Source organism: Leopardus geoffroyi, chromosome C1 (genome assembly GCF_018350155.1).
Source record: "Leopardus geoffroyi isolate Oge1 chromosome C1, O.geoffroyi_Oge1_pat1.0, whole genome shotgun sequence".
Classification (NCBI taxonomy): Eukaryota; Metazoa; Chordata; class Mammalia; order Carnivora; family Felidae; genus Leopardus; species Leopardus geoffroyi.
Genome location: NC_059328.1, coordinates 186,872,938 through 186,945,026, shown reverse-complemented (window position 1 = coordinate 186,945,026; position 72,089 = coordinate 186,872,938). Strand labels below are relative to the sequence as shown.

Below are 72,089 nucleotides of genomic sequence, written 5' to 3'. Positions count from 1 at the left end.
TGTTCAGCGTCGCTCCTTATCAGGGAAATACAAATCAAAACCACACTCAGGTATCACCTCACGCCAGTCAGAGTGGCCAAAATGAACAAATCAGGAGACTCTAGATGCTGGAGAGGATGTGGAGAAACGGGAACCCTCTTGCACTGTTGGTGGGAATGCAAATTGGTGCAGCCGCTCTGGAAAGCAGTGTGGAGGTTCCTCAGAAAATTAAAAATAGACCTACCCTATGACCCAGCAATAGCACTGCTAGGAATTTATCCAAGGGATACAGGAGTACTGATGCATAGGGGCACTTGTACCCCAATGTTCATAGCAGCACTCTCAACAACAGCCAAATGATGGAAAGAGCCTAAATGTCCATCAACTGATGAATGGATAAAGAAATTGTGGTTTATATACACAATGGAATACTACGTGGCAATGAGAAAAAATGAAATATGGCCTTTTGTAGCAACGTGGATGGAACTGGAGAGTGTGATGCTAAGTGAAATAAGCCGTACAGAGAAAGACAGATACCATATGGTTTCACTCTTATGTGGATCCTGAGAAACTTGGCAGGAACCCATGGGGGAGGGGGAGGAAAAAAGAAAAAAAAGAGGTTAGAGTGGGAGAGAGCCAAAGCTTAAGAGACTGTTAAAAACTGAGAACAAACTGAGGGTTGATGGGGGGTGGGAGGGAGGAGAGGGTGGGTGATGGGTATTGAGGAGGGCACCTTTTGGGATGAGCACTGGGTGTTTTATGGAAACCAATTTGACAATAAATTTCATATAATAAAAAAAAAAAAATAAATAAATAAAACAATTATGCATTCAAAACAAAAATTATAAAAGGATAAACAAAGTGAAACAGACTATAAGAAAAAATAAAAAGCAAAAATTGGTAAATAATTAAAATCATAAAATTGATACAGCAACAGATTTTTCAAAATTTATTCATTCATATGTTTTTTTCTTTATTCCTTCATTTAATAAAACCAATAAAAGGGTTAAATTGCCAAAAAAAAAAAAAAAAAAAAAGAAGTTTGTAAGACAGAAAAGGGTAAAAACAGCAAAATATTGGCTGTGATTTCAAAAGATTGGAGACCTGGAGAGGGAATAATTATTCTAATGTGATATTAAGGAAGAAATGGTTTTATTTGCCAACAAAGGAAAAGCAGAAAAGCCCATTTTCCTCACACTCAGAAAAGTTTTCAGCTTTTGATTTACTACAAACTGTGACTCAGAAATTGTTTTTCTGATGTTCCAGTTGGCTTCAGGTCATTCAAGATCCTGATCTACTTGTAAGCATTATTGCTAAACCCAGGTTTTTTCTTTTCTTTCTCTTTCACTGTTTGTTTAGTTCATAGGTTTCATAAAAATGATGTTTCGCTGCTATTTGACAGGCAAAAATCCCAAGAACTTTTGTCTTGATTGAAGTTGTGTTTCTTTCTTTAGGGAAGAACATCAGTAATCTAACACAACTGAGGCTCGAGAAGCAAAAACATTAACACCAAGTTACTGTCCAAAATAATTTTCTATTTTAATATTTTACTAGTTTTTTTTTTTTCCCTCTAATTGTCCCAAAGCACCTCGAACCTTTCATTTATTCATTTTGCTCATTCTAACAACTAGCACAAGCTAAGCATCAGAGTTGCCACATCTCTTCTGAAGTGGAGAAGGTAGTCTATTTACTCCATTTTTTGGGCAGAGATGCTTGAGCCTCTACGTTAACTGATTAGTCTGAGGAGATTAAGACAAAACAAAATCATTCTTTGCTATTATCAACCCCCATGTCATATATGCCTTCTACTAAAATAGCATTGGTGAACTCAAGTAAAGCTAATATCTGAATAAAGGGGGAATGACCTTAATTTTTCATATCTGTGTCAGATTTGACTTCTGTTTTATTACAACAAATAAAATGAGAGTTCCTTACTGATTGCAGAAGAAAGCAAAGGCCCTCATGCTTTAATACTTTGCACCAAACCTTGAACTAATGATCAATGTTCAAGCTCATACTACCAAACATGACTTGAAAAAGATAGAAGAGAGAGGATAAAGACATAACAAATGGCATTGTAGTGAAAAAGATTAGTTTAGCTTTTGTCCCTGGTATACAAAAATTCATATTAATCATCTCATAAACTTACCTTTCTTCCATTCACACACACATACACAACATCAGCTCATCAGAACTGGGAACAGAAGTCATAGTACCAGGGGGGAAAAATGCCTCCACCAGAATAGAGGTCTCCCCCACCCCTACAAAGAGCAGATATGTTAGAGCAAAAATTTGAGTGTCAGCATAGGCTGACATGGAGTGATTTATAGCCACACTGCCAGACCAGGAGCACCAACCGGGGCTCTCTGCCAGCCTTCCCATAGGGACTGTGAATGGCTCTTGGCAGCACCCTGTCTCCTCCTTTCTTAAGAGTCAAGTCAGTATCTTTGCCTGTCCCTTTTGGAGTCTCACTGCTTTCTCTAGGGGAATTTGTTTAAAGCCAGGGACTGACAGATAAAAAGTGAGTTTTAAACAGGCTGTTATCTAACCAATAGTATCTAACCATTGATCAATACAAGGCTATTAAAACTCATAAGACTTGGGGTGCCTGGGTGGCTCAGTTGGTTAAGCATCCAAGTCTTGATTTTGGCTCAGGTCATGATCTTACAGTTCATGGGAATGAGCCCCATGCTGGACTCTGCACTGATAGCACAGAGACTGCTTGGGATTCTCTCTCTCCTTCTCTATCTGCCCCTCCCCTGCTTGTGAACATGCTCTTTCTCAAAATAAGTAAACATTAAAAAAATTTGTTTTAAATGTTTATTTATTTTTGAGAGAGAGAGAGAGAGAGAGAGAGAGAGACAGAGAGACAGAGAGAGAGGGAGACACAGAATCTGAAGCAGGTCCCAGGCTGTGAGCAGTCAGCACAGAGGCCGATGTGGGGCTTGAACCCACCAACCATGAGATCATGACCCAAGCCAAAGTCAGATGCCCAACTGACTGAGCTACCCAGGTGTCTCTCAAAATAAATAAACATTAAAAAACCCTCCTAAGACTTTAATTTTTCTTAGGTTTTTCCTATGTTAAAGAGCAAAGGGAAGATTTCCCCATGCATGTAACTTCATAGAAATGTGTCTTGGAGCCCCTGGGTGGCTCAGTCAGTTAAGTGGCTGACTTCGGCTCAGGTCATGATCTCACAGCTCGAAGGCTTGTGAGTTCAAGCCCTACATCGGGCTCTGTGCTGACAGCTCAGAGCCTGGAGGCTGCTTCCAATTCTGTCTCCCTCTCTCTCTGACCTTCCCCTGCTCACGGTCTGTCTCTGTCTCTCTCTCAAAAATAAACATTAAAAAACCCTGTCTTTAAAACTCATTTATAACAATCTGCAAATATATTCTCTTTCCTTAATCTTTTTTTGTAATCAACTTGTTTCTTCAAATTTAAGCATTCATGACATCAAACTACCTAAAACCATAAACATGTACACAGGTTTGCCATGCACCAGAATCTGTTCTCAGGCTCCTTTAATACTTCAACAGCTTGGTAAATATTATCATCTTTGCTTTAGAGACAAAGGAACTGAAGCAACAGAGATATTAAGCAACTTTCCCAGTATCATGCAAGCAAATAGGTGGCAGAGTTGCTCCAGAGACTGTGTCTCTAACGTCCTTCCTGTGGTCCAGATGGAAACATGGTAGGAAAAGAGGCTGGAGGAGTAGGCACTCCAGAGAATGTAGGGAGGCATTATAGGTATAGTTAGAGTTATGCTGGGTCTTCTAAATATGATGGGAAGCCATTGGAGGGTTTGGAGAAGGGGGTGACAGGATCTTATTTAAATTTTTAAAAGATTGCTTTGTCTGCTTTGCAGAGAATGGAAGGTGGGAGCAAGTGTGGGAGAAGAGAGATAACTGGAAGTTAGTGGCACTAAAGAGATGATGAGGCCTGGAGGAGGGTGACAGTGGGAAGATGGGTAAAAAGGGGTCAGATTTACTGAAGGATTGGATGTGACATGTTGGGAGGGGCTGAGTCAAGGATGTCTCTGCAGCTCTTGGGTTCAGCAGGTGGATGGGACTATTTTTTCCATCTTAAGTTCTATTTGGACAGGTTAAGTTTGGAAAGCCTAAAGAACATGAAAATGGAGATGTTGAGCAGGTTGTCGGATATTCAAAATTACCTTCTATGCTTTTTATCTTGAGGAGAAGGAGGACTCCATTTCTGGGGCAGAATTTCACCTCAGGGACTCCAATCCAGCCTTCCTTTAAGCTCCAAGTCTGACCTTACCAACTGAGCAGTATGGCTATGCATTTCCCTGCCTTGCTGCCTCCACAGTGGACATTCTCATCTTCTCTGAGTGCTCCTTATCCAAATAGCAGTTTGAAGGACCAACAGGAGTTTACCAGAAGAACAAAGAAAGGACATGTTTAGCAGAGGGAACCATCATTTGTGTAAAGTCAAGGAAGTTTGAAATTGCATATTATGTTTCAGAGATTTACAAGTAGTTTTCTTCTTATTGCATGGGAATGAATGACAGGAATATGACTATCAAATAAGATCATTCATCCAAAAATATTTGTGTGCCTGACAAGATCACTCTTCTCATGGAGTTTAGGGGTGTGTGTGTGTATGTGTGTGTGTGTGTGTGTGTGTGCACACACACACGAGAGAGAGACAGAGACAGAGAGAGACAGATAGAGAGAGTTCTCTGGGGATCTTGAAGTATTAGATAAAATGACATGTATTTCTAATGTGTTGTATAATAAACTAGAGAAACAAAGTAATCTCAGGAAATGGTGAGCAATGTTATAAACAGGGCAAGGCAACACAAAGTGACTTAAGAGAATAGTTTAGTTTTGGGTAGTCAGTGCCGGAGTGCATTTGACCTGAGTCCTAAATGCAAGCCCACTAAGAGACAGCAGGGGAGAAGAGTCTCAAGTGGCCCCCAAAAGAACTGAGGTTGGAATGTTAAAAGAAGGCCAGTGTAGCTGAGTATGGACTGCAGGAGGAAGATGGAATACATGAAGGTCAGAGAGATGGCAAGGGCCAGGCCAAGGGGTTTGTAGGTTTCTAGGTGGGAAGGGATGCCACAAGACAGTTTTAAGCGAAGATGTAATATGATGTGATTTGTATTATTTCACTATATAGAGAATGAGTTATTGCTGGTATTATGGTAGCATGGAGACCAATTCTGAAGCCATTTCTCTGCTCCCCATTAGATGTTGATGGGAACTTCAAATAGGGTGTAGGGTGGTAGCATCAGAGATGAAGAGAAGGGGACAGATTGGTATGAATTTTGGAGGTAGAACCAACTGGATCAGTTGATAGGTTAGATGGGGGTGATAGGAAGCAGGGGAAGAGAGGACTCAGTAGAAGTCCTGGGTTTCTGCTGATACAGGAAGACTGGGAATGTAAAATGGGGGATAGGGGCAAAGGAGTCAAGAGTTCTCTCTTGGGTTGCTTAAATTTAACTTCCAAGTACACATGTTAGTTGGATACAGGAATCCAGAGGATAGAGAAGTCCAGAATGAACAAGCCAATTTAAAAGTCATCAGCTCATAGATGATGCAAGCACAATCTCTGCGGAACTGTAAAGTACCAGAAAAAAAGCCACCTCTTGTGGCAAGATAATATTTGGAAATATTGGCTAATGTGCTTCCCCCTGGCCATTCCTCTCCCTATTCTTCAGGTGTAAGTTAGGGTGTTCCACACTCCTGGCCTTCAGAGTGGGTCCTTATGGCAAGAATGCAAAAAGAATCCAGTCTGGGCTCAAAACAGGCACTTGAAACTCTTGGCAGAGACATCAGGAACAAAGACAGGTGATGCTATGGACAGGGATGCCAAAGGCAAGTGTCCTCTCCCCATGTCCAGAATCTAATACAGGAAGTTTGTACTATCGGGTTCTTATAATTGAGTGGGGCTGAGTTTCTGCTGCCAGGTGGAATGGAGCTTGAGATAGAATTTAAGTCTGTATCTGTATCTCTACATCTTTTTTCTTCCAAGTTTTTAATTAAATTCAAGTTAGTTAATACACAGTGTAGTATTGGCTTCAGGAGTAGAATTTAGTAGTTCATCACTTACATATAACACCCAGTGCTCATCACAACAAGTGCCCTCCTTAATACCCATCACCCATTTAGCCCACCCCCCACTTCTCCTCCAGCAACCCTCAGTTTGTTCTCTGTATTTAAGAGTCTCTTATGGTTTGCCTCCCTCTCTGTTTTTATCTTGTTTTATTTTTCCTTCCTTTCTCCTATGTTCATCTGTTTTGTTTCTTAAATTCCACATATGAGTGAAATAATACAGCATTTGTCTTTCTCTGATTTCACTTAGCATAATATGCTCTAGTTCCATCCATGTCATTGCAAATGGCAAGATTTCATTCTCTTTGATGGCTGAGTGATATTCCATTACACACACACACACACACACACACACACACACACACACCACATATTCTTTACCTATTCAATGGACATTTGGTCTCTTTCCATAAATTGACTACTATTGATAGTGCTCCTATAAACATTGGGGTATATGTGCCCCTTCGAATCAGCATTCATATATCCTTTGGATAAATATCTAGTAGTGCAACTGCTGGTCATAGAGTAGTTCTATTTTTAATTTTTTGAGAAACCTCCACACTGTTTTCCAGAGTGGCTGCACCAGTTTGCATTCCCACCAGCAGTGCAAAATTGTTCCCCTTTCTCTACATCCTCACCAATATCTGTTTCCTAATTGTTAATTTTGGCCATTCTGACAGGTGTGAGGTGGTATCTCACTGGTTTTGATTGTATTTCCCTGATGATGAGTGATGTTGAACATTTTTTCACGTGTCTGTTAGCCATTTGTATGTCTTCTTTGGAGACATAACTGGTCATGTCTTCTGCCCATTTCTTTACTGGATTGTTTTTTTGGGTGTTGAGTTTGATAAGTTCTTTGTAGATTTTGGATACTAACCCTTTATCAGATATTTCATTTGAAAATATCCTCTCCCATTCCATAGGTTGCCTTTTAGTTTGTTACCTTTGCTGTGCAGGGTTATATCTTGATGTCCCAATAGTTCATTTTTGCTTTTGTTTCCCTTGCCTCTGCCAACATGTCTAGTTAGAAGTTGCTACAGCCAAAGTAAAAGAGCTTGCTGCCTGTTTTACTTCTAGGATTTTGATGGTTTCATGTCTCACACTTAGGTCTCTCATCTATTTTGAATTTATTTTTGTGTATGGTGTAAGAAAGTGGTACAGTTTTCCCAACACCATTTGTTGAAGAGACTGTTTTTTTTTTCCCCACTGGATATTGTTTCCTGCTTCATCAAAGATTAGTTAACCATATTGTGGGTCTATTTCTGGGTTTTCCATTCTGTTCCATTAATCTATGTGTCTGTTTTTGTGCCAGTACCATACTGTCTTGATGACTATAGCTTTATAACACATCTTGCAGTCTGGAATTGTGATGCCTCCTGCTTCGCTTTTCTTTTTCAACATTACTTTGGCTATTCGGGTCTTTTGTGGTTCCATACAAATTTTAGAATTGTTTTAGCTCTGTGAAAAATGCTAGTGGTATTTTGATGGGGATTGCATTAAATGTGTAATTGCTTTTAGTATAGAGATGTTAACAACATTCGCTTTTCCAGTCCATGAGCATGGAATGTTTTTCCCATTTCTTTGGGTCTTCTTTGATTTCTTTCATAAGTGTTCTATAGTTTTCAGAATATAAATTTTTTACCTCTTTGGTTAGGTTTATTCCTAGGTATCTTATGGTTTTTGGTGCAATTGTAAATGGGATTGATTCCTTGTTTTTCTTTCTGCTGCTTCATTATTTGTGTATATAAATGCAAAAGATTTCTTCTATATATCTATATATATATTTTTTACATTTGTGTAATAGCCAACCTTACTGGGTACTCATGAATATGTCAAGGAAAATGCTTCCTTGTATTAGCACTTTTAATCTTCATGATAATCTTTAAGGTGGGAATAAAATTTCCATTTTACAAATGAGGGATCTGAAAGACCTGGAGAAAGATACAGTCACATGTTTTGTACATCTGAGTCTGTGCCCTATCAAGTTCCTACCTTGTTTCCTCAACCCCCGGTGAGATAGAGAATAATCCTGTTTCCCTGGAATGCTAGAATATTTTACCCTAACAGAGTAATAAAGTTTCCACTGAACACGAAATAGAGTCAACTGCAGCTTTTACATGTCAGTGCAATTTCCCCTAGCTTTTATCCATCAAGTTTTCAAAAACTGTAAGGCCTGACTCTGGGTGCCTCTTAGCCATCCATCAGCTGGTTTGGCTTAGGTTTATCACTCATAGGACATGCTTGGTAGGAAGATCTAGTATGACTCTCCTGAGGTGTGTTGGCAATTCCAGGTCAAGGCTATTTTGACTTTTTCAAGCAGATGGAGCTGCAATCTCTCTCTGTTGAGTAGAAATATGTATATATAGAACACCAGATGTTAGAGATTTAACAGCACACAGATTGTTCCAGAGCCACAGGAACATAAGCTAGTAACAATCCAGTGATGCAGTCACTCCTACCAAGTGAAAACGGACAATTATACCTGGGAGTAATAGTTCTTGAGCTCTTGCATTATCAGTAGGCTTGGACTTATTTGCTCAAAGATGTAAAACTATGTAAGTCTCATCCTCCCCAGAAATGAAGGCCATGTTCAGAGCTCAGCTGCCTGGAAGGTGTGGAGAGCTCATCATAAAATCACCCTTTCTAGTCAGAAAGCACCAGTAACAAATCAAACACCCAGACAGAAAAAAAGGCTCCTTGGGACAGAATTGTCTAAAAGGTACTGCTTTCTTTCAACATTCCTAGAACTTTTGTCTAGAATTTACAATATGTTCTTGATTTTGTTTTTGAATTCTGGTTCATCTATAAAATGGAGCCCTCAGTTCTGCCACCAAGTGGCTAGCCCAGAATTCCATAGCATTCTTCTGCCATGTAGTTACCTATTCCAGGGGATGAAACAAACTTTCATATGGAGGGCTGGATAACATTGCCCTTCTCTTCTTCCAGTTAAAAAAAAAAAAAAAAAAAAAAAGGTTCTTGCAGCAATTCTCCGTGGGGTGTCAGACCTGAAAAATAAAGCAGGCCTCTCTCTCTCTCTCCTGGTACCTCACCTACCTCGATCCTCACCACCTCTCCTGCATGTCTGCAGACAGCTGGTCTCCTCAAAGGGCATTTCCGTTGGTACATTCCATACTGTTGTTGTAACAGAATGGGTCTTTTTTAAGGCTTTTAGCTTTTGCAGTTGTGACAGGGCAAAGACTGATGAAGTAGGTGTCATCTTCAGCACTCCTTCCTTCTCTCTCTCTACCTCTCCTAGGGAGGGGCATTCATCCTCCCCACTGATCTCTGTGCTTTCCTTTGTTAAGGACAAGCTGGGTAGTGGTGGAAAGGAAACAAAAGGAAGGCAGAGTTGTGGGAAAATAGACAAGCCCAACTAGGGCAAGAATTTGGTGGGTTTTGGAGTGAGACCAGTTGCAGGGCTTGCAAGAATTAGGAGGAAATAGGCCTTCTAGAAGTGTTGTGATAAGTCACAGATTTCATATATTTGGGGGCTCCTGTATTCGGCACATAGACATTTATAATTGTTAGCTCTTCTTGATGGATAGACCCTGTAATTATTATATAATGCCCTTCTTCATCTCTTGTTACAGCCTTCAATTTAAAGTCTAGTTTGTCTGACATAAGTATGGCTACTCCAGCTTTCTTTTGACTTCCAGTAGCATGACAAATAGTTCTCCATCCCCTCACTCTCAATCTGAAGGTGTCCTCAGGTCTAAAATGAGTCTCTTGTAGATGGAAAATAGATGGGTCTTGTTTTTTTATCCATTCTGCTACCCTATGTCTTCTGGTTGGTGCATTTGGTCCATTTATGGTCAGTGTTATTATAGAAAGATATGGGTTTAGAGTCATTGTGATGTCTGTAGGTTTCATGCTTGTAGTGATGTCTCTGGTACTTTGTCTCACAGGATCCCCCTTAGGATCTCTTGTAGGGCTGGTTTAGTGGTGACGAATTCCTTCAGTGTTTGTTTGTTTGGGAAGACCTTTATCTCTCCTTCTATTCTAAATGACAGACTTGCTGGATAAAGGATTCTCGGCTGCATATTTTTTCTGTTCATCACATTGAAGATTTCCTGCCATTCCTTTCTGGCCTGCCAAGTTTCAGTAGAGATCCGTCACGAGTCTTATCGGTCTCCCTTTATATGTTAGAGCACATTTATCCCTAGCTGCTTTCAGAATTTTCTCTTTATCCTTGTATTTTGCCAGTTTCACTATGATATGTCATGCAGAAGATCAGTTCAAGTTACGTCTGAAAGGAGTTCTCTGTGCCTCTTGGCTTTCAATGCCTTTTTCCTTCCCCAGATCAGGGAAGTTCTCAGCTATTATTTCTTTAAGTACACCTTCAGCATCTTTCCCTCTCTCTTCCTCCTCTGGAATACCAATTATGCGTAGATTATTTCTCTTTAGTGCATCACTTAGTTCTCTAATTTTCCCCTCATACTCCTGGATTTTTTAATCTCTCTTTTTCTCAGCTTCTTCTTTCTCCATAACTTTATCTTCTAGTTCACCTATTCTCTCCTCTGCCTCTTCAATCTGAGCTGTGGTCGTCTCCATTTTATTTTGCAGCTCATTAATAGCATTTTTTAGCTCCTCCTGGCTGTTTCTTAGTCCCTTGATCTCTGTAGCAATAGATTCTCTGCTGTTCTCTATACTGTTTTCAAGCCCAGCAATTACTTTTATGACTATTATTCTAAATTTGCTTTCTCTTATATTGTTTAAATTGTTTTTGATCAGTTCGTTAGCTGTCGTTATTTCCTGGAGGTTTTTTTGAGGGGAATTCTTCCGTTTTGTCATTTTGGATAGTCCCTGGAGTGGTGCGGGACTGCGGGGCACTTCCCCTGTGCTGTCTTGAATAACTTGCGTTGGTGGGCGGGGCCACAGTCAGACCTGATGTCTGCCCCCAGCACCGCTGGGACCACAGTCAGACTGGTATGTACTTTCTCTTCCCCTCTCTGAGGGGTGGGATTCACTGTGGGGTGGGGTGGCCTGTCTGGGCTACTTGCACATTGCCAGGCTTGTGGTGCTGGGGATCTGGCATATTAGCTGGGTGGATCGGCAAGGTGCACAGGGGTGGGAGGGGCAGGCTCAGCTGGCTTATCCTTTGGTAATCCGCTTCAGGAGGGGCCCTGTGGCATCGGGAGGGAGTCAGACCCACCAGAAGTACAGCGTTCGGTGTTTGTGTGGTGCAAGCCAGTTCCCTGGCAGGAACCAGTTCTCTTTGGGATTTTGGCTGGGGGATGGGCGAGGGAGATGGCGCTGGCAAGCACCTTTGTTCGCTGCCAAGCTGCGCTCTGTCATCCGGGGCTCAACAACTCTCCCTCCCATTGTCCTCCAGCCCTCCCGCTCTCCAAGCAGAGCTGTTAACTTATAACCTTCCAGGTGTTAAGTCCGCTTGCTGTCTGGACACACTCCGTCCGGCCCCTCCGCTTTTGCAACCCAGACTCAGAGGCTCTGCTTTGCCGGTGGGCTGCCCCTCCACCCCGGCTCCCTCCCGCCAGTCCGTGTAGCGCGCACCGCCTCTCTGCCCTTCCTACCCTCTTCTGTGGGCCTCTTGTCTCCGCTTGGCTCTGGAGAATCCATTCTGCTAGGCTTCTGGCGGTTTTCTGGGTTATTTAGGCACATATGGGTGGAATCTAAGTGACCCGCAGGACAAGTGAGCTCAGCATCCTCCTGTGCTGCCATCTTCCCAGAAGCCACTCCCCAAGTCACAGATTTCAATTAACATTCTTCAAGAGACACAAAGTTTGGGAGACATATTAACATTACTTTTGGTTACCAGACTGCATTTCTTAGTGCTGTTTGGTACTCAGATCCATGGGATCAGGAAATCTGTCAGTATGCAAATCCAGTCACCCAGAACCAGAACATTTATTTGGATCCTAGTATACTTTGTTGGAGGGACAAACAGTCAGGTTCCATTGGGTGGACCCCGTGAGAGTGACGCTATCTGTTATTGGCACTTCCCAGCTTAAGTCCCCCTCCTCTATCTCAGGACCCATCTACCTGCAATTCCTGAATTCTGACCTCTGGTGGGCTGCTGACATATCCCTCCCAGTTTAGGGGTCCATGAAAATGTTTTTCTTTTAAAATCAGAAGAAAAAAATGAATATAAATGAGGCTGGGTTGTATGTTTGTTCCAGTACCATTGTAAAATACAATTTTCAATATTTACAGAGGAAGGAACCAATAAAAACAAAAACCCTCAAAACAGGCTCCACCCTGTATTGCCTCCTGCGATCACACAGCCTACTACAATCTATTGGGAATGGTTAAATTCAGGGCTGAAACATTTGCAACTCTGCTTGCCAATAGACCTAAGCCAAATCTCCAACTTTGCTTTTAATAAAATCTGTACAGTAATTTGATCTTCATCTAACTCCTCTATTGCTCAATTGTCTTGCATCCAGGCAAACTCTTCAAATGCCAGCACATCAGCACAATCATTTCACAGCTCACATTCCCAGCTGCTTATTTCAGTGGGTCAAACCCATACTTTTCACAAACCCATTCTTTTCACAAACTTCTGTTATTCTTGACATCTTTTCATTTGGCTAAATTTAATCCAAATAAAAGTTTTACTGCTTGAGGATTTCTACTTCATATGGACTCCTATGATTTGGGGGCCACTTTGTAGCATACAGAGCACCTAGAGAGATATGAGACTTCTAGGGCCTGATACAGGACTCTATATTTGGTTGTGCCCACCACAGCCTTTACTCTAATGACCAGGTCAAACACTTCCCAAATGGACTTCCCTTTTCCATTCAAGTCCCTCAAACTTGTGTTCCACAATGCAACTGGATTGACCCATTAAAACATAAACATAAATACGTCAATGTCAATTGTGTGTGCCTAAAGCCCTTCAGTGACTTGCCCTGTATTTGGGGGAAAGAAACAAGATGCTAATATGGCCCACACAGTCTGGGGGTCTGGCCTTGCCCCATGTAGACTCTCCATCCCACTGACGATGCTCCTTGCACAGACATCCCAGCTCTTGGACCACACCCCTCATTTTCCACCCCAGAGCCTTCAAGTGTGCTATTCCCCAGCACCATCAGCTGCCGTTCTTTCCCCAGTAATGCCTCCTTATCCTTTAAGGAATGTCATTACTGTTGCTCTCTCAGAAAGCTGTCTGACCCTCAAATCTAAAAGCCCTCAATATCTTCACTGACCACTTTGTATTTCTTTGGAGTACTTATCAAAGATTGAGATGACGTTTGTGTGTTTACTTAATGTCAACTCTTCCATTGGATCATAAACTCCATGTGGGCAGGGTCTATATTTGTCTTGTTAACTATATGTCTCCAATGTCTAGCACCATGCCTTGTTCAGTTATGACATTATAAAGATTTTTTTTTTTTAATGAATGATTAAATCCATACTATAATGAGATCTCTATAGTTAAGATTTTAGAGTGGGTCTGCTATTGATTTCTTGTTCTTCCTTCTAATGATAAGCCTATGCAGTGTGGCTGAGAATAATCTGTATTTTTTCCAGACCCTCTTCTGTATGACCTATGTTGTTTTTGTCCTGCTATGAGTCCTACCATACGTCCTACTATACTTAACGGCTCACAGTGTTCATCACAGTTCTTTTGCTTTTTGCTTTTGCACTTGCTCAAAGAAAAGTCATTAAGTATGAAATCTCTATCAGTGATTTCTACTGAATTCTTGGCATCTCTCCAATTTGCTTTGCAGCTTTCTGGATGTCTCTTTAACTTTCTAATGAAAAAGATTTCGTGATGTTGTGGTTTTGTTTAATTTGAGCATCCTGTATCTGTGTTCTTTTTGGTAGCTTCATTCTCTCTGCAGGACTGCACTCCATGACTGCAGTGGTGAGGGCACCTGCATTCTGGAATAACAATAAGAGTTTTTATTGAGTGCTGAATATGAGTTAGGCACTGTTCTAAGTATTAGCACATTTAATCCTCAGACCAAATTAATGAGGCAAGAACTATTATAATCCTCATTTACAGATCACTACTAAATATCAGGCCTCCCTAGGGACTTGTGAAGGCTATGACATTTCTGGGTAGCTTCATTAATGAAACCCCTCAACAAAAGAAATAATTAGGGAGTGGCTCAGGGAACCCATTTCCTCTCCTGCTCCCCTGGTGACTGTGGTACTGTAGGTAGATAGTGAGAATATGGAATTTTCTTCTGGCTTGGAAGTAATTGCTACCTCGGTCAGTCACTCTCAAACGGGAACAGCTGCTTTCTGTTCAGCAAAAAGAAGTGGTATACACACATGGGCTAAAAACAAGGCAGATGTTTAGAAGCTGATGAACTTTTGTGTTTATCATATGGCACAGTAGTGGTCATAATAGGAACTCAAAAATGACTCAAATGAAGAAAATAACACAAGCAGGATGGGATCCTCAGTTTGGGTTCCTGGCTCATTTTCTGTGTTGAAGTCCATTCCTCCATTTTTTTTTTTAATTTTTTTTTTTCAACGTTTATTTATTTTTGGGACAGAGAGAGATAGAGCATGAACGGGGGAGGGTCAGAGAGAGGGAGACACAGAATCGGAAGCAGGCTCCAGGCTCTGAGCTGCCAGCACAGAGCCCGACGCGGGGCTCGAACTCACGGACCGCGAGATCGTGACCTGGCTGAAGTCGGACGCCTAACTGACTGAGCCACCCAGGCGCCCCTCCATTCCTCCATTTTAACAGAAGATACAGAAATAATTAAATTCACGCAAGAAGCTCAAAGATCAAGGGATGATGCTGGAAAATGGTTATTATCCTAACACTTAAACCATCAGAATGCAACAGGTAAGACATTTCTTGCTGGGCTTCCATGCACCATCACAACCAAGGAGCAGTTGGATTTTCTTGGTGGACTGTCTTTCCTGGGCATCTCTTCCCATATACTCCCTCCCGATATCTTCCTGGTCTCCTAACATTATCTTGCATCATGTACCCTGTTCAACAATCCAAACCTACTGCCATGCCAGTAACTCTCACACTCAGTCCTCTGCTTTGTCTTGGGCCCTTTTATACTTCCTCTTCTTATTTATGCTTTGTTTTATTCTCCTCTGCTCATTAATGCTATGTCTCACGCTTATCTTCCCCCCACCCCAAGTTTGTTCCTAATTTCTTTTCTACTTATTTTCCCTTTAAACCACTATTTTTTAATTACAATGCTATCAAAATGGAAATTAATGATAAAAGATAAAAGACATCTAGCCACAGATAAATTTTGAATTCTAAACATTTAGGTTCAAAGAAGGAATAAAAACAGAAAATATAGACTTATAATAACAAATGGCAATGAAAAGGTTGTAGATCTATGAGATGCAACTAAGACTACATTAAGGGGGAAATTTCATAACATCAAATGTTTTTATTTTTAACCTAGAGTGAATAAAAATAAAAGAACTAAATTTTCAACTCAAGAAAATAGAAAAAGAAAAATAAGTCAAGAGAAAGTAAACATAGGTATATAAAAATAACAAAAGCAGAAAAAAATTTAGAAAAAGAGAGAGTAGATAAAACTAAAACTTTTTTTTGAAAATCTAACAATTTCATTACCTAATAAGTCTGTTTAAAAAAAAGGGAAAATTCAAATAAACAAAATTAGGAATAAGAACGAGGATATAGCTATTATATGGGGTGCCTGGGTCGCTCAGTCAGTTGAGTGTCCAACTCTTGATTTCAGCTCAGGTCATGATCTCAGGGTCATGGGATTGAGCCCCATGCTGGGCTCTGTGCTGACCATGGAGTCTACTTGAGATTCTCTCTCCTTCTGCCCTCCTCCCCTTCTCATGCTCTCTCTTAAAAATAAAAAGTTAAAAAAAAAAACTGGATATAACCATTATGTTCAACTTTATGCTTATAAATTTGCATTGCTTGTACTACTAAAAATTTAGGACAAAGGCACTTCAATGGAAAAAATAGCTGTCTATGATATCTAGATACCACGGAGAACAATTTAGCCATTAAAAATAATGAAGAATTTGGGACACCTGGTTGGCTCAGTGGTTGAATGTTGGACTCTTGATTTCAGCTCAGGTAATGATCTCAGGGTTGTGGGATCAAGCCCCATGTCAGGCTTTGGGCTGAGTGTAGAGGCTGCTTAAGATTCAATCTCTGTCTCTCTCCCTCTCTGCCCCTCCCCTGCACTCTCTCTCTTTCTCTCAAATTAAAAAAAAAAAAAAAAAAAAAAAAGGATTTCTATATACAGGATGTGAAATGCTCTGGCCCAGGATTAACCCTGACAAGGGGAATTCCTAGAGTCTTCTTTCCCTGTTCAACCTGCTTACTTTGGACCCTTGGCCACTGCTTTCCTTACGGTCCTCTTTGATGGTGTCCTTGGTCTCCTTATAGTCTTAATAGCCCTTTTATCATCAAATCCAGCAAATCTTCCACTTGAAACTTGTTAACAACTCAGTAGTCAGTTTAAGAATGTTTATTTCTGAGGGGTTTAAATGTGTGTGTATGTTCAAAACACACAAGACACAGTTCGTGCCCTCAAGAAACTGACAGTTGCATATAATGATACAGTAAAAACAACAAAGCAAGATCTTATTAAGTACCTCAAAGCAAACTTGTAAGGTTGCTCTGAGGCTTCAGGTAAGTAGAGCATATGAAAATGCTCTGTAAACAGGAAGTGACATGCAAATATTGGTAATTATTATATTTGTTGTTGTTTTCCTTGTTATAGTTGCAACAAAAACTCCTGACAACCTGCATAGTATGTAAACTGTCTCCCTAATTTCAAACTCTTGCTTAGCCTGTCACCCTTTTCACCCTTCCTATAACCCATAAGACCTACCCCATTGTTGAAAATGATGGATGTAGAAGAAAGAGCACCCCAAAAGACAAAGGTGAAAGGGAACGAGGGGGAATTTAAAAAGGACTTATTGAGTTGAATGGGTACATGGCAACACCATTTGTAAAATCAGCTTATTTGTATATATAAAAATTGGATAAAAAGAAGTTTTATATTTTATAGTTTGGTATTTGAACATTTATGTTAGAATACTCCATACTAGACAGTTTTTGAATATGCTTTGGATACTAAAAATATTATGTATTAATGCCTTTTGAACTTAACCTATAAGTATACGGGCTCCAATTATTTGGCCATTCTCACCTTAACATAGTGTATCTATTTTAGTAGTAAATACAAACCAATCTTCATTGGCACACACGTAGGGAAAAAAATTCAATGAACAGAATGAGGCTAAACATTAGTGTGTTGAAGCTAATGATGGCAAACATTTCCACAGGTTTTATGTAATTATTTCCATAGTTTCTTCACATTCGTCTCCAAAAATCATCTTAGGAGGTGACTGCTTTATCTAACATTTTACTGACTGAATTCATGATTCTTTGATAACTTATAGCCTTAGAAAGTCCATCAAACTGTCAACTTGTATACTAAAATAAACAAGTATTTGCTTTTTAGTCACAATGGATTATCATTGATTACTCCAGTATTTAAGACAGACTAATTGTTAAACGCTCAATAAAATTATTTTAGCCATAGCATCTTAAGTAAGAAACTCTACAAATAGCAAGCAAATAACAAACTCTTTCCCTTCTCCCATTTTTCCTAAGAATAGAAATGTTATGATGAAGGCTTTCATTTTCTTTATAAAATCATCATGGAAGTACCACCTACAATTGAAAAAATTCTATATTGATTTTACTGAATTAAATACCATGTTTTTTGTTGAAACCCCAGGAATATAACTGCTAATACATTTAACTAGAGATTGCATGATATTTTAAAAATGTGTAAATATGAAAAATTTTGCAAATATGAAATATGAATATTTAAGAGTTGCCCCAATTTTTTATACATTTGAGGTAGAGATGTTTATACTAATGACCTGCCTAGTGTTTAAGTCATTCAGAAAATCAACTTTTGTTCTTGAGCCCCAAATTTATGCAAAACATTCAGAAGACAAGGAATATGATTTAAAAGCAGTAAAAACTTTTAAAACAACTCACTGTAATTAATTAGCAGTAAAATTTCTTCTTTTAAATATTTCATCTATTTCTAAAAAATTATTTAACTTCTATAAGCTTATTTTCTCTCTTTAAAAACAGATTCATCATTTTTGTGGAAAAATTAAAAGGATTCCTAATTCTTTGACATACTATAAAGCAGAGATTAAATGTACACAATACCTACTCTAGCTAAAAAGAAATTATATCGCAGTAAACTTAGGGAATCAATATGTTCAAGTAATGACAAATGTACTTATTTAAAAATTCTCTTCTATGTTTTATCTTCTATTTAATTTTTTATTAAAAATTTTTTTTCAATATTTATTTATTTTTGAGAGACAGAGAGAGACAGAGCGCAAGTGGGGAAGGGGCAGAGAGAGAGAATCTGAAGCAGGCTTCAGGCTCTGAGCTGTCAGCACAGAGCCCGATGGGGGGCTCAAACCCATGAACTGTGAGATCATGACCTGAGTCAAAAGCAGATGCTTAACTGACTGAGCCACTCAGGTGCCCTTTAGTTTTTTATTTTAGATAGAGCATGAGCGGGAGGGAGAGGGGCAGAGGGACAGAGAGAGAGAGAGTAATTTAAGCAGGCTCCATGCTCAGCTTGGAGGCCAACCCCTAGCTCTGGGATCATAATCTGAGCTGGAACCACATCAGATGCTCAACCAGCTGAGCCACCCAGGCAACCCTGATCTTCTATTTTATATCTTTTGACATTAGTATCAAGTTATATGAGGTTCTTATTAGCATGAGCAAACTGCAACCACTTCAGAAACAAAAATTATTGAGTTTAAGTAAGAGTAGACTTTTATCAAAATTTAAACAAAGGAAAAAATTACCAAGGGCAGAGAATACTCTGTAGGCACATCCTATTTACCCATGATGATTATTAAAAAATGTGTAGAGCCTGTTTAAAAAACAGTATATAAAACAAAGGAAAAGCCTCATAAAATCTTGTGATTTTTCCTTTCCTCATGTGAGCTTGTTTGCAAATTTAAAATTTCAGTTAGTCTTTTTCCCATAAGAAGTAAAATAGAGTAAAAGCAAAGTCAAATTAGCATAATGTTATTTTAAGTTTAAAAAAAGCTCATCTTTTTAGTTTCCAAAGAACCAAAAACATACGTAGTCTTAAAAAGCAAGTAGTCACTGGAGGGATATGGAAACTGAAGGATTCAGTATGAAATTAGGAGCAAAAAGCTAAACACACAAGTAAAACAATTTATATTTGGACTATCAAATTCTTCCTTTACCAATCTTTTATCTAAATAAGGGAAGATTTACAAGATGGACAATTGGAATTCATTAATATTTGGTAGGGTCAAAATTTATCTAAAAAGTAAATTTGTATTTATTGCACAGAATAGAATTTTCTGAAATTTTTCAGTACTTGTCTGCTCATTAGAAACCAAAAGCATAAGATGATGTCTCCATAGTACAGTTTTAATAGACATTTTCTGGGTTTTAAATCTTCCCTTTATACCTTTATACATACAAAGGGGCATGATAAGAAAAGTCAATCAGAGACGGCCTTTTTCACTGTTATTCGCCTTAGCTTAGTTCAGTGGGGTCATTACATGTAAACAAAACAGGCGTAACAAATTTGCAAACTTCCAGCTGATGATACTCTCTGCATTTCATATTTTGTAGGTGGCAATCATTTGAGGTTTCTTTTCTGGTGATCTTTGTATACAAAGATCAGAATTTTGTTATCTAAGTTCAATACCTGTTGGTATGGGAAGAGGGTGAATGTAATCTGGAAACTGGCCCTTGAAGGTGGTAAAGCATACAGATCTGTCACGTGGTTCATTCAAAGTCCTGAGCAACAACAAAACTCACCATTTAAGTGACAAATTAGCTCAACCAGCACACACCAGCTGTACTCACCTTCCTGGGCAGCTCCAGCTCTTCAGGCTATTCCTTCCAGGTTCTTCTTTATTGATTTCCTAGGTCCAGCCCACCACCTTGTTCTGTACAAAGCATACCAAACGAATACACTGGAAATTAGGACAGCCCTTCTGCAATAGTGAAATACTTTGTCCAGTATTATCAGGGAGACCAGGCTGCTGGTGAGAAGATCCTCAAATGAACACTGCCAAGGTTTTCTCTTTGCTCAGTCTCAAGGAAGGAGATACACCTTTCCTACACTTGGGAAATCGGGTATCTGTTTCAATTAAACTCCTTTTACCTGCATTGAGCAGGCACTAGATGAAGAAAAATCCATTTCCTGAAAGCAGAATATACATTCGTTGGCATTTGCATCATTAAAACACAAATGAATTGCATAATATTTACTCTGAGTTTCTGAAAGTTCAACAAAGGGGTTCAAGAAACATCTGAAGCTATTTGAGGCACTTTTCTTTATGCAATGTATTCCTTTGGCTCCTGTCATGTACAATTTTCAGTTTCTGTTTCCTACCAAGATGCTTCCCAAGAGATACTGAATCTACTGCAGAAAACAGTCCGAATGGCCTGAACATATTTAACTTAAACTCTCTTTGCACAAGGATAAATGCCACCCTTTTCTCCTTGCGGTGACAGACCTCAAAGACAGGTCAGGGGTGCTCTTCACAAGGATGTCCTGGGGGCAGCTCTGAGGAGTGGCCGCCACTGGGCCTCACCGCCACCCAGTCTGGTCCCTGAGAGCGGGCCACTGCTTGGCCCAGAGCTGGCATAGCATGTAGGGGAGGCGGCGCCACCCGGTCAGGTCAATGGCGCCGGCCGTGTGTGCCCAACAGCCATGGTTTCTGCGTAGGGCACCTGTGCACGTGGGTGCACATGGGCCTCCACATGCCTGGTTGCCTCCCCTCCCCACATGGGGTCGGTGTCCTAGCCTCAAGGATCCTCCTCCCCAAGCTCGTGTGGTGGGAGGGACGGACTGCATTCCCTTGGACTTTCTTCGAAAGAGCAGACTGTTCGTGGATCCTCGTGGCAGCGGCAAGTGTCAGTTGAACTGAGCAGAAATGTTTCTGGGCACGCATTGATCCCGCCTGGGCACTAGGCGCCCTGCCTTGGCGGGCTCCGACAGATGGGTGAGGTGGGGTGTTTGGGCACCAGGAGAACCTGGGTCAGAATGGCCAGTTGCCATTGTGGTAGCCTTACGGGTGTGGTAAGAGCAAGGGACAGTGAGAGCCAAGAGGGCTCCAGGCTCCATCCCGCCACTGAGCACCCCTAGATTTGGGGGCACATTAACAAGAGGCTTTGTACAGTTTGGAGCGTCTTCATCCAAGCCAGGGTTAATATGATTGGGTGGTTTCAGGCCAATAGAGGAAAGGGTTTTAAACTAGGTGTGTATGGGAGTGGGGTGGGGGGGCATAAAGTAAGGGACTTCTCAGGGCCTTTAGAATCTTGCTAATGGTAACCGCTTCCCTCTGGCAAGCTGGGCTGTGTCTGAGGGGGTGCTCCTGCTATAACTGTGTGCACAGAGCCGCATCACTCCACCCTTAGTTTCAAGGCGGTTAGTGCTTCCTGCCCCTACTCCTACCCTCAGCCCCTACTCCTTCCCTGAGCTGTCCTTGACTCATTCCTTCCTTTCTCCTTCCTTCTTATTTTCTTCTCTTTCCATCTCTCTCCTCCCCTTCTACATTTTCCTTTTAATTCCCTCTCTGCAGTTTCACACTCTGGTGAGTTTTATCCAGTCTCATGGCTCTGATTACTAATTACACGCATGACTCCTAAATCTGTCTGCAGCCCAGACCTCTTGCCAATCCTGAATTAACTGTCTGTTGGGTAAATCCCTTGGCTGACAACCAGGCTATAAATCTAAAATCAAATTCACCTTTCCTTTGAAAGCAGGCTCCTCCTTCTGTGTTGCTGTTTCTGGTAAGGTTACCACTTTCCCCCAGTCACCTGAGTACAAACTTAGACTTACCTTTGACTTCTGCCGTGTCTACCCCGTCCTGTCAGAGGGCAGGGGCTGTTGCTTGAATCTCTTTCTATTCCTGCCAGCGCTGTGGGTGCTCAAGCCTTTGTCACCTCTGGACTATTACAGCAGTGTAGGGGAGGAAAACTTTCCTTTTTTTCCTGCTAGGTTCTTTGGCTGGTCAAATAATTAAACAAGACAGATTAACAGGAGAAAAAGATTTTAATTTTGCATGTATGGGAGCTCATAGAAATATTGGATTCAAAGAAGTGACCAAAGTCGGCAGCTTTTTATACCTTTTAGAAGAAATTTATGAAGAGTTAACAAGACAAAAGTTTGGACTTGGGGTAGCAAATTAATGAAGTAACAAGGTTTGTTTATACAGTTTTCTCAGTCCTGAATTCTCTCTCTCTGGTGATAAAGATGCCTTCTACTCTCCAGGTGTAGAAAGTGCACCCTTCATAAGAAAAATTTATTTCCTGCTTTGAGGTGTACAGAGAAGGGTCAGAGTGGCACATTTTGGGGCAGCCTGCTCTGGACCCCATCAGTAGCTTTCCAACTGTTATCTCTCATGTTAATTCATGCTATACCTTCCACCAGAGTAAATCTCCCTGATTATGTAATTTCCTTGATAAAAACCATCAGAAGTCTTCACTGTGGACAGAATAAAACTTGAACTTGTTAACTTATATTTAAGAGTACCTATGATCTGATCCAGGCTAGTTTTCCAGTTTTCTATCCAGATTTCTCCCATTGTCTACCTCCAGCCAAACAAAATTATCTATGTTCTGATAAATATCTGGATCTCTTCTGACCTCCATCCTTAGCTTCTGCATTTTCATCCACCTGGAATTGCTTTTCTTTTGTGCCCCTTTGTTTAGATCTTACCATTAACTGGGATGTCATCTTCTCCTCACCTTCTACAGGACTACATCTGGGCTGCATCTTTTTAACTTGTGTTGCTTTCATAAGACCATATATAATTCAATTCAATTATAAGCTTCACAAGGTAGGATCTGGGACTTAATTTCACCATTTCTTAAATGCCTGGCCACAACTTTTAGTTGCTCCCTAAAATTTTGTTCAATAAATACATGAATGCTTTATATATCCCAGCCTGCTTTCTGCTCCCCTCTTTTGCCTTAGATCTTGAAGAATGAGTTTAGCAGTTTAAATCACAAAAACTACTGCAATACAATTACTGATTGATTGCCACATACCTTTATGCATCAAGAACTGTATGAAGTTTTTTCACATGCATCTTAAGATGGATCATTGTTGAATCAGGTCAGGTTTGAGCACGCCTAGTAGCTAAAGGAAGTTTCTGCTGACACTAAATTGGAATAATGGGTTGGTTAGTGTTCATAACATCCTGCCAAACTTCAGGCAGCTTTTTCTGCCACTGTGACTCATTCAAACATCTTCCCCTGCTCACTTCTCCATGATGGTGGTGTAGACTAGAAGAATCAGAAGACATAAGGACTGGCTGGCCAGTAATCATCATGGTCATGATAATAACCATTGCTAACATTCATTTTGTTGTTAACATGTGCCCCTGCCCTGTGTTAAACACTTTTACAGTTAAGCTCACTTAATATAGGGGCTCTACTAGGTAGGTACCCTACTTTCTCTGATAAATGCGGAATCTAAGGCATAGATAGGTCAAAAACTTGCCCAACTTAACAGCTGGTTTAACTGGCAGAGCTGGGATTTGAATCCAGTCATCTGATTTTAAAGCTACCATGTCACTCAAACCTTTTCCATTCAGTCAGCATTTTCTGAGTATTGAAGCTCGGTGATGGAGGAAGAAGAAATAAGACATGCTGCTGGTTCTAAAGCTTGTAACCTAGCTGGGGACAAGAGAGAATTAGAAACACTCTGAGTGAGCAAACATCTCTCAGTCCTTGGTGCTCCCTCAGTATGTAGTCCCTGGTACTGGGAAGATTGTATGGCCATTGCCTGTTTCTGTTTTTCCACCAGATAGTGGCCTCCTTGGGGCCAGGACTTACGTCCTTTGGATGGTTCTCTCTTGCCCCAGCACAGCACTTCACGTGGATTGGGCACATAGACTATGTTTGTGGAGCTGAACCAAACTATTAAATGGTGTTGTTCAGAACACAAATATAACAGGGAGGCAGATGTGGGCCAGTCAGTCTGGCTGAGTCATTAGGAGGATTCAGGGAGGGGGGGCAACTTAAGGTAATAGTATTGGAAGGTGGGGCCCTCAATAGTCCATGAGGGTGGAGCCCACATAAATGGGATTTGTGCTTTTTTATAAAAGAGAACCCAGAGTGCTCCCTTACCCCTTCCACCATGTGAAGACAGCATGAAGACAGCTTTCCATGAACCAGGAGGCAGCCTTCACCTGACAGAAGATCTGCTGGCACCTTGATCTTGGGGTTTTCAGCCCTCTAGAACTGTGCAAAATAAATGTCTGTTGTTTAAGCTTACCCAGTCTCCTCTGGTACTTGGTTATAGCAGCCCAAACCAATGGAGACATTGCTTCCTTTGCTATTTTTTCTCCCTTCCCCTCCCTTCTCCCCTCTTCTCTTCTCTTTTTTTAAGCAACCAAAGTGTGGATCTCCTTTCCTGGCTTCCTACAGCTACTAACTAACTGCCAGCGAGGCTGACTCTTATCTTTTTTTCTCAGGTCAAGATGCAGTAGGATTGTCCAGAGCAGGGCTGTCCAATAGAACTGTAATGTAAGCCACAGATGGAGGGCACATATATAATTAAAAATGTTCTAGTAGCAACACTAAGAAAACTGAAACAGGTGAAATTAATTTTAATAATATTTTACTTAACTCAATATAGTCAGTATTATCATTTCAACATCTGATCAATATAAAATTATAAATGAAGTATTTTACATTTTTTTTGGTAACATATCTTCAAAATGCAATGTGTATTCTGCACTTAATAGCACATTTAAGTTTGGATTAGCCTCTTTTATGTATTTATTTTTGTATTTTTAATTTATTATTTTTTAAAATTTACATCCAAGTTAGTTAGCATATAGTGCAACAATGATTTCAGGAGCAGATTCCTTAATGCCCCTTACTGTTTAGCCCATCCCCACTTCCACAATCCCTCTAGTAACCCTCTGTTTGTTCTCTGTATTTAAGAGTCTGTTATGTTTTGTCCCCCTCCCTTTTTATATTAATGACTAGCCTCATTTCAAGGGCTCAGTAGTGACCTGTAGCTCATATCTATCTATGGTATTGAACAGTGCTCGTCCTGAGCCATAGGTGGGGCTTCCCAACCTTTCTCAGGTCTTGCCACTCTTAGGAAGTAATAATATTGTGCAGCACAATATTGGGGTAAGTGGAGGACTGTGGCTGAAGGTTGTGAACAGTTCAAAAGATCAAGGCCTGGATGGGAAGCACCATTTCTCAGACCTTTAAAATGCACATTTCCTGGGGCGCTTGGGTGGCTCAGTTAAGCCTCTTACTTAGACTTCAGCTCAGGTCTTGTTCCTGTTCATGGGTTGAGCACCACCCCCTTACAGCTCTCAGCAGGGACCCTGCTTTGAATCCTCTGTCTCCCCCTCTCTCTGTCCCTCCCCAGCTCACCCTTGTGTACTCTCTTTCTCAAAAATAAACATTAAAAAAATAAATAAAATCCATACTTCCTTTTGAGAAATACAGAAAGCTTTTTTTCTTCCTATTTGAACATTCACATGGATAACTTTCGTTTTCTGAATGAAGGCGTTCTATTGAACTTGTGAATTTACTTTTAAACTGACATAGATGTTTCCTGCCCCTATGTACATTAGGCAGCTCTGAAGGAATTGCAGAGAATTAACAAGACAAGGAGGGACCCTATACCAGCTCTGCAAATGGATCCACACAGGCCATTTGAATTGGCACTGGTGTGGCTAGACTATTGTCAAAGTTGGGGCCAAGCCCCTCTCCCTGTGAGCTTGCAGTCATAGCGTCTGTTTTGATGAAGAACACAGAAAACCCCAGAAACACTTCTGACTCCCCTAGGCCCTGAGTGCAGAGAAGACAAAATTTAAGGAGAGAATTTTTAATAAACACACCCAGCCCATGGGGGGTGGGCACTGACCTGATTTAGAAAAGCATCTGAAGGGGTCCCTCTCCCTTGGCAGACCACTGGGAAGGCACTGAGTGGGAACTCTTGTTCACTGCTCCTGCCTGGCCCCGTGACTAATCCATGCAGCAGCTTAGCGACTGTTTGTTGAATAAATACACCATTAATTCAACACGTATAAGTCCTGGCTGACAGTCTCTGGCCTCTTCTAAATCACTGCCTGCCTGGGCTCATTCTTTTTTTTTAAGATGATGGTGTTTTCAACTGTCCCTCATGACCAGTTCCAAGGCAGCTTTGAGTTCTGCTGCAGAGCTTGGTTTCTACTTGTAAGAATTCTCTGGGCCCTGAAGGAGCTCTGTTCTGGAGGAGGGTAGGCCCAGGCAGTAATTCAGAAGCTGGCCCAGCTCATCAAATGGCAAGAGACTGTCAGGCCTGGAGTGCAAATGCCCCAGGAGACAGTGTGGGTGGGGTTGGCGAAGCTGGCCAAAGTTTTAGGGATTATCCACAGCAGGATCTGAACTGTTAAAAGATAAGGAGGGTTTAGGAACATCTTGCTTTTTTTTTTTTTTTTTTTTAAATTTATTTATTTATTTTTTTTTTCAACGTTTATTTATTTTTGGGACAGAGAGAGACAGAGCATGAACGGGGGAGGGGCAGAGAGAGAGGGAGACACAGAATCGGAAATAGGCTCCAGGCTCTGAGCCATCAGCCCAGAGCCCGACGCGGGGCTCGAACTCACGGACCGCGAGATCGTGACCTGGCTGAAGTCGGACGCTTAACCGACTGCGCCACCCAGGCGCCCCTACATCTTGCTTTTTGATTATACTTCTAGTCTGGCCCATGCCAGAGGTTTATCTTCTGTACTTCAAATTTAGAAAATAAAAGACTTTAAAAAGCTTTTCAAAGTATAAACTTAGAGTACTATAATAATGAGTCAATGCTTTTTCAAAATATACAAGCTCCTTCCTGGAGATTTGATGTATCCCATTGGTATGTGGGGTCTGCCACTGAAAGTCTCTGCATTAGATGTCCCCCGGGGCCTATTCTAATTCTGATAGTATACGTTTCTAGGTCCTTTCCAATTGCCAATTGCTGCTGATGTCCTTTTCCTGGTAAGGGGTGTTTTTCTTTGACATCTATCTCTCACCCTGTAGGCTTTTCCTCTCTGTCCACCCCCTACCATGGTGACTAAGGCATTCCCACTGCCCGGGTCCCTACCCCCCATCCTGCTTCCTCATACCCAAATTCCTCACCTCTTTACAAATCTTCTTCTCAAGATGAAATCTATCTAAGTATCCCATAACCAGGACCCTGTCCCTGTATCGGGGACACTCATTTGTCCTGTTCTGTATTGAGAGCACTGTCTCCCATTCTGCCTGGCTATACAGGTTGACTCCTGAACAAGGGCTTCCAGGCAGTGGGGTGAAATCCAGCTCTCCAGACCCTGACCTGTGTGGAACATATCCACCTAGAGGAAGGGAGCCTTTCACTAATGTACCCAAAGATGATCTATGGGCTACAGCAGCCCTGCTGTGGTGGCCAGACCCTCCATGGTCCTGCCCTGACAGAGCTTAGATCTGGGATAGAGAGATACAGTGAGGAAATAAGCAGACACAAAGTGTGCTTAGAATTGGGGCAGGGCAACAAGGAAAAAGGAAAGAACAACCATGATACCTACATAAGGTGAGGGGACAGAGCTGGCTTCCTGAGGAAGCAATATTTACACTGGCATCTAAGAGGTGAGAAGGCATCAGTCAGGGAAGAGGGGAGGGGGTGGGAGGGGAAATCCCAGCACAGAGGCAGTATAATGGTTATATTTGTGCATCAGCTTGCCTAGGTTATGTTACCCAGTAGTTTGGTCAAACATACTCTGTGAAGGTATTTTGCAGATGTGATTAACATCTACAATCAGTTGACTTTAAGTAAAGGAGATTACCTCTGATAATGTGGATGAGCCTCAAAATCAGTTGAGAGCCTTAAGAGCAAAAACTGAGGTTTCCCAGAGAAGAAGGAACTATTCTGCTGCAAAACTGTACCATAGAAATGCTACCTGACTTTCTAGGCTGCTGGCCTGCCCTACCGATTTTGGACTTGTCAGCCCCCACAATTATGTGAGCCAATTCTTTAAAATAAATATCTTTATGTGTGTGTATATAAGTATATGTATGTATATGTGCATGTGTGTATATATATGTATGTTTGTACATGGATGTATGTATATTATGTGTGAATTATATATATGTGTGAACATATATTATAAATGATTATATAATATATATGCAATATATATTACATAATATATATTATATATTTTCACATACATATATACATACACATACATCCATATATGTACCCTGCTGATTCTGGTTTTCTGGAGAATCCTGACTTATGCAGGTGGCAGGTGCAAAGCCCTTGAGGGAAGGAAAGGATGGGTCTGAAGAAGGCTGTGTGGCCTGAGTGTGGTAATCATGGCACAAGAAGCCTTGGGAAAGATTGGCAGGACAGAACATGCAAACCATGTTAAGAATTATGTGTTTTATTATCAGTGCAAGGGAACTCATCAAAGGATTTTTACTGTGAATTACATAACCTTCTCCTCACTCAGGTACTCTGTAGCTAATCTGTTGCCTAAGGGATCAATCATGCCTTAACTCACATAATACACCTAAGACATCCTTCGAGCAGTTAGTGACTAATGTTGGGAATTAGCAGGCAGGTGGGTAATTTATTTTGGCTCAGGAAAGCCTCCAAGGGCTTTCAAATGACATTAACAGATGGCTTATTACTCTACCTACACTGGCTCAATCAGGTCCCCAATGACCATGGGCAGGCCTGTCCTCAACAACAGTCAAGTCTTCTATGCAGCTGCAGGTACACAGGCTCACCACCATCTCCTGCAACCCATGCACACACAGGGCAAGCCAGAGTGTTGCAGGTAGGTGGGAGGGATCCTATTGTAATTCTTAACACCTGCCTTCTGCATGATGCCACCAGTGCCTCTCCATATATATTCTGTTGAATTCTGTCAACAACCCTGGTAAATGAGGTCCCTGCATTCCCAAGTGTCCTGCATATAGTCAGATGGCTACATGTGGTGGAAGTCCTCAGGGTTCAGGCTCAAGCCTTGCAGCCCCATGCCTCAACTATCTGCATATGAGAGCAAGCAGATACTAGCCCACTGGGCAGTTTCCAGGGCTGGGAGGCTTCACAAGGTGAAGAGACATGGGGTAGAACAGGGCCCTGGAGGGGGCATTCATTGTAGCCTAAGGTTTGTTCTTTAACCCACCAGACCCCTAACTGGATCAGACCTCTAGAGTTGATTGGGCCCCCAGAAGACTGCTTACATTCCCTCAGAAACTGCTTTATAATGCTACTACATTAATTTACAAGGGGAAACCAGACTGTTGGGCCAGTGAATTCTTCCTGCAGGCAAATTTACAGGAGAAGTCAAACTGTGATCAAAAGTGTCCTTGGTGGGCTTAGAATTAGTCAGAAGTATAGCAGTGATATTTCACTCTAGCCATAGAGAAGCCTGATGGGCCGTGTGGATCAGGTTTATGGCCCAAATACCATACAACAGGTGCTTGATGTAAATATTTATTGAATGAATAAATGAATGAGTAAGCACCTGTCTAGGAAGAGCTTGCTTATTAGTGATAACAAGAACATAAATAGCATTAGCAGCTAACACTACTATCGGTTGACCATGTGCAGGCACCACCAAGCCTTTTACATGGGTTGCATCCTTCGGTCCTTGTGATTCTGTGGAGCAGAAACTGCCATTATCCTCATTTCAGATAAGGAAACTGGGACTCAGAGCAGTTAGGTAACTGACTACCCAAGGCTAGAAAGCAACAGAGCTGCAACTGGACCCAAAACAGTTGCATTCCCGAACCTTAAGCCACATGTACTATGTGATTTAGCACTGCTCTCCTTGAACAAAGCTGCATTTACACTACCTAGTCTTTCCTCTCTGAGACCCATTTGGTATAGTTGGTCATGACTCACTCCTTCCATAGACCTACTTTTCTTTACATGTGTAAATACTATTTCCTCTGAAGAGTGGTCATATTTGCTGATGTGCCTGGCTTTCCCTACATGGGGATTTCTCTAGTCTCATTTTTTGGCCACTCTGCTCTAAGTGATATTACAGGTATCCACCTGTCTCTATTACAGAGCTTCTTTATTCATTTCAAGGGCTTCCCCCTTTCTCCTGGTTGGCATGTAGCAACTATATAATTTAGTACTGCACCAGGTGAGAAGTTCAACATCTAAGACAGGTTGTGAAGCCCAGTCCATCTGCACATAAGAATGAAGAGTCCCAGGGGGTGAAGAATGCTCAGGAAAAAGATACAGATACCTCCCAGGGCAAAAGGGAAGGAAAGGATAGATGACAGGTTGATAATCTCAGCTGTCCAGTGAGGTCCTCCTCATTCTCCTCTGTCCTATGGCCTGGATGGGTATGGGGTTGGGTGCATAGGGAGAGAGGAAAGTAGGAGACAGTGGTGTATACTGTACTGGATTAGGAGGTTTCTTGTAACCTATACGTTTTGGTTGAAAAATGCACACCTCAAAAAACAAAAAACAAAGAAACAAAAAAAGGAAACAACTGAAAGAAATTGTGATCCATCATTATGACATTTTTCCTGTGTATATTTCAAAAGGTCACAATGATTGGAAAGGAGGTTCCTATCAAATGGAATGTCAGTCTTTAAAACTTAAAAACACTCTATTTCTAGGATCTGGAATAGGTACCTAGTTGTTCCTCTTGTAAGTTCCCTGGAGGAAGTAGAGTGCAAGAACCATGGGTCACCTTCACAGGCCTGAATAGTTCCAGTGGCAGTCCTGCCTTGTCACATGTTTACAGAATTTCATAGAATTTTATCTAGAACCCCTGTGATCCAGTCCACATAGAACTATGCAGTTTCTGAAACAGATTATTTTGATATGAAAATATGTTTTGGCAAAATATATCAAGACATTAAAATTTTTATTTTAAGGAAGTCTGTTTAAAAGAAGAAAAAACTTAAGTGGCAACACAAACCCAAATTTCTGAGTAGCCTGTCCTTTTATGAAACCATGCACATGAAATGATTACTCCTTCTGAAACTTGTTCTGGAATGGATTTAAGTTCATGATGCTTGTTAGGGCTGAAGAAGAAGGATATGTATCACACTATGTTCTATGTGAGATAAATGTACTGGGATTGCACTTGACCTGGATACAGGATGTGGACACTGCATGGCAGTGTTTCCTCACACTTTTTTGGCCCTAATTCAATGTAAGATACACATTTTACTTTTTACCAGTACACTCACTTATGCAATATGTGCACACACAGATATATAAGAAACAAATCACTTCCCTTACTATTTGTATAGCATTTTGATATTTTTTTTTATACCTGGGTGGCTCAGTTGGTTGAGTGTCTGACTCTTGATTTCTGTTCAGGTCATGATCTCACAGTTTGTAAGGTGGAGCCCCACATCAGGCTCTGAGCTGAGTGTAGAGCCTGCTTGGAATTCTCTCTCTCTCTCTCTCTCTCTCTCTCTCTCTCAAAAAAAATGGTGGTTGTTACTAGTCTATTAACTTTATAATCCTCTAATAGGCACTCTACTCAGAAGCTTACCTGAGAAATTTTACCCAAGGGAAAGGAGAGGGCAAAGGAAAGAAACAATCTCTATCTTTGTCTAGGAAGTAGAGTGTAGTGAACTCTACACTTTTTGTCAGTAAAAATGGGGTGATGATGTGGATCTGGGGGGTCAGTCATAGATTTGATTTGATCAGAGACAGAAAATAAATCAACCTATCAAATGGAATGTCAGTCTTTAAAACTATGGAAAAATCAAATGGAAGATCAGATTCTTCAGGGACTGGAAGCCCCTTATATCAAAATGGGATCCCAGGTCTCAATCCCCTTATGTGACATTTAGATGACTGCATACAATTTTCAGCTGCCTTTAATAGGAAAAAATGAATAAAATTTCCTGAGAAATTGGGAGTATAACTGGCCTGACAGGAAGGAGTGGAGTGGGGGCCCTAGAAAATTGGATGAGGTGACACATCAAATTATCCACCCACAGAAAGGGTTATATTACTACTGTAGAATGGGCTAAGCTCCACATACAATGATGTCTCTGAGTTTGGCTCAAGGTAGGGGATCTGTGGCTGCACACTGGATGGGCTGAGGAAGTGCAGGGGATCCCTCTGTGCATCATATGGGGTTGGAGAAAAATTAGAAGCAGGGGTGATAAGAATACAGTACCGGCTTTCTGCTTTAGCATCCTGAACCTGGCTAGCAGGGGTGCCCTGGCTTTGCTTCCTTCAGGTATAGATTTCACTTTTGGAAGGTTGGGGTTGCCCTCTCACTGGTGAGGGTAGCTTCAGGAAGGAAGGTCCTCAGTAAAAGTTTTATTACTGTGAACTTAGCTTGCTTCTTGGTTGAGAGATTGTAGAGATGATGATGTAGAAAATTCTTCCCTGTGTGTGTAGGTATTATAAGATACAGTCTCTCTCATATTGGAGGGGGTGGAAGACATTCCTTCTACTTGCTGCTGGTCTAGGTGCTTAACAAGGTTAAAGGAATCCATTGACCATCATCTGCTAGTTCATCTGTCCTTTCAGAGAAGGTGAATGGCCTCCACTGTTGTTTTGCTATGAAGACATTCCACAATCCTAAAAACAGCTCAGGATATAATTCAGACAAGCTGACTGTGAAACAAGTTCTTGGAGTCTTGTTTTGAGATTTTTAGCAGTGCAGGTTGGCTACCACATCATGTGGTCCAAGAGTGGGTGGGATCTTTCAGGCTCCAAGATCCTCATGGAGGCATTATGTAATTACTTGGGGGGGGGGGGGGGAAGCCGGCCCAAGAAAACTACAGTAAAGATGGCTAAAGGTTCAAAGAGGGGATGCATGTTCTACAGGCTAAGGGAAAACCAGAATTCTCCCTGTCCCCATTTCCCTCTAAAAGACAGGAGTGTTGCTACCAAAAATAGGCCAAGGGCTAAAGATATTTTATTGGTTTACTGCTTTCATTGTAAGGACATTTCAATGAGAAGGCCTTTCCTAGGGGCAAGTTCAACCTAAGATGCTCTCTTGCCCCCATGTGGGGTGCTTTTCTGTCCATGGGGTAGAGGAATGAGAAGGTTGGTGCTGTTCTCGAAGGGAGGCTGGAGAGGTGAGAGGCAGCACTGGGTCTCTTCTCCAGGGAGGAGGCTGCTAAGTACGCATTCTCTCTCCTTCCTCTTGACCTCTGACTCTTCCTTCTTCAGGTTAATGAGAAAAAGCTTGGGGCACTGTCCACAGAGGAGCTGTCCAAACTCTGGAATCCCCTTGGTAGGTACTAAGCTCTATTTTATGGGAAAACTCTCCTTCTTACCTCCACTTTATGCAAAGGAATTTCTGAATGTATTCCCATGTAACTCCCAACATTATATACATCAGGGCTTGCAGCTGAAGCTCCCAAGGGAAAATGAGCTTATTTGTTCATCAATGACTGGGGCTTTGAGGGCAGAAGCCAGTTGTTTGTTTTTAATAGATCAGGGCAAGTTCTTCACACTTCTTCATTTGTATGAAGAAGTAATGAACAAGAAGAAAGATTCAAAGATAGGGATGACTGATGAAAAAAACTCTCAGAGGGGGACAAGAGAGGGCAGTGTTGTAAGACTGTTGAAGGGTCTGTGTTAGAAGGAAGAAGGGGTTCTGCAACAAGGGAGGAGGTGAAGAAGGAACAAGAAGTGATGATGCAGAATAACTGAGAGTTGAGGGAAGGAAGGAAGGAAGAATGTAAGACTAAACTGGGATTCCCTGTAGAAGAGGGACCGAGGTGGGGCTTAAGAGGCCACCCAAGGGGTGAGGGAGAGGGCCGAGGTAAGCCAGACAGAATGTGAGCCCTATTTGTCCTGTTCAACAGTTATGCTTTTATTTGCCTTATGTTAAGGTTTCTTTTAAAATTTGCTAAATACTTAACAAGGTCATGAAAACCAGAGCAACAAGCACAAGAACTACCCCAAGTCAGGTACGGAGCAAGGCAGTGTGGTGTAAAGAGATGTGGGTTCTGGAGTCAGGTACCTCTGGGACTGAACAGCTCTGCTTCTTCTCAGCATCCAAATGACTTATACTCTCTATGCCTCAGGGTTGTCGTCCGTGACCCTAGTGCTCATGGGGAAAAGCATCAGGAGAAATTTTCTAGAATGGAGCATAAGGCTCCTCTGGAAAAGGGTTTGACACTTAAGGCTGGGAATCAGTAAAATCCTCACCTGCACAGCTTTTCCATTGGCATCTGCACTAGTAGAGGCTGCCATGGGAATTCTGCTGGGCACTGTCATGGTATTCATCTTTCCAAGGTATATGGAAGACACTGGTATCTTTAATTCATGGCTGGCCACCTGCACAGGAAAACAAGACAGAATGTGCTAGTCCAAAGTAAAACTGGGACAATAATTTAAACGTATTAGAAAAGCTTTCTTCTCTCTTTTAAAAAGTAATAAGGAGATTTATAATCTATGGTTCAAATAGACATTTTGAAACCAAAATTTTTTATAAAGTTTTAAAGTTAAAAAAATTTTTTTAGCGTTTATTCATTTCTGAGACAGAGAGACACAGAGTGCAAGTGAGGGAGGGGCAGAGAGTGAGGGAGACACAGAATCTGAGGCAGGCTCCAAGCTCTGAACTGTCAGCACAGAGCCTGACGTGGGGCTCAAACCCACAAACTATGAGATCATGACTTGAGCCGAAGTCAGACACTTAACTGACTGAGCCACCCAGGCACCTCAAGAGTTTTAAAGTTTTAAAATGAGAAATGTTTCTCTATATCCCAAACCTCTCGAGTGCCATGGGTCAGGACAAATTGCACAATGCCACATGGCGTGGGTTTAAAATAGGCTTTGTTGTGGAAAGGGGAATCTTAGAGAAAACACAGATTTCCCATCCCTTCATGACCCATGGAGAGGCCTGCTGGATATGCAACATGAGTCCACAATCTAGAGGAAGGACCCTCACTCTACCATGTGTCTCCTTTTGGAGGGTGATCATAAAGAAGTAGACTTGTAGTTGGAGAAATGAACAGGTTGGCTAGCACCAGGAGGTCTGAATTTGGGGTGCTATTTAGGTACAGGAGTGGTCTGAGCATATTGGCAGCCCAGCATTTGGACTTAGGAGTCCATGAGAAGTTACAGACCTTCTGCCAGAGGGAAAGAAGCCACTGGTTCCTGGGGAAGTGGAGTTTTGGTGAGAGAGAAGGAAGGTGAAGCCCCCTTCCCAAGTCCCAGCTGGCTCATTTCCCGGTAATTCAGAATGAGCTCCTAGTGACACTTGTGGGCAATTCTGGTCACTGGATCACAAAGCCCAAATGCAGTAAAATACTGGAACTGGTATTACAGCATCTAGTAATATTTTATAAAGTCTAATTTTGGCCAATGGCAAAAGTGAAACTACCTCTCTCACCTCTATCATTTTGGTGTTAACACCTTGTCCCAATTCAACTCTACCACGAGCAACCAATACAGACCCATCTGTGTAGATGTGAACCACACAGCAACCTAGAAATAAAAATGAGAAATATGTTCTTCCTGTCATCTGTATAGGATTCTTGGACAGTGAGGCACTAACAAATACAGTTACTCAAAGACCCTGAAATAAAGCTACAATTTCATGCTATTAGGTACAGGACCAACGGTTTCATTCAAAGATGTGTGCTGCCTGTGAACAGCAAAGGTGCCATTCTATGAAAACTGAAAAGTAAAAGCCTAAATGTATACCTTATAGTTAGAATTCAGTCATGAGATATCTCACAGTCCTCTTGCCATTTTCCATAGCAGCTGACTAGTTTGAATGCCTGCTGGCCATTGTTCTCCTTTCTGAGTCTCTTCTAGTATGCCACTGATTTTAACAAGGAGTGCTCTTCACCTTGCTTCACTTACTCTGTGAAGCAATAACAAATTGACCCAAACTGTTAACAACCAGTAGAATTTAGGCCTTATTGTCCTTTGTTGGATTACAGACTCTCTGCCTTTAGTTGTCATTTAGGGATTGACATTCAGTCCTAGTGAGTTCATTCTCCATATTCCTCTGAGCACACTACTCTCAACTGCTTCTGGGGAGTAAAAATCATGAAGAGAAGTAAGGAATAAAATACAGCAACATGTAAAGACAAAAGTGGTCCATCATCTCATCACTCACACACACCCTGTTATTATAAGAAACATCAAATCCTGTTAATATAAGTCCACAGTCCCTTAACTGCAAGTCTGAATACCAAAAAACCCTGAAAACCAATTTGGTGACAAATCTGCCTCAATATCATGCAATGATGAGAGTCATAGTCTTTTAAAAATTCCACTTAGTGTGAATAATCATACATTTCACTGAGGAAATGTTAACATGCTTAAATTGGGTATGTTGCCTTAGACTCCACTGAACATTTTATGTAGTATGTGTAATACAGATATGATATTTTAAGATAAGAAGGGGTGCCTGGGTGGCACAATTAAGTGTCCGACTCTTGCTCTTGGCTCAGGTCATGATCTCACGTGAGTTTAAGCCCCCCACATGGGGCTCTATGCGAATGGTGTGGAGCCTGCTTAGGATTCTGTCTCTCCTCTCTGCCCCTCCCTGCTTGTGTGTGCTCGCGCGCTCTCTCTCTCTCTCTCAAATAAGTAAAACTTAAATTTTTTTTTTAAATCAGAAAAATGTAGAATTCCAAACTACATCTGGCCTCAAGTTTCCATAGAAGGGATTATGAACATGTACATGTACATAGAAGAATCAAACAAGGCATAATATGAAGAGTAAAAGCTTTCCTGCCTACTCATCAGTCCTGCTCCTCCTCCTAAAGGTAACCACTGACATCAGTTCCTTGTAATTTCTTCTAGAATTTACTTTCATGAATATGTTATAAATATTTGGAAATAATGTTTTAAAAGGTACAACATTATAAATACAAGTCTTGGATAATTTTCCATATCAACATGATGTGGTTTTTGAGTGGTGGTTGGGGTCCAGAGCCAATGGACAAGAAAGAATTCTTGAGGAATCTTTGGTGCGAAAAGGTGATTTTACCAAAGCAAGGGGATAAGACCCATGGGCAGAAAGAACTTCACTAGGGCTGTGAGGAGTGACTGATTATACACCTGGGAGTTGAGGGAGGTAAAGGCTAAAGGGAGGTTTCCAAAAGGACTTTCATATGCTAAAGAAGACTCACCAGATACTGGAGGCCTAGCTATTGTCAAGCTAAGGTTGTTTTTCCTTCTAGTAAGGCATTAACATTTAGACAATAAGGAGTTCCTGGAGGAAGGTTTTACTCTGCCTATAGCAAGTATTTGTCAGTGGGCTTCAGGTTATAAGGAAATTTAATTTTACCTACCATTTCCTTCTTGCCTTTGTTCCCCACCTCACTATGGTGGGAAGGATAATGTTGGGGCTCCAGGAAACTGAGATAAGGCTGTTGATAAGATTGCCTTTTTCTTGTAATTTACTAAGACATTTATAAACTGATGGAGACTCCTGTCCTTCAGGACTGTGATTTCTATCAGTTAACCATTTGTTTTTCCCTTTCCTTTGTTCTTGGGCAGCCAGGAGTGCCTGAGGAATGTCACACATATCCCACCTGAGGGGGGGGGGGCGGTGGTTTGAGGGGTGTCAGCCTGCCTTAAGCTCCCTCATCAAACATATATAGGTCTATGTCATTTGTTTTGTTATCTGACTAGTAGTTCATTATATATAGATGCACCATAATTTATTTAAGAAGTCCCAAATAAGGCTTACTTTGTTGTTGGTTTTTTTTTTCTTGAACTCTTGTATGAATATCTCCCTGCAATGAACATCTTTGCATATACATCTTGGCAAAAATTTTTTGCAAATATGTGAATATGTCCTATATTCCTAACAGTGACAGTCGACTCAGGGTTTCTTTTTGGGGTGATAAAAGTGTTTTAAAATTAGACTGTGGTGGGGCGCCTGGGTGGCGCAGTCGGTTAAGCGTCCGACTTCAGCCAGGTCACGATCTCGCGGTCCGTGAGTTCGAGCCCCGCGTCAGGCTCTGGGCTGATGGCTCAGAGCCTGGAGCCTGTTTCCAATTCTGTGTCTCCCTCTCTCTCTGCCCCTCCCCCGTTCATGCTCTGTCTCTCTCTGTCCCCAAAATAAATAAACGTTGAAAAAAAATAAAATAAAATAAAATAAAATTAGACTGTGGTGACGGTTACACACTCTATGAATATACTATAAACTACTGAATTGTATGCTTTATTAAATGGGTGAATTTTGGGGCACGTGGGTGGCTCAGTCAGTTAAGTGTCTGATGCTTGATTTCAGCTCAGGTCATCATCCCATGGTTTGTGGGATGGATCCCTGTGTTGGGCTCTGCACTGACAGTGAAGAGCCTGTTTGGGGTTCTCTCTCTCCCTCTCTATCTGCCCCTCCCTGGCTCACACACATGTTCTCCCCCTCTCTCAAAATAAATAAATAAATAAACATTAAAAAAAATAAAAGGTGAATTTTATGGTATGTGAATTATATCTCAATGAAGCTATTAACTCTTAGCAGTGAAAGCAATAGGTCCAAGGATACATGTAGTAGAATGTTTATGAAAGGAACAATCCAAATAACAGCCCTACCTTAGTTTAAAGCTAGGTTCTCTTTTCTGTTTATTATGGATCTTTGATAAGAAATACAATTGCTGAGAAGCCTGTTTTGCTTGCTGTTTGCTATGAGCATTGTGAGACCTTTCCTGAATGTAACCCGCTGTGTAGTAGAATGGGTTGTAAACCTTCCTAAATGTAATGGAATGAGTAGTTGTACTTAAACTAACTGGCGTCTCTCGCTTCTGTAATCTTGCTTGTTTAACACATTCCTCACCTATCCCCTTCCCCTTTTTTTGTTCTCTCTCTCCCACCACAAGTAACAGACAAAGGACGCCCAGTCAGAAAACCACAAATGTCCTTACTTTAGAATTTACCTATCAGGACCCTCACTCACCTATGCTGTTTGTCCCTGTCTATAAAAACCCTATACCAACTCTGATCGGGGCCTCTGTGTGTCACCGGCAACGAGTGCGCAGAGGTCCAGGTTCGAACCTGCAATAAACGACCCTTGCCGCTTGGCTTTGACTCACGACTCTGGTGGTCTTTTGTGGGAGGTTTTAGAACATCGGGCATTACATTTGGAGGTTCCACCGAGATCTCCCCCGAGCTCACCAGACTTCTGATCAATGGGTCGTATCTGATTCCGATCGGTAAGTAAGCCGGCTCTAACGTTCTTCCTTTTCTCTCTAATCTGTGCTTCTTCTCTGGAGAACCGGTTCTGTCTGGAAGCTGGTGTGACCCTGGCGGACGCGCTATAGGGCACCCAGCCGGGGTCAGTTGGAGACGTCCACTGACATCTGGGGCTCTTTGGCCCATCTGAGGACCAGGTTGGTCCATCTGGGGCTGTTTGGCCCATCTGGGGCTGTTTGGCCCATCTGAGGACCAGGTTGGTCCATCTGGGGCTGTTTGGCCCATCTGGGGCTGTTTGGCCCATCTGGGACCAGGTCGGTCCATCTGGGGCTCCTTGGCCCATCTGGATTCTTTTCTGGGGGCTGTTTACGCCCAACGCGCCTGCGAACTAAATACTTTCATTTTCTTTATGAACCTCCAGAGTGCTAAAAATATCTCTAGGCGTCTAAAAAAAAAAAAGAAGAAAAACCATCTAGGCATGCCAATTATTACCGGTATTTTGATGTGATGTATGTCTGTGTGTCTGTCTGTTGAATGGAATGATTGTTGGGAGTCAGGGGCACGCGCCTGACTTACCCTATGTGTAGTCCCACAGCATAAGCTACGGGATTCGAGTGGGCTCTAACCCGATTTCCGCGGTGATCCTCATACGGCTTAAGGCGGTCAAAATCTCTTTGATCCGAGCAGGGGGTTTATACCTGCCCGCCCATGCTAAGAGGCACCTAAGTTCCCGCGAGGGACGCGGACGGGCGAGTACGCGAGTGCTTCTTATGTGTAGTCCCACAGCATAAGCTACGGGATTCGAGTGGGCTCTAACCCGATTTCCGCGGTGATCCTCATACGGCTTAAGGCGGTCAAAATCTTTTTGATCCGAGCAGGGGGTTTATACCTGCCCGCCCATGCTAAGAGGCACCTAAGTTCCCGCGAGGGACGCGGACGGGCGAGTACGCGAGTGCTTCTTTGTCAGTCTAAATGTATTGTCACCCCGGGGCCCTTGTAAATACCGCCGTAACCCTCTCTGTCGGGCTAGCCAAGAAAGTTGGAACCGCTGCGAAAGATTTTTGTTAGTTCTTGCTTTTCTTTCATAGGTCGGATGTTTTATTGGAATTAAGTGTTTTCTCGGCTGATCAGAATTAATTATTCCATCCTTTGTTTCTCTCTCCTCCTTTCTCAGCTCCCTGCGGCTTTCCTTCCTGCCCCCTGGCCAGCGGTGCCCCCCCCTTTTCTCCTCTCCTCTTCCTCAGAATTATAATATGGGCCAAACGCAGAGCACCCCTCTCTCCCTCCTCCTCGCCAATTTCAGGGACGTAAAAGCTAGAGGACACAGCTTAAGCCTAGACATTCACAAAAGGAAGTTAATTACCTATTGCCGCTCTGAATGGCCCACCTTTGGGGTTAATTGGCCTACAGAGGGAACCTTCTGCCTCCCTGTGGTCCTTAAAGTAAAATCAAAAATTTTCCTACCAGGGAAAGAAGGTCACTCGGATCAGATTCCCTATATTCTGGTGTGGCAAGATTTAGTAGAAAACCCTCCTCCTTGGATGGCCTCTTCCTTAATAGCAGAGTCATGCCAAATCCTAGCGGCTAAACCTATCAGCCCTCCCAAGTCGCCAACTCCAGCTGCACCCCCTGTTCTCCCCGACAGCCAAGATTTGCCTTTTCTCGACCCTCCCCCTTACCAGGTTCCTCCTCGCATTCCGCAAGCTGCCCCTATCCCTGCTGCGCCGGCAGAGCCTCCCGTAGCCCAGCCCATAGGAGAACTGGAGAATAGGGAGGCTCAACCCGCGCCCATGCCTAATGGGGGCGAAGTCCAAGGGCCGGCCGGACATACCCGTAGGCGGGCCCCACGTGAGCCAGGACTTCGCCTTCCTGACTCCACCGTAGCTTTACCCTTACGGGAAATAGGGCCTCCCGATGATACGGGGAATCCCCGACTCCAATATTGGCCCTTCTCTACTAGTGACCTATATAACTGGAAAACCCAGAATGCCCGATTTTCTGACAACCCTAAAGATTTAATAAGTCTCTTAGACAGCGTTATGTTTACTCACCAACCCACCTGGGATGATTGTCAGCAGCTCCTCCGAATCCTGTTCACTACCGAGGAGCGAGAAAGAATTCAATTGGAAGCAAGAAAGCTGGTTCCTGGGGATGACGGCCAACCCACTGCTAACCTTGATCTCATTAACGCAGCTTTTCCCTTGACCCGACCCCCACAGGATGGCTGGGACTACAACACGGCAGAAGGTAGGGGACGGCTGCGCATTTATCGCCAGACTCTAATGGCGGGTCTCCGGGCTGCTGCACGCAAGCCCACTAATTTGGCAAAAGTGTATTCAATAATACAAGGTAAGACAGAGAGCCCTGCCGCTTATTTAGAAAGATTAATGGAAACCTTCAGACAGTATACCCCCATGAACCCCGAGGCCCCCGAAAATCAAGCTGCTGTTGTAATGGCCTTTGTAAATCAAGCAGCCACTGATATTAAAAAGAAACTCCAGAAGCTAGAGGACCTGGAGGGAAAACAGATTCAGGACTTACTCCGCATTGCCCAGCGTGTCTATAATAATAGAGAGACTCCAGAGGACAGGCAACTTAAAGCCACCGAGAAAATGACCAAAGTCCTGGCTACTGTTGTCCAAAAGCCCCTGGATAAACACCAGCCCCTAGATAAGGACCAATGCGCCTATTGCAAAGAAAAAGGCCACTGGGCTCGAGCATGCCCTAAAAAGAAAAAGCCACATCATGGACAAAAACCGTGGCCGCCAAAAACCACACCCGCCCTCTTCACTCAAGATGCAGAATAGGGGGGACGGGGTTCGGATCCCCTCCCCGAACCTAGGGTAACGCTACAAGTGGAGGGGAACCCAGTTCAATTCTTAGTCGACACAGGGGCACAACATTCGGTCTTGATCAGACCCCATGGAAAAATCTCTGAAAAATCTTCCTGGGTCCAAGGGGCTACTGGAATAAGAAAATATCCCTGGACCACCCAGAGAACTGTGGACCTAGGAAATGGAAAGGTCACCCATTCCTTCCTAGTCATCCCTGACAGCCCGTGCCCCTTATTAGGAAGAGACTTACTCACTAAAATGGGGGCCCAGATTCATTTTACGCCAGGGGGCCCCCAAGTGACTGGTCCGCACAACCAACCCATTACCATACTTACTCTAAGATTAGAAGATGAATATCGACTCCATCAAGGGCCACCCTCACAAAGTCAAAACATAGAGCCCTGGCTCCAGCAGTTTCCAGAAGCATGGGCTGAAACCGGGGGTATGGGGTTGGCTAAACATCGCCCAGCTCTATTCATAGAGCTGAAGCCGGGGGCAGATCCAGTCCGGGTCCGACAATACCCGATGTCAATGGAGGCCAAAAAGGGCATCACACCACATATCCGTCGCCTCCTAGACTTAGGCATCTTGCGTCCCTGCCATTCAGCCTGGAACACCCCCCTGCTGCCCGTACGAAAATCTAACAGTGCAGACTACCGTCCGGTACAAGACCTGAGAGAAGTTAACCGCCGAGTCATGGACATACACCCAACAGTACCCAACCCCTATACCCTCCTAAGTGCCCTCAGTCCAGAAAAACAATGGTATACGGTCCTTGATTTAAAAGATGCTTTTTTCAGCCTGCCTCTGGCCCCCAAAAGCCAAGAGCTCTTCGCCTTCGAGTGGTCAGACCCTGAGAGAGGCATAAATGGGCAACTCACCTGGACCCGGCTCCCCCAAGGATTTAAAAACTCACCCACCTTGTTCGATGAGGCACTCCACGAGGATCTGGGTGAGTACCGGAATCAAAACCCTGAAGTGACTCTCTTGCAGTACGTTGACGATCTTTTAATCGCCGCTGAGACTGCCGAAGCTTGCTTGCAAGGCACCAAAAATCTCCTCCGGACACTTGGTGCCCTGGGGTACCGGGCTTCAGCAAAGAAAGCCCAAATTTGCAGATCCGAGGTAACCTACTTGGGGTATCTGTTAAGGGAAGGCCAACGATGGCTCACTGATGCACGGAAGGAAACCGTTCTCCGCATCCCCCGACCCACGACCCGAAGGCAGGTAAGAGAGTTCCTGGGATCGGCCGGGTTCTGCCGCTTGTGGATACCTCGGTTCGCCGAGATGGCCAAGCCTCTTTACTTGGTCACCCGAGAACAGGCGCCCTTTGAGTGGACAGAGGAAACTGAGCAGGCTTTCCAGCAAATTAAACTCGCCCTGTTGTCGGCACCAGCCTTAGGGCTCCCCGATGTCTCCAAACCCTTTCATCTCTTCGTAGATGAAAATAAAGGGGTAGCCAAAGCAGTGCTGACGCAACTCCTTGGCCCATGGCCCAGGCCCGTTGCCTATCTTTCAAAAAGACTGGACCCAGTAGCGGCTGGCTGGCCCCCTTGCCTCCGTATGATCGCTGCTACAGCTCTAATGGTAAAGGATGCTGATAAGTTAACTATGGGACAAGAGTTACATATCACAACCCCTCATGCCATAGAAGGAGTCCTCAAACAACCTCCTGACCGATGGATTAGTAACGCCCGACTGGTTCACTACCAGGGACTATTATTAAATCCCCTCAGAATCATTTATGCTCCCACCCGAACACTAAACCCTGCCTCCCTGTTACCAGACCCGGACTTAGATACCCCTCTCCATGACTGCACTGAGATATTGGCACAGGTTCATGGAGCTCGGGAAGATTTACAGGATCATCCGCTGCCGGACGCTGAAGTTACCTGGTTCACTGACGGCAGCAGCTTTATACATCAGGGTCAAAGGTACGCGGGGGCGGCAGTCACAACTGAAACTGAGACTGTTTGGGCAGAGCCTTTGCCAGCTGGCACCTCTGCCCAACGGGCTGAACTTGTGGCCTTAACTAAGGCACTGACTTTGGGAAAAGACAAGAGACTAAATGTGTACACCGATAGCAGATATGCTTTTGCTACGGCCCACATACATGGAGCAATATACAGAGAGAGGGGACTGTTAACTGCAGAGGGGAAAACCATCAAAAACAAAGAAGAAATATTGGCTCTTCTAAAGGCACTCTGGCTGCCTAAACGACTAGCCATCATACATTGCCCAGGCCACCAAAAACCGATCACACTGGTGGCCAGAGGAAATAATCTGGCTGACCAGGTGGCCCGACAGGTGGCCTTACAGGTGGACTGTGCTTTAATGACCACCCTACCAGACCCCGGTCCAGCTAGTTTACCAGAAAGTCCCACCTACACTAAAAAAGACCTAGACTGGATCCAAAAATTGCCTATGACTCAGTGCCTTAACGGGTGGTGGAGAGCAGCGGACTGTAACATAATCCTCCCAGAGGAAATGGGAAATAAAGTCTTATCCAAAATGCACCGAGCCACTCATATGGGCACGAGAAAAATGCAAGACTTAATAAGACATGCTAGGATCACCATCAAAGACTCTAGGACAAAAATCGAACAGATAGTTACTAGCTGTAAAGCTTGTCAACTAACCAACGCCACCAACCACGGGAAAAACCCTGGCTCCAGAACTCGTGGAACCAGGCCGGGAGCCTATTGGGAAGTAGACTTCACCGAGGTAAAGCCTGGAAAATATGGATACAAATATTTGCTAGTGTTTATAGATACCTTTTCAGGATGGACAGAGGCCTTCCCCACCAAGCATGAGACTGCGCAGGTAGTAGCAAAGAAGATGTTGGAAGACATCATGCCCAGGTATGGATTCCCTACCCTAATAGGATCAGACAACGGACCAGCATTCATTTCAAAGGTAATACAAGGGATAGCGCGGTTTATTGGGGCCGATTGGAAACTACATTGTGCATATAGACCCCAAAGTTCAGGACAGGTAGAAAGAATGAATAGAACCCTAAAAGAGACCCTAACCAAATTGACCATGGAGACTGGCGCTAACTGGGTAGTCTTACTCCCCTACGCTCTGTTCAGGGTGCGGAATTCCCCTTACAAACTTGGATTAACCCCCTTTGAAATCATGTATGGAGTGCCCCCCCCTATAATTCCCAACCTGCAGTCTAATGTGTTAACTGAATTTGATGATCATGAACTTCTTATTTCCCTGAGGGAACTCCAGCACACCCACCAGGAAGTTTGGCCCAGATTGAGAGCCATTTATGAGAACGGGCCCCCTCCCGAGCCGCATCACTACCGACCCGGAGATTGGGTATACGTGCGGAGACACCAGCAAGAGACCCTCCAACCACGGTGGAAGGGACCCTATATTGTGATCCTAACCACACCCACTGCTCTCAAAGTCGACGGAATTGCTACCTGGATCCATTACACCCACGCCCGACCAGCTGATACCTTTGCGGTTCAAAAAGACTTCGTACCGGAAGCCAACACCGCCTGGACGGTTGACCAGAGTAAGACTCATCCTTTAAAATTGACTCTGCGTCGAAAACCTGACCCCGAAAACCGGCTAAGACCAAAGGCCTGGGTGTCCCATACCAGGACTGTTGCAGCAACTCCGGACCTACAATGATCGGAGGAACCCTCATTAGCGTACTCCTGCTCACCTCCTACGGACTGATAAGCATTGCAAGTAACCCCCATACACCCTATACTTTAACCTGGGAAATTACTAACCTAAAAACCCATGAAATATATAATGTCACCACTAAAACAGATGTCCCCCTGAATACCTGGTGGCCAGATTTATATTTTAATCTAGAAAAAGTCAGTCCGTTAGAAGATATGGGAGGGGGTGAGTGGAAAAAGAAACAGCGAAGGGTGTCAATCAGTAGAAATGGATTTTATGCATGTCCGGGATTTAGGGAACCAGGAAAGATGAAACACACCTGTGGGGGGATAGAATCTCTCTATTGCGCCGCATGGAGTTGTGTCACAACTAATGATGGGGAATGGAAGTGGAAAGTAACCTCCCAATTCATTGAAATGTCCTATGTCCGACCATGTACTCGCACCAGGTATAATGAAAATTGTAATCTCATCCGTGTGCAGTTCACAGAAGAGGGAAAAAAGGACCCTCGATGGGTTCACGGGCTGACTTGGGGACTCTATTTATATCAGTATCCTCTCTATGGAACCCTCATTCAGATAAAATTAAAGGCACAGCCCAAAGTCCCACCAGTACTAGTGGGACCAAGCCCCATGGGAAAGGGCCCTAACAAGCCATCTCCAAAACCCACTACTAGGGCCCCGAAAATTCAAATCCCATTCAAAGATGACCCCTTATGGGTAATAATGAATACCACTTATCAGGCCTTAAACCGTACTAAACCCAATGAAACAGAAGCTTGTTGGCTGTGTTATTCCACAAAACCTCCATTTTACGAGTCGGTAGCAATAATAGGAAATTACAGCACTGCAAACAACTCAGACGCTTGCGGTTGGGGACAGAAAAGACCTGGCCTCACACTACCAGTGCTTACGGGAAACGGGACATGTATAGGAGCAGTACCAACAAAATATAGCCACTTATGCATAAGTAACAAAAATATACTCAATATTTCAGGGAACTGGATTATTCCACCAAATAACGCATGGTGGCTTTGTTCTCATGCGGGATTAACCCCTTGCCTCTATAAAGATATGTTCAACCAGTCAGAATTCTGTATAATGGTAATTGTGTTCCCAAAAATCATATACCACACAGCCGAATATGTAGACCAGATGTGGATAGCACCTAAAAGAGTGACTAAACGAGAACTTATTACTGCAGGAACTCTAACTCTAGCCACCATATTTGGACTCGGGGCCATCGGAGCTGGGACAGGGATTTCGGCCTTAACTATACAGAACAAAGGATTTAGTATACTTAGAGAAGCGGTTGACAAAGATATAGAAAAAATAGAAACTGCCATCACTTCGCTTGAAAAGTCCCTAACCTCCCTCTCGGAAGTAGTTTTGCAAAACAGGAGAGGATTAGACCTGCTGTTCCTACAGCAAGGCGGTCTCTGTGCAGCACTAGGAGAAGAATGTTGTTTCTATGCTGACCACACAGGAATAGTAAGAGATTCTATGGCCAAGGTCCGAGAAGGGCTAAATAAATGAAAAAAGGAAAGAGAACAAGAGGCTGGATGGTTTGAATCCTGGTTCAGTGCGTCCCCATGGTTAACTACCCTGCTCTCCGCCTTACTCGGGCCTCTGGCCATCCTACTTCTCGCTCTCACATTCGGCCCCTGTATCATAAACAGAATTATTAATTTTGTCCAAGACAGGTTCAATGCTGTACAATTAATGGTCTTACGAACTCAGTACCAACCGCTCGAGACATTACAAATAGAAAACTGAAGATCCAAGATTGGCTCTTTAGGCACAAGAAAAAGGGGGGAATGAAAGGAACAATCCAAATAACAGCCCTACCTTAGTTTAAAGCTAGGTTCTCTTTTCTGTTTATTATGGATCTTTGATAAGAAATACAATTGCTGAGAAGCCTGTTTTGCTTGCTGTTTGCTATGAGCATTGTGAGACCTTTCCTGAATGTAACCCGCTGTGTAGTAGAATGGGTTGTAAACCTTCCTAAATGTAATGGAATGAGTAGTTGTACTTAAACTAACTGGCGTCTCTCGCTTCTGTAATCTTGCTTGTTTAACACATTCCTCACCTATCCCCTTCCCCTTTTTTTGTTCTCTCTCTCCCACCACAAGTAACAGACAAAGGACGCCCAGTCAGAAAACCACAAATGTCCTTACTTTAGAATTTACCTATCAGGACCCTCACTCACCTATGCTGTTTGTCCCTGTCTATAAAAACCCTATACCAACTCTGATCGGGGCCTCTGTGTGTCACCGGCAACGAGTGCGCAGAGGTCCAGGTTCGAACCTGCAATAAACGACCCTTGCCGCTTGGCTTTGACTCACGACTCTGGTGGTCTTTTGTGGGAGGTTTTAGAACATCGGGCATTACAGTTTATAGTTCTTTTTGTAACTAGAATGGTACACATTCAGCCATATCCTCACCAGAACTACTCTCTGCTTTTTTGCTTGAGCCTTTAAGTCATGGTAGTCATTGTTTGCCTATAGGAATGCCCTTGAGTGTAGGGGCCTGGAAAGGGCTTTCCTGAAAGGTAACCATAAAAGGGACCTCACTTCTGACAGGTAGCATTTTGAATCTGCACTGCTCCCATGAGATCCAGTTTTTCATGGATGGGAGGGTGGCACCCCACCAATGGGACAAAGCTGATGCAGTGTGTGCGTGGGCACACATTTCTTATCCAGGGGAGTTACTGACCTTGGTCATGAGGATATATGGTCCTACCCTTCAGCAGTCAGCTGCTCCAGGACTGAAACAATTCCCTTTGTGTTAATCTCATCAACATGGGTAATATTTACACTTCCTTTATATTTCCCACACTATCTAACACACTTAGTAATGCTTTCACATGATTTATCTCATTTAATCCTCCTGACAATCCTGTGAGATTTACTATAGTATTCTCATTTTGCAGATGAGGAAACTGAGATAAGAACTGGAGACTTGTCAGGGTCACACAGCCATTAAACACACAGAACCAGGGCGCAAACTCAGACCTCCCGTAGCAAACCCCCTGCTGCAGCCCATTGCCTCCATCACATCATCAGTCTCACTGCAGGTGTCAGGTAAAGGTGTGCAGAGTGGACCAGCTCTAGGTTTCATCTTTCTTGATGGAGAGCAGATAACAAGAGCAGATAACTGAGGTGACTTGAGAGGGAATGTATTACATGGATTCCAAGGGAGGCAGAGAGGCCTTACCACAGCAGCCCTACTTACAGTTCCCTTCCAACTACTTTTCCACTCAGTTAGATACTAAGTTTGTTTCAATTTACTCAATCACTGGGTGAGGAAGAAGGGTAGGAACTAGTGGATGAGGGATTATTCTCATATAAAGACATTGTAATGCCCGAAGTTCCTAAACCTCCCACAAAAGACCACCAGAGTCGTGAGTCAAAGCCAAGCGGCAAGGGCGTTTATTGCAGGTTCGAACCTGGACCTCTGCGCACTCGTTGCTGGTGACGCTAAGAGGCCTCGATTAGGGTTGGTACAGCGTTTTTATAGACAGGGACAAACAGCATGGGTGAGGTTTCAAATTATGAGGGTCCTGATTGGTTGATTTTAAAGTAAGGCCATTTGTTGTTTTCTGACTGGACTGGGCGTCCTTTGTCTGTCCTTCGGCGGGAAGGCTCTGTCCGTTGATTGTGGCGGGAGAGAGAAGGGGGAAGGGGAGGAATGTGTTAAGCAAGCAAGATTACAGAAGCGAGAGACGCCAGTTGGTTTAAGTACAATTATTCATTTCATTACATATCAGACTACATTTAGGAAGGTTTACAACCCATTCTACTACACAGCGGGTTACATTCAGGAAGGGTCTCACAATGCTCATAGCAAACAGCAAGCAAAACAGACTTCTCAGCAATTGTATTCCTTATCAAAGATCCATAATAAGCAGAAAAGAGAACCTAGCTTTAAACTAAGACAGGGCTGTCATTTGGATTGCTCCTTTCAACATTAAGATAATGTATGCCATAACTCCATTTATGTAGATGAATGTTTACTTGTGATTATACAAACACAGAGAGAGAAATGGAAGGATGTATGCCAGACTATTAACACTGGTTACCTGCAGGTGTGTGTGTATGGGGAGAGGCAATATTCCCTTATACTACCAAAACAAAGCAAAACAAAAAAGGACAAAACTTTTTAAAATGTGCCTATATTGGAGCCTGCTTCCGATTCTGTGTCTCCCTCTCTCTCTGCCCCTCCCCCGTTCATGTTCTGTCTCTCTCTGTCTCAAAAATAAATAAAACGTTAAAAAAAAAATTAAAAAAAAAATGTGCCTATGACTACATAAAGCATGTGCAAAATGAACTCTAATATGTAAAGTCATACAGACATACACATATATATTAAGAAGTGTAGAAAAGGATATTAATATATCATTGAACATTTTTACAATAACAATAAGCATATTACTTATACAAGAAAAGCAATGAAGCTATTTTCATTCAGAAAAAAACACTGGCCAGGGTTCCTGGGGGGCTCAGTTGGTTGAGCACTGAGCTTCTGACTCTTGACTTTGGCTCAGGTCATGATCTCACAGTTTGTGGGATTGAGCCCCACATCATGCTGTGGGCTGAGAGCACAGAGCCTCTTTAGGATTCTCTGTCTCTCTCTCTTTTTCTCCCTCTGACCCTCCCCGGTTCACACTTTTTTTTTCTCTCTTTCAAAATAAATAAACTTAAAAAAAAGAAAAAAACATTGGCCACTAAAATACACATTTTAACAACTTTTCTTTGAAAGAAGGTATACTTCTTTCTATGTAGTCTATGTAGTCAGTATATATAAAGGATGCTTGGATGCTTGGCATCCCGTTGTCCAAACATGTGTTAGATGGGGGCTCTGAGTGTTGTCACAGTTTCCTAATCTGTGGGAAACATGGAGATTTAGGCACCATTCTAGAAATCTCTCATTAAAATACAGATTTTACCAGATGGGTGCAATTCATTAGTTTATAATTTCAGGTTAGTATCTCTCAAGTGCAGAAGGGAGAATGTCTTGAGCAAGTAGATCCTAGTCAGGTAAATTTTGTGAGGGGTAGATACAAAAGTACTGAGAGACAGGTGTAACTAGAGGGAAGATGACAGGCAACACTGGACATGTAAATAAATATGGGGGAAAAAAACTAAGCTAGTCATGGTCTTTCCTAAACTTAATGGTTACAATCACAATTTTGGGTGTGGTTATTAAACTTTTCAAAGAAATCTCTGTTTACAAAGTATGGATTATGTTTCCAAATCATCTAGTAGTAAATGAAATTGCTAAAGTAGACACATGACCCAGTTTAGGGCAATTTAAAATACTGGAGTTGTTTCCTTTCCCAGGGTCATCTGTGGGAAAGTGGTTGCTAGAAGCAAGAGAGGTATCTTGTGGAGTCTCATCTCTTTGGCAAGGAGTCTGTGAATATTCCATGTAGCAGTGTTTATATATTTTCAACTTTCTTCCCCAATAACTAGTGCAATCCCACAAAACTCAGTTAAAAATTGTTCTAAAATCCCATTCATTAACATTGTCTTTTAGGAATCTGTGTTTGCTTGATTTCTTGACTGATTTCTTTATCTATCTATCTATCTATCTATCTATCTATCTATCTATCTATTTTTAGAGAGAGAGAATGAGAGAGAGAGAATCCCAAGCAAGCTCTTGGGGCTCAAACTCACAAACTGTGAGATGATGACATGAGGAAATCAAGAGCCAGACACTTAACTTAACTTGACTGTGCCTTCTAGGCACCCCTGCTTGATTTCAATGGCACAAATCTCTAGCAGGAATGTTGGTATCTTCTCTGTAATTTTCCAATGATTCCACTACGCCTTTGTAGGAAAGACCGTAACATGGATCTTATTTTTCTAGAACTAGTAAAGCAATTTCAAAGACATTACAAAGGAAGACCTAATACCCACAAAAGTTGTTTCACCTTCTCATTTATGTAATAATCTATTCACCCATCCATCATCTATCCATTTGTTCGTCCATCCATCCATCCATCCATCCATCCATCCATTCAGACATTTATGCCTTGTGCTATGCAGAGAGATGAGTTAGCCTATAGCCTGTAATGAGGAGCCCTAAAGGGAAAGCAGCAGTTTTACCATTGTGTGACTGCAACCAGGTAAAAACCAAGAGCAGGTGGTGCAAAGCAGGTATTGTAGGTTATATAAGCCTTCCAGAAGTAATACTTAAGGGTTACAAAGAGCCATAACAACAGATATTAAGTGGGACTGTGACTTAAGGTAGTCTTCAAAATTATCTGTACATTAGAATTTTGGTGGTTTTAGTATCAGTTTTCCTTGCAGATCTCCCTTGTTGTTAGTAATTGTTCATTAACCAATAGCACTGTAGCCACTATAGCAAATAGAAACAAATCTGCCAAACCAGTACCAAAACCTTGGGAGTTGATCAATAGTTTTCTAAAAATTAGTACCAAAAGATCTTTTATTATAAGGCCTTAACAAATTGTTTTCAGACTTAGAAGCATTTCTGAAAATTACCTGATAATAAAATGTCTTTGGATATCCAACTAAGCATTTCATAGGGATAATGGCCATTCCTTTCTTCTTCCAATAACTCTGCTTGTCAAACTCCTCTGTAGCTTTTTTTCCTGCTGTAGTATGAGTTTTCATACATTTCTATCAGCATCTTATCAGATTCTTAATTTAAGGTTCAAGGAGTCTGGGAGACCCCCAGTGTTCACCAATATCCAATTCTCTTCCTTTCTCAGCATGTAGCTAACCACATTTCTTAGCTTCTCCTGCTTCTAAGTGACATTGTGTTACCAAGCTCTGACCAATGGAATGGGGGAAGGATCATATGTATCTTTCATTTGCCCTGACCTCCCATCTGTGCAGCTGGAAGCTGAAGAAGCCAAGATGGTGGAGTCACATAAAAGGAGGTGGATCCCTGAGTCACACTTGGAGGAGACGTGCCTAGGAGAACATCCACATCAGACTTTGTCCAATCAAGAAATCAACCACGACTGTGCTAATCTGTGAAGATTTGGGGGTTGTTTGTTGTAGCTAGTAGTGCTGCTTATGTCCTATTTCTCTGGGAGAAAGGTCCATACTCCTAAACTCTCAAAGAGATCTGGGATCCCAAAAGAATAATAGGACCAGGTAGAAATGGAGGAGCCCAGAGAGGAATCAAAGAAAGAGCAAAGAGACATAAGGAGATATCGGAGAGATATCCATTTGCAAGGATCAAATGGCCTGCAATGTAGATGGCATTAGTGCAGAAGGTAGAAAGGACAGAAAAGTGTCTCTTTGATTGGAGAACTATTAAGCCACTAGTGGCCTTGGCAGAAGCAGTATGTTGAGGCATAAATGGGAAGCAAGGAAGTAGAAAAGGTAGGCAATTGATATAAAAGTTTGTTTCAGAAAGGAAGGAGACAGAAGCAATAGCTAAAAGAGGAAGCAGGATCAAGAGAAGGTCACCTGGGGCACCTGGGTGGTTTAGTCGGTTGAGCGGCCGACTTCGGCTCAGGTCATGATCTCGCGGTCTGTGAGTTCGAGCCCCGCGTTGGGCTCTGTGCTGACGGCTCAGAGCCTGGAGCCTGTTTCAGATTCTGTGTCTCCCTCTCTCTGACCCTCCTCCGTTCACGCTCTGTCTCTCTCTGTCTCAAAAATAAATAAACGTTAAAAAAAATTAAAAAAAAAAAAGAAGGTCATCTGTAAGGATAGGACAGACTTGAGTTTATGGACTGACCAGAACAAGGCAGTAGGGATGCAAGTTAAAGAATATAGAAGCGGTAATTGTAGACAGTAAGTGGAACCAAAGGTGCTGGTGTAAGGGTTGGTCCCCCAAAAGCGGGAGGATCCCTTACTCCCTGAGACTGTGCGTGTGGTGGGGGTGAGGAAGAGAAATGGGCCTCGATGATGGTGATGATGGTGATGATGATGGTGATGATGATGATGGAGATGAAGGAGGCAGCCATCATCTGAGAAGAAGGGGAGGAGTACTGTTCGGGGGACTAGAGGAGACTGGTACAATTTGGGGCCGGGCTTTGCCTCTATCTTGATTTTCAATGTCCACTACGCGTTATCTCTTATACCTGGGTTCTACAGCTATAAATCAAGAAAATGACAACACTGCATTTACAAATGTATCAACTATGACCCCAAAATCATGACTGGAAAGGAAACCCACCTGTGTAAATGCTGCATCCTGGCATGACACATATAGGTCCATGTTTTAATCCTCTGCCTTTGCCACTTCACTTTCATTTTGAGTTTCCATGTAAAAATGTTCCTGTCCTCCAAAGTGCACTTTCCCTGTTAAACACAGCAAGCAGATGAGGCTCTTGTTTTTAGAGATCCTTAATTTAAATATATTCTAAACAGAATGCTAGTGCATTTTACTAAACATAAATATTCCAGTTCATGGGGATAACACTGGGTTTCCCCATCTTGATTTCAAAGTCTCATTATAATTTGGCAAAGTTTTCGCAGGCAGCTATTATTATACACAAGAACTTGAGGAGTTACGGGTAATTAGAAAGTCTCCCACAGGGGCGCCTGGGTGGCTTGGTCGGTTAAGCGTCTGACTTCAGCTCAGGTCATGATCTCATAGTCCGTGAGTTCGAGCCCCACGTCAGGCTCTGTGCTGACAGCTCAGAGCCTGGAGCCTGTTTCAGATTCTGTGTCTCCCTCTCTCTCTGCCCCTCCCCTGTTCATGCTCTGTCTCTCTCTGTCTCAAAAATAAATAAACGTTAAAAAAAAAATTTTTTTTTTAAATAAAAAAAAAAAGAAAGTCTCCCACAGTGATACTGCCTGGGGGCAGAGATGACGTCACACAGCACAATGAGACCTGTATTTCAGCACTGACACCCAGTCAGTTGCACACTGTTCACTTAGTTACTAAAAAGATTAAATCCCCAACCTCAATTCAGCACCCACTGAAAGAGGCATCCCTAAAACCCATAGGGACCTCAGCTATGAAGAATATACGGTTGTATGTGAGGGGAAGTTGGGGGGAAGGGAGAAGGAGTGGAGGATAAAAATTATAAAAAAAAAAAAAAAAATTCACCGAAGTAGGAAGTAAAAACTTCAGAAATATGTAATTAATCATAGGTATTAGAAAATAAACTTTGTGTTCCAGAAGCTGGAGATGGTGCAGAAAAGTATCAGGGCAATTGCAAAGACTTGGTGATGCATTTAGTGATTCCGCTCCCCCACCCCTGCCATCAATATAAAATTTAAATCTACCTGGTATCAAAAAATATATATGGGCAGCTCTTGAATTCACACCCCTCAATGTCCAGGATTGGCATCCTGAAATTACTAGGTTCATAAGTTTTAGTTCTCTAGGTGACAGAAGTTTGGGAATTAATAATAACTCCAACTGAAGGTGCTGCTAAAGATTCTATCTTCAGGCCATCTCTCCTGACTCTTTCTGTTCTCCCTCCTGCTTCTGTCATGTGTTTGGTGGCTATAATTTTCATTACTCAATCATAGTACCAATTGCTTTTCTCCCTACTTCCTTTACTTCAGATTTTGGTCTTAAAGTATTTGTCTTCTTATTTAAAAGTACTTTAAAACCAGATTTTCAGATAGTATTCTCTTCTTTGGTGACTTAATTCACTACCATGGCTTCTCCCAAACCCACAACTCCAGCTTCAGCATCTCTCAAAGCAACAGAATTCCCTTCTAGCTGCCTGTGGACAATGCCCCTTGAATGCCCTGCCAGCCCTTTGAACCCTCATCTTCCACTTACTTCCAAACAGATCATGATGTCTCCCACACCATTAATGATACCACCTTTGCCCCAGTCAACCAATCTCTGATTTCAAGGTTTTCTTTGATTCTCCTTTGTTCTTCGCACCTAATCAGTGATTTGTCCCTATATTCTTCTCTTCACTCCAGTGCACCAGCCATAATCTCTCACTTGGCATACTATAATGAACTTCAACTTGTTTACCATGGACACTCTCTTCCCTCTTGGCTCCAAATGCATTGTCAGATTCAGGAAAGGGATGTTTTGATCCCATCATCCTCCTATTCAAAATCTCAAATGTGTTCCATAGTCTATGGAACCATTTTTGGCCAAGGAATCAAGGTCCTTCATAAAACCTCCCCCTCCTCTCAGAGTCTGAGGTTCTGGATGGTCCATCCCTTTACTAATTTCCACGAGAAGAGTTAAGATGAGTTGATTGCACCCAAGTTCTACAGAATCAGCATTATTGATTAAAATTGTATCAGTATATTAAAAACTCTCATGATGAAAAAGTACTTAATTCACCTTCAATGATGTGATAAGTGGATTGGAATGCATTCTCAATGTTTCTTTCTTCTCAGTTTCTTTTTCTTTTTTTGTAGGCCCAATGAGTTATTTGTGTTGTACTGCATCTTGGGAGATAAATAAAAGGCATTACCAATGTAGTGTAATTCAAGATTTCTGACTTTGGTCACCTCCACATCCCTCACTCTGAAAACCATACATGATGTTAACCGTCACTCCTAGAATTCCCTAGGACAGCACAGATGTTAGACAGGACCTCCTAGTGTCTCAATGGGTACAGCTGCACTTTTCAGATCATGTACCCTGGCCTGGCACAGTTTAGAAAATATCACCACCATATCATGGAGTCCCATCATCTGCATATTTAACTTAGCCATAAACTTCAACCTGCATTGAAATGGGAACTCCTTCATTTCCTTTAATTCTCACAACAAACAGGTTTGTTCTGGAGGCTTAGTATTAGATTAGTCTAATCCCTCCAGGCAAGCAGGTGCTTTTTAGAATTCTCACCCACTCCCAGCCAGGAGTTTGGCAGGCATGTTAAAGGAGAATGATTTCAATACTTAACACCTCTATAGCAACTTAAACTTTGTTCCTTATTTTAGTCAAGTTGTTCTCAAACCTTAGTCTGCATAAACATTATGGAATAGGATCATATGTATGAAACCTTGTGTTCTGTACTTTATGGACAATTTAAGGTATTTTGCAATGTTTTTAAAAATTTTTATTTTTCAAAAGTAGAAAACACAAATGATTTAAAAAGGAAACAAAAAAATGTATTTGATAAAGAATCTTGCTTCTATCCCTGTCCCTCTGTCTAGTTTCTACCTACCACTATCAAAGGTGACTGCCATTGTTAGGTTGTGTGTTCTTCCAGAGTTTTTATATGCAAATATAATCAAATATGAATATTTCTGTGACCCTCCTTTGTACAAACATTTTTCTGCATTTTCCTTTCACTTACCAGTACAAGTTGGAGATCTTTCTATATCTGCATATAGAGAATGTCTTCATTCCTTTTTTTTTTAATATATACAACTACACAAAATTTCACTCTATAGATGGATGGACATGAATTATTTCTAATATTATATGCTATTACAAACAATGCTGCAATTAACAACCTTGAAAATATATTATTTTGAATTTGTTCAAGCTATGCTGCAGGATAAATTCCCACAATGGGGCTGCTGGGTCAAGGGGCATAAGCATTTGGAATTTTAATAAATATTGCTAAATTTCCTTCCTTAGATTGTTCCAGTCTACATTTCCATCAGCAAAGTAAGAGACTACCTGTTTTTTTCCCGTAGCTTGCAACTGGATATGTTGTCAAACTATTTTTGCCAATCTGATAGGTTAAAATGGTATTCATTTCATTGTAGCTTTTAATTTGAATTTCTTCTGTTTGTAGTGAAACCTAGCATCTCTTCATATATAAAAGGGCCATTTATATTTTATTCCTGTGATCTGTCTGCTTGCATCCTTTGTCCACTTTTGTATTGGCTCTTTTTCTTTTAAAAAATTTTTTAATGTTTATTTATTTTTGAAAGAGAGAGAGAGATGGAGCATGAGCAGGGAAGGGACAGAGAGAGAGGGAGACACAGAATCTGAAGCAGGCTCCAGGCTCTAAGCTGTCAGCACAGAGCCCAACTCAGGGCTTGGACTCATGATCTCAAACTCGTGAGATCATGACCTGAGCCAAAATTTGACGCTTAACTGACTGAGCCACACAGGCAGCCCTGTATTGGCTTTTTCTTCATGATTTCTGGGAAAACATTAAATAGTTAGGAAATTATCTTGTCTGTGTTGTGGTTTGAAAATATTTTTCCAATTGGTGCTTGTCTTTGAACTTTGCTTATATTTTTCTTTATGCAGAAGTGTGTTATTGTATGTAATTGAATTTATTAATCTTTTCTTTTATGGAATTTAGAGTATGAATCATAGTTAGAAATACTGTCAAGGAATTCTCCCATGATTTCCTCTTTTACTCTTTGGATTTCATCTCTGATATTTAAAATTTAATCCTTAGAGACTGTTAAAAACTGAGAACAAACTGAGGGTAGATGGGGGGTGGGAGGGAGGAGAGGGTGGGTGATGGGTATTGAGGAGGGCACCTTTTGGGATGAGCACTGGGTGTTTTATGGAAACCAATTTGGACAATAAATTTCATATATTATAAAAAATAAAAAAATAAAAAAAAAATAAAAATAAAGTAAGTCTCTTACAAAAAAAAAAATAAATAAAATTTAATCCTTTTTATCTTTGTTTATCTTGGCGTAGTGGTGCAGTATGTTACGATGTTATGGTTAATTTTGATCATTTTAGATTTTCACTTGGAAGCTGACACCAAGTGAGATGTGATTCTGTGGTATTCATTTGTAAACAAATCTTCAGTTTCTGTTCTTAGGTAAAGGGGCCAAGGATGTCTAGCAGGGTTCCTACCCTGGCCAATGTAATACAAACATTGGCCTATGACTATTTCCCTCTTTAGAGGCTCTATCAGAAATGCACAAAAGGAATGATTGCACCTTCACCTTGGAACCTGGCAAAAACTACAGAAGAGCCCAGAAAAAAAGGGGACAGTTCTCACATTCAGTGGTGAGTAAGCTGGTTCTCTATATGGAGTGAGAGAAAACTTAACAGAGGCAGAGACTAGGGTAGGTGGAATATGGGACAGGAGCTGAGAGAAATAAAGTTCAAATTTAAAAATGTTAAAGGACAAGGATTTGAACTTTCCAAGGTTTGAATGTCAAATTTGGAATCTGGGGCATTCCTTAGTGGTTTCCCTTTAGGAAAACCAGAAACATTCCAGGAATACTTACGGGCAGCAGGCACAGTTATGGATCTGTTGTGGGCTGAGAGGACACATTTCCAGGTAGCAGTAAGAGAAAGAAAGGCAGAATGAAATTTTTAGGAGAAAATATGCTTTCTGGTCTGTGTTATATCTCTGCAGCAGCTGGGAAATGCCACACAAGATAAAGAGGTTTCACAAGTGCCGTGGTAACAATATGCTTTGGAACTTTCTGGAAAGAATAACAGTTAAATGACCAAAGACTGATTGAATTCTGGCTGAATGCCCATAATCACATCTTGGTACACAATCTTCCCTTTGTTTGTGACCTGCCTGGCATAAGCATATGAATCAGCAGCCACAATACAGACATTCTGACTCCGCACAAATCACCTGCAGAAAAAAAAATAGGCCAAGTAACATGCCAGAAAGTAACAAAAATGTACACCAGCAAGGTCTCCTGGGCCAGGGACAACATGCCCTGGGATGATGTGTGTGGGGTTACTTGTGGGAGAGACCCTGGGGCTGGGTTTGAATATTGGCTCTGTCACAACTAACTATATGGCCTCTGGCAATTTACTAGAACTCTCTAAGTCTCAGTGTCTTCATCTTAAAATGGAGACATCTGTATCAACTTAAGAGGGTTCTTAGCTGCCTTAAATTTTTTCTGAAATTAGCTGCTTAGTACAAATAAATAATCTAAGATTGTTAGGAGGACTACATGTGGTCATGTGTATAAAGGCACCTGGAAAATAGTACTAGGGAACAGCAGCTGCCAGTATTATTACAATGCTGTGAGAATCTCAGACACTATCATCGTCCTACCTCGTCCTGTGCTGAAGGACTGTATAGTCTTTCTTCTTTGCCGCCACTGTTACTGGGAACATCCTGAGCAGTTTTCACATGGACCAGGCAATGCCAGGGCCTCAGGGGCATCCATGGGACTGAGAAGGAAACAAAACTCTAAAGGTGCCAAGTGTTACACGGCATGATGTGGCCCCTTTCTATGTGGAATCCCAAGAACCCACCCTAACTCACAGAAGCACCACCAGGCAAGTCCATAAAGGGAAGTGGAAACCATTGGCTTTGATGGATACAGAGAATGACAAAAAAAAGCATCCTCAGGAGAGCATTTGTTATTCTCACCCTCTACTGGAGGCATATCCCTGAGGTTTCCTAAACCGATACTCAATCAGTGGCACTTTTAGGAACTCAGGCTCTTTGGAAGCTGGACATTCAGAAAAACAGGAGAGAGAATTATAGCTCTTTGGGATCTCATGAGCTGAGGAAGTTGTTTTCACCCTTTACATTCTGAGATAAAAACAGCTGGTGCTTCAGATATCAGCTTTCTATCCTGGAAGGGGGTTACATTTTTATCCATTCCCAAACCCAGTTTTCTTTCTTCTTTTTAAATTTTCTTTTACTGGGGCACCTGGGTGGCTCAGTCGGTTAAGTGTCCAACTTCAGCTCAGGTCATGATCTCGCAGTTTGTGGGTTTGAGCCCCGAGTCGGGTTCTCTGCTGACAGCTCGGAGCCTGGAGCCTGCTTTGGATTCTGTGTCTCCCTCACTCTCTGCCCCTCCCCCACTTGTGCTCTGTCTCTGTCTCTCAAAAATGAATAAATGTAAAAAAAATTTTTTTTTAATTTTCTTTTACTAAGCTAAATGTTGGGGTTGCTTTTTTTGTGAAATACTTCAGTGTATTAAATTGAGAAGATTGTTAATAGATAACTAGGCCTTTAAGTGCCTGCTAGGTATTAAAGGCTTTCCAACTCTGCCCTTAATTTATTAACATGATTTCAGCATGTGGTCTGGTGCTGGTTACCATGGCCAGGAAAAGTTCTCTCGTCAAGGCAGGCATGTCATTACAAAATACAGCCTTTCCCATGCCATGTTTAACACGTGACTGATGCATCATGAAGTGTCCAACTAGGTCTTGGGGATGTCACTGGGCATCTACACACTATGTTTAAAAAATAAAGCAACTTGACCCCAACTGGTTTATGAGATAGAAACATCTGGTAAGAAAAGTGTAGATCTTTCCCTATGTGATGCAGGACTTTCCAAGTGAGTCTATTTAGCTTGAACTGGCTTTTTCTTCTTCCTCATTATCAATATATGTAAAGCTAAGGAGGGTAGGTGTAAAGAAGATGAGGCAGGAAAGGGGCTGGACCATGAATGAAGACTGATTCTGTGACAGCTAGCATACAGGAAACTGCTTTTCTGAGAAAACATGTATGTTTTATAAAACCAATGTTAGTGAGAGACCACTTTTAAAATTTTCCAAGATTGGCTGGTTGGAGTCCATGTGCTCTGGTTACTATTATCTTAAAACTTTGGGAAATGTGTAGCCAGACTGGGTAATGTCTACCCTCAGGCAGGGAGGCAGTGCTGATCAAATGAGGGTCAGATGGGAGACATGAATTCTAGTCCCTGCTCTGCTATAGGTAATTTTGGGCTGGGGTTTTTGTTTTAAGCTCATTCTATAGAACGAAGGTGTAAGCTTAGATCCACGCTTTTCAGCTAAAAAAAAAAAAAAAAAAAAAAAAAAAAAAAGAAGTCTATTTTGAACTTATAAACTAAGAGAAGAAAATTTTCTATTGACCTGGGACTCTGAATTTGCAAGTGAGAATAAAGTCCCATTCAGGCAAATGGGACAACCTGTAATAATGGAACAGAAGATCTTAAAGAAGGCACCTGGGTGGCTCAGTTGGTTAAGCGTCCAACTTCGGCTCAGGTCATGATCTCATGGTTTGTGGGTTTGATTCCTGCATGATCTCACAGTTTGTGGGTTCGAGCCCCACATCAGGTTCTGTGCTGACAAGTTGGAGCCTGGAGCCTGCTTTAGATTCTGTGTCTCCCTCCCTCTCTGCTCTTTGGCAGCTGTAGCTCTGTCTCTCTCTCTCTCAAAAAAGAAATAATAAACACTAAAAAAAAAAAGATCTTACAAAAATGTCAGTTCTTAAATTTTGTGATTCTGTGTAACTAGAGTTACACAGTGAATACTCCTTGCCAATGTCTTTCAGTGATCCTGGGGATGAGCACCAGGCAGTTCTCCAAATAACAGGTTCTTTTCAGCCATCCGGTAAACCTACATGGAACTACAACCAGCCCAGCTACAGCAGATTAGCTGATGCCAGTGGGAGACCCAGGCTCTTTGATCTGGGAAACAAATCTGACCAATGCTCTATCTTCCCTTCCCTGGTAGTGGGTATACAGTATGGTTTAGCCTGGGCTTCTGAGGGTCACGTGCAAGTGACCATATGTCATATGCACACATATAGCCATAAGTCCTGCTTCCAGCCACAGGGGTCAGCTGCAATATCCTTTCCCCTACATTGCCCTCAGGCTTCCAGCTTCCCTTTGTTGTATTCTTGTTCTTTAAGCCTATCTTTAGTGATCATTTTTATGAAATTTCATTGGCATAAAAATATAACAGAGCTATAGAGGGCCAATAAACATCTGAAAAAAAGTATAACTGCACTAATAAAGTAATGCTAATCAAAATAAGATATCATTTTCTCTAAACTGTCAAAGCTTAGAAGTACATAATACCCAATGCTGGTAAGGGTGTGATGAAATGAGTGTAATCATATCCAGTTGCTGAGAGTGTAAATTAAACAATCTTTCTAAAGGCTATTTCTCAAGTATTGAGGGACTAAAACGTAGAAAGAAACTCCATGAATCAATTGGAAATGTATATAAAGATTTATGTACTAAAATATTAACTAAAATATTATATGTTCTCAACAATGGGATATTAAAGAAATGATGGCACATTAATTTGAGCACAGAAAAAAATCATTACAAAATTTTGTTTTTGAAAAATATTTAGTGACATGAAAAATGTTTGATACATTATTAAGTGAAAGAAGAAATATATATGATTATATATACAAGCTAACCCTCACTTTGTATAAATGTGTTTTATTTTTTTATATGCACTCGAAAAATCTTAAGAATGGAAGGAAATTTATTAAAACAACAATTGCGTATTAAGAAAAACTGCCCAAAACTTGGAAAAAAGGCAAAAAAAAAAAAAAAAATGACTGTATATCTTTTCCACGTCATATGGTAACAGTCTAGCAGACACACCCATTGATCATCTGATTCCCTTTTAGGACATTCCTTTAAGTTATTATTTACTATTGAAATAGCAAAACCTAGACTCTGTGAGGTAACATGATAATAGGATTTTTTCCAGCAGCAAATCAAATCAGTTTTGCTCTCAAAGCTTACAGTTGTATTCTCTGTAAGATATCAACCAGTTCTTCATCTAAACCAGCAATTTTCTGTCACTGTTCTTTCAGTGTCTGTACCCTCAACCTCTCAAATTCACTTCCATTCAGTTTATCACCCTGCTGCTTCCCTCATTAATGAGTTAGAGAAGTCTTTGACACGTGCTTACTTTAGATTTGTATGAGAATCAAATTTTTAGTGATTTATTTATTTATTAAAAAAAAATTTTTTTTTCAACGTTTATTTTTGGGACAGAGAGAGACAGAGCATGAACGGGGGAGGGGCAGAGAGAGAGGGAGACACAGAATCAGAAGCAGGCTCCAGGCTCTGAGCCATCAGCCCAGAGCCCAACGAGGGGCTCGAACTCATGGACCGCGAGATCGTGACCTGGCTGAAGTCGGACGCTTAACCGACTGCGCCACCAAGGCGCCCCATCAAATTTTTAGTATTTTAAAGATAGTTTGACAATGGCTGTATATGGGTGGTTAAGTTTCAGATTTAAATTTTCTCCTATATATTGTTTTTATGTATGTTAATCTATTAAAGGACACATTTTACTTTTATATTAAGAAAGTGCAAATATATATGTGTATATGTGTACATGCACATTCTATATTAATTTCTCAGCCCATGCTTTCTCTGCCCCTATACCCAATGAAGGGCCTACCTCCCCAAGACTTTTAAAAAGTGACTTTGAAGCTGGCAGGTTGAATTCAGACTCCAGGCGACATAAAGGAAGAGATGTCTCTGAAAACTAATCTGTGTTGCTGGATAAGTGCAGGTTAACATTGATGAAACCTATTTCCATAGCTGAACTGGGTGTAGGACTGACTTCTTTAGTGGGAGCTGAAGACAAGTGCCTGAATAGACACTGGCCATTTATTTGTGGAAACAAAGTTTTTTCTGGGAAGTACAGGAAGGTCTCAAATGAGAGACCCAGGGGAGGGCAGAGAGGACTATAGGAGGAAAGGGGCAGAAGCATGGGAAAGAGCCTGAAGAGGGAGCCTGCACTGACCCCAGTGCACCTTATAGGAAGGGAAGGGAACTGGTTCAGCCTAGTCTTTTGTACTTGCACTCAGATTTTGTCTTTCATCTTCCCCGCCCAACTTCTCCCCATTTCCAACCTTGAAGCCATGGAGCCAACCTGACTATGGTTGCTGGCGTTTGCTTGGAAATGCAAATGAGAATTCCTGGCAGTTTCCTACTTTCATTGCTCTACTTTGCCTAATTTATTGACTATTAGAAAGGATTCTCAGTGGAAAATCCAGATTTGAGTGCTGGTGATTTAAATGCCAGCTTCCTGAAAAGACAGCTGCACAACTCAGTAATAACCTAGGAACAGAGGCCCTGTCATCCATTGGGCTCTGATGGGTGGGACAGCAAGATTCCAGCAACATAGGATGCTACAATAAAATATGAAGAGATTACAATAAAATATGAAGAGAAGGCCCCAGAGATACCACTTTGCCATCCACCACTAGTAGACAACAAGAAATCATAACAAATTTGCCTCCTTGGTAGGCTTTATCACATTTGAAACCTTGTCAGAAAAAGCTACATTCCTAAACTGGGAATAAAATACAGGCAGGCAGAAGAGGTTTCTGCTGCCCCCTGTTGGTGTGCTCCTGCTAACCCTAAACATTTTATTTAAAAAATTTAAGAATATGCTATTCAGAGGTGCCTGGGTGGCTCAGTCGGTTGAGTGTCCGACTTCTGCTCAGGTCGTGATTTCACAGTTCGTGAGTTTGAACCCCTCATTGGGCTCTGTGCTGACAGCTTGGAGCCTGGAGCCTGCTTCAGATTCTCTGTCTCCCTCTCTCTCTGCCCCTCCCCCACTTAAGCTTGCTTGCACGCTCTCTCCCCCTCCCTCTCTGTGTCTCTTAAAAATGAATAAGCACTAAAAAAAATAACGAAAAAAGGATTATGCTATTAAGTTGCAGTATTTTTATTATACAAGAGTTTTGGTTCTGCCTCCCTCTCACTGTGAAATTTCACTGAAATAATTAAATTTCTTTGCACCTCAATGCCTCACCTATACAATTAGCTAATTAGTCTCTTACAACGACATGATTTGTGATTTCAGTGATCCTAGATTAGCAGAGTGTTTGAAGAAAAGAAAATGTAATGTCTTGAAGCTCTCTAATGAAGCAGATTAATATTTAATCTATTATTATTGTTTGCACCGAGGCATATATAAAATATTTGCTGAAAATTCCATTTTTGTTATATTAAATTTAATTCAAGATAAAAATAAAACAATTAAAATAGATAAAAGTGGACATTATAAACTTGATAATCTTGTACCTTTTTAGAGACAGGAATGGAAACAGAAACTAGGACTTGTCTGGCTTAAGGCTTCAGTTGTTTCTCCATCAAGAAAATGATAATTTAAAGGAATTTGCTGGCATACCTTTTCTTCATGGAAGAAAAGAACATTTCATTTCAAGATACCATATACTACTGAAATGACTTTATAATTTATTAGATCTAGTGGTATTCTTGTTATAAAAATGCTTTCTAAAATTTTAAAGTATTTTTCAAATTGAAAAATAGCCACACATAATATCATGACTCTCTCATGATATGTTTACATCCAGAATTCCTGGAATCCTGCTTTGGGAAAACAGTCTTCTGCCTGGGCTAACAGAGCACAACTTCTCCAGTTCTATACAGTGATGTATACGCTAGAACAGCCTGAATCAGTGGGTAAATATTACAATAAACACAGATGGGTATGTTGTGTGAAAAGCAAGAGTAGAAGCTTAAAGAGAGGAAATATCTCAGGAGGGACACCGGGAAACACGGGTATATTACCCATGAGAACAGCGACATCAACAAATGAAACACAAATGGCAACAGTGACATTAGTACATGAAAGATGGCCACAAAGTCATGTGAGTATTTACAACCCAAATCTGGGAACACAGACATGCAAATAAATGTTATTTCCTTTGAAGCAGTCTCCTTAGGAGAGATTACACATTTATCTCGATAGTGCTGGCCTTCTTGGACATTTTGGGAACTCTATTGGGAGATGTGCTTGCGGCACTTGTGGTCCCTATGGTGACAAATCTTTATCCTTTGAAGGTGAGTTTGAGTGGTTAGAGGTAAAAGACATTCAGGAGCCAGCCTAATGGATGAGGCAGGAGTCAGACTGGCTAATACACTTTTTAGTCAAAAGTCAAGTGAGAAAGAGACAGATTTTTCTTGTGTAGTCTGTAAACCAAAAAGTGTTCTGTTTTGTCTTCAGTTTCACCTCATAGGGGCCACTTTCCCAGGCTGGTCCTGTTGGAACTTTCCTTTCCAATTAATTTATCTGACAAGCTCAGTAGTATAAAATTAGATATTTCATATCCAATTGGCTCTTGATTCCATGAAAGATGTCTTGTAATCCTCATGAATCTTCTTCTGGGGATTCCACTATAATTAAAAATTTTTCCATAAAATTTTCCAACCTATAAACTTTAAAAAAAGGTAAATGCGCTCTTAGGAACCTAAACATAGAAATCCAGGACAGAAAGTCAAAAAGATTAAAATCAATCTGCCGCTAAAATAAAACTATGCTCCATTATATCATAGCCTTGCTATGTAACACTAATCACAAACTTATTTCAATTGTAAATGTTTTCTCTCTTGATAATGAATAGATAAGAAAGACAAGTTGAGATGCTTCACTGGTACTTCCTGATTACCTAAAGTGTCTCATTTCTGTTCACTATCCACATGATATATGGGCTTTCAGTTCTATCCATAGCAAAAGAAAAGCTAGTTCTGTATCTAGGGACATAAATGAGGCTTCATATTATCCCACAGTCCTGTGTTTAATATATTTATAAAACTGCCATCAGCACTTATAAGGGGGCTTGGCAGCTGGCCTTTTGAAACCACAATGAGGACGCAGTTACCTATATCCAAAATGGGTTGGCATTGTAAGTTAAACGTCTGCTCATAATAGGGACTTCCTAAGGACCAAAAGAAAGATTAATCAACAACCTTGGGGCTTTTACTGTGCATGCTGAATTAAACAGAGAATAACATTTCTTTTCACTGTGGGTAATTAGAATAAAAAATGCCAGCATGAGAGATTTCCTTGCAAATCCTAAAAATGTTTTACAGGAATCACGAAAACTTATTTACACGACAGAAACTATGAAGACAAATAATGAAAATCACTTCAACACCACCCACTTCTAATTTCTGAGTTGGAGGGACTCAGATTATGATTTATATATGAAGAATTCATTCTGAAATGATGCATGTGTAACTTGCATAAACAGACAATAAATGATTAAGCAGAGTAAGGTGTTTGTAGTTGGCAGCGGGTATGTAGGGAGAGTAGGGTGTGTAGGTAGTGGGGTGGGGAGCTCCTAGAGACTAAAACGTTTGCCCCCCTCCCATTAATATGTTGAAATACTAACCCCCAAAGATGATGGTATTAGGAAGTGGAGCCTTTTGGAGGTGATTAGGCCACAAGGATGGAACCCTCATGAATAAGATTAGCAGTTTATAAGAGAGATACTAATCCAGAGAGAGCTCTAGTCCCTTCCATCATCTGAGGACACAGCGAGAAGGCATCAGCCATGAACCAGGAAGAGGGCCTTCACCACACTGTGACATGCCAGCACCATGATCTTGGACTTCCAGCCTCCAGACTGTGAGAAATACATTTCTGTGTTTATAAGCTCCAGTCTGTGGTGTTCTAACAGCCTGAACTTATTAAGATAGGGTTGGGATGGAGACATGGGGAGACGGTGAGGTGTGGGGTAATGCAGGAGCTGAATCAGTGCATGACTGAAACTGGGGACCAGGCAGCATCCCTGAGGCAATGACATATGCAGGACAAGAAGAATTTCTACCTTCCCAGCCAGGCACTGTAAAATCCCTCCTATGGCTGCAGTACAGATGCAGGTAGTTCAGAGCTGACAGGTAACCAAGTCAGATGTAAGTGGGGGTGGAGGAGAGATGGCCTGGGGGGTACACAGTCATAGCCTTCCCATCTGGGGTGGGAGGCTGTCTCCGGGGAAGGCTGCTGATGAGGGGTTCCATCTCTAAGGAACTCACTTTGAACAATGGATTGCAGATATAAGGACTGAGATTACCCTCCCCAATTAAAGGCTTTTGCAGAGAGATGCAAGCACTGTAACTCAGGCAGCCAGAATGTGAACATCACCTGATTCAGGGGATGCCAGCAGAAATACGAGGCCACAATTCTCCCAGAAGAGGATTTAGACTGGGCTGCAGACACAACCCAACAATTCTTAATTCTTTCTTTTTTTAACCATTTAATTTTTTAAAAATGTCTGCTTATTTTTGAGAGACAGAACATGAGTGGGGGAGGAGCAGAGAGAGAGGGAGACACAGAATCTCCAGGCTCTGAGCTGTCAGAACAGAGCCCAACACAGGGCTTGAACTCACGAACCTCGAGATCATGACCTGAGCCAAGGTCGGATGCTTAACCCACTGAGCCACCCAGGCACTCCCTGCCCCCCACCCGCCACAACAGTTCTTTCATACAGAGAGATCTGGAGTTAACAAGGATAACTCTGCCATGTGTTATAGCTTAAAGTTATGTGCAGTATGTTATGTTATAGTTGCTATTTCATAGTTATTGTTATACATCATAGTTGTTATAATATAAAATTACCCTAAAATGCTGAATGAATTGTGTTGTACTCCTTTGACTCTGTTACCAGGTCAGTTGCTGTCAATGAAACCATTAGTTGTCTTTATAAGACAACAAGATGAAGAACCCCTTTGGGCACTGTTAAATACAGACCTTTCTGGACAGGAGAGATCCTTAGCAGACAAATGTGGGTCATGGGTAGGGGAACCAGGGAGGCAGTACCTCCTACCTCAGCCAAAACCTGGTCATTTATGTGGCTTACACAATAAAGGTCTGAAATTAAGGAATCTATCTGATTCAGCCATGTGAAAAACACAGATGGATATGGCAGGTAACAGTACAAATATTAAATGATAAGATATTCTCACTGAAGTGCCCACACCCAGGTGGTGGGTGAAGAGAACATACTGCTGTGTTCCTGAGCTAGGGTCCTCAGATGATTTATGTTTGTGTCTCTGTGACTGGGAACATTAGGGTGGCATGTCCCAGGATGCCCTGCATCTGGTCAGGCTCAGGCCAGCACCTGGGGTCAGCCTGAAACTGAGATTACCTTCATTAATTCTGTAAGCCTGGAAAACCATAAGGCAAGCAGGAAAAGAAGGCTATGGTGGGCATACAGTACTCCCTTTCTTTTTCATAAATATTGCATTATTTCTAATTATTAAAGTAACACATACTTGTAACAGACCATCTCATAAATACAGAAAATAGTAAAAAGAGTAAAAATAACTTAGAATCCCTGAAAAATTAAGGAAAACATTAGAACCACTTCTTGCTCCTGGGACGAAGACAGTGCCCCCTCCCCAGGCTGGGAGTTCGGTCTCCTTCTCCTCGCACTCTCCAGCAACAGTACTCTTTTCTGTCTCTGGCCCTTGGCACATGCTACACCCACCCTCTTTACCTGGTTGCTCCCATTTATCCTTTGATCACCACTAGGAAAAGTCTTCCCTAACTGACCCTCCCCCCCCCACCACCATTTATTTGAGCGATTATTTGTTTGACATCCATCTTCACTGTCAGACTGTAGGCTTCATGAGGGCAAGGTCCAGGGCTTTTTTTTTTTTTTTTAATAAACTACTATATCCCCAGTACCTAGCAAAATGCTTGTTTCCTTGTCTAACTTGATTGAACCCTCCCCATCTTTAAAGTTGGGTTTGAATTCCATACCTCTTTTACCACACCTTCTTTAATTTTCTCCCTTCTTTCATTTCCTACTAAATTTGTGTCCATTTCCATATGATTAACACTGCATCGTTCTGTAATTGAATCATAATCCTAAGTGACAATAAGTAATTACAGACCTGCCTGTTTGCTTTCATTCTTCCTTCCATTCATTAAACAAGTATTTCTGTAGACCTACTGTGTGTGAGGCACTGTTCTGGGGGCTGAGAGCGATAGTCTCTTCTATCAGGAAGTTAACTTTCTAGTAGGGGAAGACAGTCATAATCAGATCAATGAATAAATAAGTAATGTAATTTCAGATATCACAAGTGCTATGAAGAACCAAAGCCATGTTAATAGGTGTGAGAACAGGGTCTTACATACACTTCCTGGTAACTAGATAAATGGTGGTTACAAAGCGTTGCCATGCCCTGCATGGGTCAGCATTTGGGAAAAAATCTAAGTTAATGAATCTCTACTTCATAAATTACTTTTCTCTACCTTTCCATTCTACCCCATATCAGAGTCATGAGGTTGTTGTTGTTTTTTTTTTAAGTTTATTTATTTATTTTGAGAGAGAGAGAGAGAGAGAGAGAGCACACGAGCAGTGGAGGGGCAGAGAGTGAGAGGGACAGAGAGAATCCCAAGCAGGCCCTGCACAGCCAGCGCAGGCCCAATGCTGGGCTTGAACCCACGTACCACAAGATCATGACCCCAGCCGAAACCAAGAGTCTGATGCTTAACTGACTGAGTCACCCAGGCGTCCCCAGAGTCATCAGTTTTGAAAGAAGAAAAATTTTTTATAATCCATAATTGTTTTCATCTCTAAGATCATAATGTCATAATAGGCAATGCACAAATGTTAGAGATGTTATAAATGTTACAAATGTTTCACTGACATATGTTAATTCACTCAGCAGAGGGAGCTCATGCTTTAATTTTGGGAAGTTGGACAGAAAGCAAAAGCTCTTCTAAAAAGAACCTGAACTAAACTTTGCAGCTCTCATTTTATTTTTTATTTTATTTTATTTTTTTTTATTTTTTTTCAACGTTTATTTATTTTTGGGACAGAGAGAGACAAAGCATGAACGGGGGAGGGGCAGAGAGAGAGGGAGACACAGAATCGGAAACAGGCTCCAGGCTCTGAGCCATCAGCCCAGAGCCCGACGCGGGGCTCGAACTCACGGACCGCGAGATCGTGACCTGGCTGAAGTCGGACGCTTAACCGACTGCGCCACCCAGGCGCCCCAGCAGCTCTCATTTTAAATAAGGTCTCCTTTTAGTATTTCTGGGAGCAAAGACCATTTGATTAAAGATAATTTAATTTTCATATGCATAAATAGATGTGACTGATGAATTCATTTGGGGGCAGAAGTTTTTCAAAAAGGTTCTGTTTTGCTTACCAAACCAGCTAACTGAGAACAAGTATCCTAGCTCAAGATTCATCTAGAAAGATGATTAACTATCCACATGTCCTGGTTTCTATGGCTTTTTATATTGTGCTGTAAACTCAGGACATAACCGTGACTTGTTTTAACATGACTATGATTTGACTTGAATGCTTGCATATAGAAGTCTCTCTGCTCTTTGAGATTATAAAACAGATATTTATTTAGGCTTTGAAGGATGTTTACTACACATGATCCAACTTAAAAGGCAAAGTAAATAAAAATTGAGAAAATAAATCTCTTAGATTAAAAGCCAGAACCATGAAGTGACTCTGCAGTACTGAAATCATAGGTCAATCAGTAACACTAACAGATGGGGTTGTGTGTGTATGTGAACTACAATTTTCCAGTTATCCAAAGGCTGTAACAGTGACAGAAAATGGCATATTAGGAAATGGCATAAAATGGCATATAGAAGTTTCACTAGTATCACCCATGCTCTTATTGTACATATCTAATCCATACATTTCTATAAGAAAGAAAGCAACATTTAAAAAAACCCTATTTTTCCTCACAAAGTCAAACCAACTTGTTAATAGAAAATACAGGTGAAAGTGTCAAGAAGGGGATAAGTACACAAGTTATTTATTTTACTTAGTGCTTATAACTTTTTATCTAGCTTTAAAATTAATGTATGCAGCATTTGAAATGGGTATTTTTGTCTTTTTCTTCCTTAAAAATCTCCAAATTCTCCATAATTAAAATTAAAAATGGCTATAACCGGGTTAACCCCAAACAGTACAATTTGGAAAGCATCCCTTAGATTGTGGGGGAAGATTCCATTAATCATAAAGGAAAATATAAAGGTCAAATATCACACTTATTATTTCGCTCTACAATTATGTTTTAAAATGTCTATCTTAACATCATTTTATGAGTTCCTATGGAAGAAACCATGTCTTTTTCAGTAGGCTTGATTTACCAGCATATAACCCAGTTCCTTGCACAGGGTAAATGCTTAATAACTATG

At 41.8% G+C, this 72,089-nt stretch overlaps 1 long non-coding RNA gene across 1 annotated transcript; it reads right to left on the bottom strand.

Moving 5' to 3' along the window:
* Positions 1-24,065: 24,065 nt before the first annotated feature.
* On the bottom strand, positions 24,066-57,185 carry LOC123599294. The gene is made up of 5 exons (XR_006713089.1): positions 55,860-57,185; positions 53,769-53,893; positions 35,681-35,843; positions 34,181-34,309; positions 24,066-24,563 (listed from the first exon to the last, which is right to left on the bottom strand). It is a non-coding gene; the product is annotated as an uncharacterized LOC123599294 (long non-coding RNA).
* Positions 57,186-72,089: the final 14,904 nt, after the last annotated feature.